General features: G+C 41.4%; 1 protein-coding gene and 1 long non-coding RNA gene across 3 annotated transcripts; one reads left to right on the top strand and one right to left on the bottom strand.

Moving 5' to 3' along the window:
• Positions 1-13,871: 13,871 nt before the first annotated feature.
• On the bottom strand, positions 13,872-45,937 carry BPNT2 (3'(2'), 5'-bisphosphate nucleotidase 2). Of its 2 annotated transcripts, XM_004274996.3 has the most exons (5): positions 45,279-45,934; positions 32,364-32,526; positions 31,187-31,282; positions 21,279-21,440; positions 13,872-19,758 (listed from the first exon to the last, which is right to left on the bottom strand). In XM_004274996.3, exons 1-5 carry the CDS (start codon positions 45,663-45,665, stop codon positions 19,487-19,489), a joined length of 1,080 nt encoding a protein of 359 aa, XP_004275044.1. In that variant the 5' UTR covers positions 45,666-45,934; the 3' UTR covers positions 13,872-19,486. The 2 variants fall into 2 exon arrangements, with proteins under 2 accessions (XP_004275044.1, XP_033293512.1); XM_033437621.2 differs by lacking the exon at positions 21,279-21,440 and having other exon boundaries at positions 45,279-45,937.
• LOC125961779 (uncharacterized) lies at positions 24,254-29,000 on the top strand. Its single transcript, XR_007472780.1, has 3 exons — positions 24,254-24,392; positions 27,313-27,460; positions 28,919-29,000. It is a non-coding gene; the product is annotated as an uncharacterized LOC125961779 (long non-coding RNA).
• Positions 45,938-72,089: the final 26,152 nt, after the last annotated feature.

Consider the following 72,089-nt stretch of genomic DNA (forward strand, 5'->3'; position numbering starts at 1 on the left):
GAGGGATAATGCCTGGTACTCAGAATAGTGCCGGGCACAAAGCAGTACTCAACATAGTGGCTCCTGGGGCCTGAAACTCCTCAAGGGCTTCAGATCAGGGAGCTCCATCCTGTACTTTCATACTCAGATAGCACAGCTGCAGCCCCACCCTGTGTGCCTGTAAAAAAACCCAAGGGATATTCCTGAGGCTCTGAGGAAAGCACACACGTTCTCCAAATGAGCTCTGGTTGTCGACTGTTATTACTTGCTCCAGTCCAACAGAATTGTGCTTGGGTCACCTCTTACCATCATGGAACTGTTTCTCCTTGAACTTATATGCTTTGCCCAAGGTGTCTTCCTTCTCAGGATGTGCCCCTTAGCAATTCATGTCTGATCTGGCCCATTTGTTGGGGCCACGGGGTCCTGAATGACAGATTAACAACGATTGCAGAAGTATCTGATAGGGTCCTTAGCTGTGAATAAATGAACGCAGCTTAGCTAGCTTCAACCTAAAAAGAAATGATCAGAGGAGAACAGAGAGCTCCTGGAATCTCAGGAAGAGCAGAGAATCTCACGTTACATCAAACGTTACCTTTCCAAGCTTTGCCGCTGCTGACCCTGCAAACTGGGTGTTTCATCGTCATTCTCTATTAACTATGCAGCCCGTACTGCCTGCTTCACACCACTGGTCTCCAGGCTGGAGCCACGTGGGAGCTTCACAGAGTCTAAGCCACTTATCAATGTCCTGTTGGCGACAAACAAAAAACGAACAACAAAAAAAAAACACCAAGCAAAACAAAACAAAACTTGGAACAAGAGTTTCTGCTTCTACCATGAAGGTGAAGCCATAAACAGAGGACGTGTTCATGGCAGAGGAACGGAGGAAGTGATCCAGAGCTCTGGGCAGTAAGGGATCAAAACAAATATCTGTATAGATGAATGGGCCCAAGCACAGCCTCCCAGAGTCCCTTGCACACCAGCAAGGTGAGGGGAAAGATGCTGAGAGTCCCGCAAGCCTCCCCAGGGACACAGAAGTACTCAGAAGGCTGGTGAACCCAAAGACATGGTCAGAACAGGGGAGTGCAGATCATGTAGACTCTGACAGCCAGAGTCCACCGGTGGGGGTCGTGGGGGGGGAATCAGGCCACTTAGGCACAGACGCAGCAAGAACAAAGGCCATCACCCAAAGACCATGGCATGAGGTGCCTCAGTAGAGACCAGAGTGTGGCAGAGAATGGTTCTCAGACCAGATGCCCATCTCCAATGCCCAGACAGTAAGGGAAACTTCTGGGAGCCTGGACCACCTCAGCAAACAGCCAAAGTCACAAGAGAAGGGGAGATGTCTTGAGCGTGACGGCGTGTGGACCCTAACCTGCCCCAGTCCTGTATCAGAAGTGACAGTACTGTGTTGTGTTGGCAAGTAGGGAAATAAGAGAAGACAAACCAATTGAAAAAAGCAAAGCAAACGCTGTTTCTTCTGGCCGCCATCACTTGTGTTTGGGCAGCGACTCAAAGTCAGGCAGAGCAGCACGTAAGTTTTAGAGTGAAAAGGGGAAGGCTCCAGGCAGGGGTGCCCTGATTGGAGGCTGTTGGCCTGGGGAAGCTGTAGGCAGGCTGACTAGAAGCTGGGTCTTCCAGTCATGGGTTAGTGGTGTATATTTGACTTTCTCTGGCTCATCCTAAGTTGGAAGAGGGCACAAACATTAGGGAAGCTGTCAGTTATTAAAGTCCTGGACATTTTGGGCTGATCGTTGCAAGTTATTTTCTAGTTTCCTGATTGTCACTAGAGATAAGGGTCTGGCGTCCTGCAAGTCTGACTTATAGACACTGGTGTCCTGGGCTGTTGACTGTAGATGAAGGGTTGACTCCTGGTCCAGTTGCTGCAGGTTGTGGGTCACAGTTTCTATTTTTAAGCGTGATCTGACCACTATTCATTTGTAGATTCAGTTTCTCACAAGTTGAACTATTTTCTCCATCAACCAGAAAAAGATGTCCTAAGTGGAGCTCAGTTATAAATGTTTACATTTTTGTACATTGATTCTTGACTGCAAATTCTAAGCCAACTTTTCCACATTATTATTTTTTTTACAGGGAAATGTGTGGCTTTTTTTTTAAAATTGGAATATAGTTGATTTACAATGTTGTGTTAGTTTCAGGTGTACAGTAAAATGAATCAGTTATACGTACACGTACATCCACTCTTTTAGATTCTATTCCCATATAGGTCATTACAGAGTATTGAGTAGAGTTCCCTGTGCTATACAGTAGGTCCTTATTAGTTATCTATTTTATATATAGTAGTGTGTATATGTCAGTTTCAATCTCCCAATTTATCCCTCCCCCGTTTTCCCTCCTGTAACCATAAGTTTGTTTTCTACATCTGTGGCTCTATTTCTGTTTTATAAATAAGTTCAGTTGTACCCTTTTTTTAGATTCCACATATTAGCAATATCATATGATATATGTTTTACTCTTTCTGACTTACTTCACTCTGTATGACAGTCTCTAGATCCATACATGTCTCTACAAATGACCCAATTTTGTTACTTTTTATGACTGAGTATCATTCCATTGTATATATGTACCACATCTTCTTTATCCATTCATCTTTCAATGGACTTTTAGGTTGCTTCCAATCCTGACTATTGTAAATAGTGCTGCAATGAACATTGGGGTGCATGTATCTTTTTGAATTATGGTTTTATCCAGATATATGCCCAGGAGTGGGATTGCTGGATCATGTGGTAGCTCTGTATTTAGTTTTTTAAGGAACCTCCATACTGTTCTCCATAATGGTTGTACCAATATTATTGATATTCTCTGACCTCTGTGATGACGGCCTTGCACATTATGACAGCGAGCCATAATTCGGCACGTCTAGGTACCAACAGCTCCTTACAGGACGGGAATATACATAGGAAAAATCTCCTTTAGCAGGACTTTCCCAAACAAAAATCAGGGCTTCTGCAGGTGGTCTCTGCTGTATCCTCCCAAAGACACCCTTCTCCCCAGCTTTTCAAATAGCATCGTTATGGTCGTCGCTAACTCTTTCACCCTACACCCACTTCCACAAGAGATAGAAATGGGGCTGCCCTGGTGGCGCAGTGGTTGAGGGTCCGCCTGCCGATGCAGGGGACGCGGGTTCGTGCCCCGGTCCGGGAGGATCCCACATGCCGCGGAGCGGCTGGGCCCGTGAGCCATGGCCGCTGAGCCTGCGCGTCCGGAGCCTGTGCTCCGCAACGGGAGAGGCCACAACAGTGAGAGGCCTGCGTACAGCAAAAAAAAAAAAAAAAAAGAAATAGAAATGCCAAGGAAGTTTTCTTTATGCTTTACACTAGATACTTTTATTCTGACGTGAATTCTTCTCTGCTGCCCTGTCGCAGAGAAAAGAAGGACGTCTTCTCCTTTCTGAAGTCAAGTCTGTCTCATCCTACTACAGACACTCCTGCTTCTTGGTGACCTTCCTTTTTAATTGTTTCCTCTGTTCTCCAGCACCCTCCTTGTCTCTCTTCAGGTTATTTTAGGGCAACACACCTTCACAGAGCCCCACTTCTGCGTCAGGCACCGCGCTGGTCACTCAAACACAAACAAGAGGAGATGCATCCTCGCCCTCAGTGAGCGGGTGTCTTTTCAGGGGAGACAAGGACTGAGAGGTTTTCATGCAGCCCCTGCATGTCCTTGCCCCACAGCTGGTCCTCACCAGATAAAACCCAAATTGCTGGAACGGTAGCCATCCATCCAGGAGAACAATCCCGTCCCCCTTAGAGAACCGCCCTTGATCAACTGTCTCCCAAACTAGTTACACCTCTGCTGAACCCCTCCCGCTGCAGCCTCGGAAAACATTCCACTCTTCTTCCTTAACTGCTGCCTCCAATCCTCCTTTTGCCTCTGATGTTTTTAAATAAAGGTTTATGCTAAGGATGCTCTTGTGAGTTTTCAGATTTTGATGCTGTGACTTGGATAGGACTGGACCCTGTTACTCGGTGTCAGCACAAAGACTTTAGAGAGACTGTTTAACCAACTCTCACAATTACGTAAGGTCAAATCCCTATCACAAGTTCCTTATTTTATTATTTTTTTATTATTTGTTTTTAAATTTTTATTTCTAAGTATATATAAAAACAAATTTCTTATTTTATATATACTGATATATAGACATACATAAGCATATACATATATATAGATACTATATACCTATATACATATTTTTTATACATACGTATAAAAAATAAAATCCTGGGACAAATACTTGACTGAATGACATGCCCAGACAACAGGCATTAACAAGGATTGTTCTGAGCAAACAGGGACACAGGTAACTCTACCTACAAACAATTCCTGACAACCGCTTCAATTAGGTATGTAGATTAGGATTTTGTATAATTATTAATCACTCAGTGCTTTCCTCAAATGTGTGTGGCTTCTATGATGATCTGTGTGAAATGATTAAATAAACCTGGGGCTTCAGAAGACAGGAAGGGTGTTTAATCCCCCCGTACAGAAAGCATAAGAGCATCTATATCTCTTCCAAGTGGGCAGCCAGCTTGTACCCCGTGAGAAGGGATCTTTGCTCTCCAAAAGGCAAGGAAACAAAACCTCCCCTTCTGTGACAATATGATGTTGAACACGGATTCTAAAGGAAGGGAAGGTCACAAAGAGAACCCTCCAAGAGAAACAGAAGATCACAGGTTCAGAAAGTGAAATCTTAATAGCTAATTGATTAGCTATTAGCTAAGCTAATAGCTAATCTGAAGTAGCTAATCTTAATCAGGGACTTCATTTCTTGTGATTAGCCTTATGGGGAAATATTATCATTATTCTCATTTTGCAGGTAAGAAAACGGAGGCACATAGAGGATAAGTCATTTGTCCAAGGGCACTCAACTAGATGTGAATGAGGTCAGCTGATTCCTGGGCCTGGGCTCACCACTGCACCACACTGCCTCCCCAAAGAAGAAGAATCTCTCTGGGCTGCTGTACCTGCCACAAAGTGTTGTTGTTGTTTTAACAGTTCTTTGAGAGATGGGATAATAACTTACAATTAGAGCCCCTCCAAACAGCACTTATGGCTGTTGTCCATGATGAACATACATTACCTAAAGCTTGTGAAATTCTCGTTTCATAGGGTAGGAAGCAGTCTTCCGAGAGTTGTTATTTTCAAGCAGTCCCAAACTGAATCACTCCTAGTTATCGCTGCATATCTACATCTAGATCATGCACCTCGTGTGAGCATTTGAGAACAGACCCAGTGCTCCCAAGGGGAGGGACAGGAAGCAGTTTCCCTCCCAGAAGGGAAAGGCCCTGGCACACTGTGCTGTGTAGCAAGTGGTTGGCGTCGGCTACTTTTTGTCTTGCTGCCTGGAAGTCACAATGTCTTAAATTTTTTTGTTGACTTTTATGTTTTTTTTTTTTTTGTTTTTTTTTTTTGCGGTACGCGGGCCTGTCACTGTTGTGGCCTCTCCCATTGCAGAGCACAGGCTCCAGATGTGCAGGCTCAGCGGCCATGGCTCACGGGCCCAGCCGCTCTGCGGCATGTGGGATCTTCCCGCACCGGGGCACAAACCTGTGTCCCCTGCATCGGCAGGCGGACTCTCAACCACTGTGCCACCAGGGAAGCCCTTATGTTAGTTATTTGCTGTCTTAAACATCTTCTCTTGCATCCAGTGCATTCCAGCCTTTACTAATCTCTTTCTCCATTTAAGCCCGAGACTTTTCTCTCAAGAAGTAGACCTTCAACCTTCTTGACTTGCTTGGAGATTTTTTTTCAGGATTTCGATACTCAACAAACTGCTGGAGTTATTAAACATTGTCTCTGAGTGAACTGAAGATGAAAACTGGTGCTCTTTCTGGGCAAAAATAAATTTATTCTTTTCTGGCTGAAAACACTTTTTATTGCCTTCACAAGTGATGGAGCTCAGGCACAAACCTGACTGTTATTCTGGTTATTACCATATAAATAGCTTTTAAATTCAATATACCACTCAAATTCATGCAAATTATAAAGAGAGGGGAGGTTCACCTTCAGGAAACAAAAGACTAGGATATAAAATTTCTTACGCTCCAGTGACTACATAGTTTAAATCATGTGCCTCATAGTAATCCTGAAATTTTGATTAGACTACATATGCATAATCTCAAAAGTACATAGTAATTCTCAAAACAATAATCATCAATTTTAATTCATTATAACTCTCTTGATCATTCATAGTGTTAAAAGAAAAAAGACAATGAAGAGACTACTATATCTGTAGACCATGCTTTATTGTCTCAAAATTTTCTGATTTTTTCAACAACCAAATGATAAAATATTGATATTCAACAAGATAACTAAAAATAGAGTAAATAGTATGTCTTCCAGGAAATGCATACGCTCTTACACTAATGTAAAACTGTGTTGAAAAAATTCTTTCATTGCTCAAGATATTTATTTTCTTGAAATCAAAAGGTACTGAAACATGCAAAGAATGACGAAAATAATACTTATAATTAGAAGAAAATATAAACCAATGGAAAAGACCCAGAAATGACAGTGTTGTTGGAATTATCAGATAAGACTTTAAAACAGACATTATAAATATGTTCAAAAATAAAACATGAATAAAATGAGGAGACAGATGGAAAGTATAAAAAATAACCAATGGGAAACTTTAGAGCTAAAAATCACTCAGAATAAAAAATTCCCTGGATAGACTTAATAATAGATTAGCTACTTCAAGAGTAATAGCTCTTGCAAGTGTATAATTGCAAAGGCAATAGAAGTGGGAGATGTGACAATAAAAACTGCGGAAATTGAAGCACAATGGGAAGAAGACTGAAGAAGTAATGAACAGAGACTTTCCAGTAGTTAAGTCCAGTAGTTAAGACTCCATGCTTCCACTGCAGGGGGCACATGTTCAATCACTGGCTGGGGAACTAAAATCCCACATGCTGCATGGTGTGGCCAAAAAAAGAAAAAATATGAACAGAATCTCCATGGTCCCTGGGCAATATTAAACAATCTAACATAAAAGTAACTGCAATCTCAGGAGGAGAGATGGGAGGGCTGAATATTATTTGAAGACATAATGAGCATACGTTTTTCAAAAGTATCCAATCACATATTTAAAAGGTCATTATACCTCAAACAGGATAAACAGAAAGACCACACCAAGGTACATCACCATCAAAGGAATGCAATTCCATGATAGAGAGGACATCTTAAAACAGTCAGAGGAAAAAACGTACTACATATAGGTTTGAACATGATGAGTTTCAGTTAAAGATAGGCATTTTGAAATACGGGTCCAGAGTCTTGAAGAAATTCAAACTGCGAGATACGAATTAGGGGTCATTGCCACATAGGTAATAGTGGAAAATGGCCCTGGGAGAATACGCTGAGTATGATGAATAAAAGCTCAAGAATGGAACCTCTGGAAGTAAATGTTGAAGCGACGGCTAGCAGCAGAGGACCCAGGAAAGAAATGAAAAGTACGCAAGGAGGCAGAAGGGAAACCGGAAGAAAATGCGGTCGCTGAAACCAAAAGGGGAAAAAGACATTTTCTAGCAAGAGCAGATCAGCCACGTAGAATTCAATCCTGACAGGCAGTTTGGGAGGTAGATGTTGGCCACCTAAGGAAGACCACCTGTAAACGGGAATATCTGCCTTCCCCTTCTGGGCTTCCAGTGAGGTTGAAACAAGAAATGTAAAGATGCCATACAATCTAAGCTATCTAACCCTCTTCCCAGACACAACCTGATTCCCTGCCTTTGTACGTGATGCATCCAACTTACCTTCCTCAAACGACGGCTGAGTATCTGCTGTGCTCTTTGATCTCTTTTCATCACCTTACCTTCCTTGATCTTGACTTTCTCAGGTACCACTTGTTTTCATAGAATCCATGACAAAGCCCCTTCCAATGCAACATGCGTGACTCTAAGACCTCTCTCCTTACTTTGGGAGGAGAAGAGGGTGATAGGAGATGGTGCTACTGCTTTATGCTGGTTTTCCAGGAACAGAACATCTCTTTTTCACGTCAGGATATATGATAGGCACGAAAGCAGCTCTTCTGTCCCTTTCTTGTTTTCCCATTTCTGCCCCCTCTAACCTTAAAAACCTACTTATAGGAATGAGATCACTAAGAATTGAAACTAATTCCGATTTACGCTTTCCTGAACGCTACACCATACCTTGCCTAACCTGTTGATTATTTTCCTAGCTAAAAAGAAGTAAGAATGAAGAATGAAGCAGGTGAAAAATGACTAGCTCTCTACCCCCAGCGGCCCCCTTAGCAATCCTGCAGGCAGATCACACGGACAAGATAACATCTGAAGAGGGTCAGCCAGTCTGCAGGCCGTGGAGAATGATGCAGAATCCAACCTCCTGCCTCAGTGATTCACTGAGATTCTTCCCCCCATTTTTCCCTTTAAAAATTCTCATGGCTGAGTAGAACCTTCGGAGTTGGTCTCAGAACACAAGTCCGCCTTCTCCCGAGATTGCCAGCTTTTCTGATTAAAGTGACTTTCCTTTTTACTGACATTTGCCTCTTGAAATACTGGCTTTTGAGTGGCAAGCAGTTGAACCTCAGTTTGGCAACAGGTACAGCAACAAAAATACCAGAGGCGATCCGTAACATTCCATGAAATGAAAATGTACTATGAAGGTTACTAGCCACTGTGAAAATTCCTGATATTTTTTGGCTAGATGTCTTGGATTTGAAGTAGTTGCCAGGGATTTAAATTTCATCTCTCCAGTGATTTAACACGCCCCCCCGCAAAAAGAGGGGTGGTGCTAGATAAACAATGTACACCCTTTTTCACTGCCCTTGCCTGAGCCAACTACTTATAATAAGAAATGCAATTATTAAGGTATATTTATGGAATATCTAATATGAACCAATACAGCAAAGGTCTCAGACAATGTAAAATCATGGATCTCCGAATTCTAAGTGTCCAGAAGCCATCTGCTTCTGTTAGTATTCAAACAGGTATTTTCTGCCTCGTATATATAATTGTAGCCTAGAGAGCCCATGTGGGTGTGGAAGGAGTGGTAGAGAATTCCAGAACATCTACCACCTAGAAATTCATAGCTGGGACAGGGCTCACCAGATCGAGAGCAAGTCCAGACATCCCCCTGACTCTGCCATTTGTACACTCAGCTTTGTCAAACGGGAAACGCTAATCTGCAAATCTGACAAACACTTTTTCAAGAAATCCTCAGGAAATTTAACAAGCAAAATTTCAGAAAAATCATGCTTTTCAGAGAAAAATCATGCTTTTCAGAAAAAAAAGCATTTTTCAAGTGTAGAATTATATTTTAAAAGTGTAGCTAAAGAAATTAAAATAAGGGAACAAAAAGCAGCTGTCAGTAAGGACAGTCAAGCAGTTTGCCAGGGACAGAATGAAAGGGCCTGTGCTCCTGAAGCCTGCTTTATTCATACTCAGAAGAAACCAGATTAAAAATGAAAACATCTCAAAGGGGGTGGATAACATCTTTTTATCATCTACAAGGCTTGAGAAAAACAAACACCCTGAGTATCTTTCTCATCATACTTTTCCTATTACTACTTTTCTACAATTTTGTTCTCTTCTTCTTTCTCTCTTTTTCTAGCCTCCCTCCATCTTACTTAAAACAATCGAATATTCAATTGATAGTTTTGCTAGAGGTATGTTTGTTACGTACACCTATTCTCAAACAGATGATTTTTGTGTAAATGGTGAGAGAGAAGACAGAGTCCCATAAAATTAAAGAGTTCTAGAACAGAAGCATTCAGGGGGGCTTCTTGAACCATTTCCGGTTGGTTGTGGTCCAGCTGAAGCTGGCATCTGTTAGGCTGGCGTGTAGGAGAGGGAAGCAAGTGGAAGGAGGAACTAGAATGAGTTTGTTCTGGGCCGTCCTGGGGCCTGCTTAGACAGGCCTGCACTCTCATTTCTGCTGTGGCCTCGGGGCCTCCCGGAACGCAAGGTCCAGAGGCCACTCCGGCAAAATGTCGTAAGGGCGCTTCTGTGGGGTTGTTTAGGTTTCATCCTGTGCTCCCCTCTTCAAAAGCCTCCAAAGCAACCTTCGTGATTTTCCTTCAAGAGCCGTGTGGCTGACAGGGTCTCGGTGCTCTGGCCAGATGTCAGGCCTGCACCTCTGAGGTGGGAGAGCTGAGTTTAGGACATTGGTCCACCAGAGACCTCCCGGCTCCATGTAATATCAAATGGCGAAAGCTCTCCCAGAGATCTCCATCTCAATGCTAAGACCCAGCTCCACTCAATGACCAGCAAGCTACAGTGCTGGACACCCTATACCGAACAACTAGCAAGACAGGAACACAACACCACCCATTAGCAGAGAGGCTCTCTAAAATCATAATACGCTCACAGACACCCCAAAACACACCACCGGACGTGGTCCTGCCCACCAGAAAGACAAGATCCAGCCTCATCCACCAGAACACAGGCACCAGTCCTCTCCACGAGGAAGCCTACACAACCCACTGAACCAACCTTACCCACTGGGGGCACACATCAAAAACAACGGGAACTACAAACCTGCAGCCTGTGAAAAGGAGACCCCAAACACAGAAAGTTAAGCAAAAGGAGAAGACAGAGAAACACACAGCAGATGAAGGAGCAAGATAAAAACCCACCAGACCAAACAAATGAAGAGGAAATAGGCAGTCTACCTGAAAAAGAATTCAGAGTAATGATAGTAAAGATGATCTTAATCTTGGAAATAGAATGGAGAAGATACAAGAAACGTTTAACAAGGACCAAGAAGAACTAAAGAGCAAAGAAACAATGATGAACAACACAATAAATGAAATTAAAAATTCTCTGTAAGGAATCAGTAGCAGAATAACTGAGGCAGAAGAATGGATAAGTGACCTGGAAGATAAAATAGTGGAAATAACTACCACAGAGCAGAATAAAGAAAAAAGAATGAAAAGAATTGAGGACAGCCTCAGAGACATCTGGGACAATATTAAATGCACCAACATTCGAATTATAGGGGTCCCAGAAGAAGAAGAGAAAAAGAAAGAGACTGAGAAAGTATTTAAAGAGATTATAGTTGAAAACTTCCCTAATATGGGAAAGGAAACAGTCAATCAAGTCCAGGATGCATAGAGAGTCCCATACAGGATAAATCCAAGGAGAAACATGCCAAGACACATTAATCAAACTATCAAAAATTAAATACAAAGAAAAAATATTAAAAGCAGCAAGGGAAAAACAACAAATGACATACAAGGGAATCCCAATAAGGTTAACAGCTGATCTTTCAGCAGAAACTCTGCAAGCCAGAAAGGAGGGGCAGGACATATTTAAAGTGATGAAAGGGAAAAACCTACAACCAAGATTACTCTACCCAGCAAGGATCTCATTCAGATTCGATGGAGAAATTAAAACCTTTACAGACAAGCAAAAGCTAAGAGAATTCAGCACCACCAAGCCAGCTTTATAAGAAATCCTAAAGGAACTTCTCTAGGCAGGAAACACAAGAGAAGGAAAAGACCTACAATAACAAACCCAAAACAATTAAGAAAATGGTAATAGGAACATACATATTGATAACTACATTAAATGTAAATGAATTAAATGCTCCAACAAAAGAAATACACTGGGAGAAAAACTATACCAGAGCTAATCAATGAATTTGGTAAAGTAGCAGCATAAAAAATTAATGCAGAGGTCTCTTGCATTCCTATACAATAATGATGAAAAATCTGAAAGAGAAATTAAGGAAACACTCCCATTTACCATTGCAGCAAAAAGAATAAAATACCAAGGAATAAACCTACGTAAGGAGACAACAGACCTGTATGTAGAAAACTATGACACTGATGAAAGAAATTAAAGATGATACAAACAGATGGAGAGATATACCATGTTCTTGGATTGGAAGAATCAAAATTATGAAAATGGCTATAGTACCCAAAGCAATCTACAGATTCAGTGCAATCCTTATTAAACCACCAATGGCATTTTTCACAGAACTAGAACAAAAAATTTCACAATTTGTGTGGAAACACAAAAGACCCCAAATAGCCAAAGTAATCCTAAGAAAGAAACACGGAGCTGGAGGAATCAGGCTCCTGGACTTCAGACTATACTACAAAGCTACAGTAATCAACACAGTATGGTACTGGCACAAAAACAGAAATATAGATCAATGAAACAGGATAGAAAGCCCAGAGATAAACCCATGCACATATGGTCACTTTATTTTTGATAAAGGAGGCAAGAATATACAATGGAGAAAAGACAGTCTCTTCAATAAGTGCTGCTGGGAAAACTGGACAGCTACATGTAAAAGAATGAAATTAGAACACTCCATAACACCATACACAAAAATTAACTCAAAATGGATTAAAGACCTAAATGTAAGGCCAGATGCTATAAAACTCTTAGAGGAAAACATAGGCAGACCACTCTATGACATAAATCACAGCAAGATCCTTTTTGACCCACCTCCTGGAGAAATGGAAATAAAAACCAAAATAAACAAATGGGACCTAATGAAACTTCAAAGCTTTTGCACAGCAAAGGAAACCATAAACAAGACAAAAAGACAACCCTCAGAATGGGAGAAAATATTTGCAAATGAAGCAACTGACAAAGGATTAATCTCCAAAATTTACAAGCAGCTCATGCAGCTCAATATCAAAATAACAAACAACCCAATCCAAAAATGGGCAGAAGACCTAAATAGACATTTCTCCAGAGAAGATATACAGACTGCCAACAAACACATGAAAGAATGCTCAACATCATTAATCATTAGAGAAATGCAAATCAAAACTGCAGTGAGTTATCACCTCACACCAGTCAGAATGGCCATCATCAAAAAATCTACAAACAATAAATGCTGGAGAGGGTGTGGAGAAAAGGGAACCCTGTTGCACTGTTGGTGGGAATGTAGATTGATACAACCACTATCAGAGAACAGTATGGAGGTTCCTTAAAAAACTAAAATACAACCCAGCAATCCCACTACTGGGCATATACCCTGAGAAAACCATAATTCAAAAAGTCATGTAACACAATGTTCATTGCAGCACTATTTACAATTGCCAGGACATGGAAGCAACCTAAGTGTCGTCCATCGATAGAGGAATGGATAAAGAAGATGTGGCACATATATACAATGGAATGTCACTCAGCCATAAAAAGAAACGAAATTGAGTTATTTGTAGTGAGGTGGATGGACATAGAGTCTGTCACACAAAGTGAAGTAAGTCAGAATGAGAAAAGCAAATACATATATATGGAATCTAAACACATATATATGGAATCTAAAAAAAAAAAAAAAGGTTCTGAAGAACCTAGGGTCAGGACAGAAATAAAGATGCAGACATAGAGAATGGACTTGAGGATATAGGGAGGGGGAAGGGTAAGCTGGGACGAACTGAGAGAGTGGCATGGACATATATACACTACCAAATGCAACATAGATAGCTAGTGGGAAGCAGCCGCATAGCACAGGGAGATCAGCTCAGTGTTCTGTGACCACCTAGAGGGGTAGGATAGGGAGGGTAGGAGGGAGACACAAGAGGGAGGGGATATGGGGATATATGTATATCTGATTCACTTTGTTATAAAGCAGTAACTAACACATCATTGTAAAGCAATTACACTCCAATAAAGCTGTTAAAAAAAAAAAAAAAAAAGCAGAAGCATTCAGAGACAGACAGCAGTATAGTTGGTACCAGGAGTGGGGAATGGGGAGTGACTGTCCAAAGGGCACAGGGTTTCTGTTTGGGCTGAACAGGTTCTTCAAATGGATAGTGGTGATATTTGCACAACACTGTGAATGTAAATGCCACTCAATTTTACACTTAAAAATGGTTGAAACGGTAAATTTGTTGTGTATATTTCATCACAGCAAAAATTTTTTTAGAAAAGGAAAAAAAGTAGATGCAGCACACCGTCTTTCAGACACGACCAATTTATTCAGGAAACTCAAAGTTCAGTTTGGCAAAGTATATCCAGGGGCAGGGTTTGGGATGATCATGTCATCGGAGGCAACCACATTTTCTAGAGCTATTTGGCCATGGGGTAGTATCTGAAGGAAAGAAAACAAAACTTTAAAAAATAATTTAGGGTGTGTGGGTGATAAAACATAAATATTTGCAGAGGAAAACAAACAACCAGCTTACACAACTGAGGCACGAGAAACGCTGACGCTAGTAGAAACCCTTTATTCCATTTAGTTCGACAGACATTAAGCACCTAATATGTTCCAGACACTGGGGTAGCTGCCGAGGCTGAGGTGGAAGTACAGAAATCACCAAGACGTCATCCCTGTCCTTAAGAAGTTTACAACAGCACGTGTAGAAGTGAGGGCTACGGGTGAGAAGCCAAAAAGCCTGCTCAGAAACCTGGAAGGAGGCTTAAGTCGGGACCCTCTTAAATTAGGTGGTGTGGGTGAGGCAGGGGATAGCATGCCAAGCAAAGACAACTCTGGTGTCTAAGCATGTCTTGGCAACCGGAAATGGTCTAGTTCCTCCACAGCTTTCAGTGTGTGAGAGGGGAAGGGGTATTCAAAGGTATTTAGTTTTATTTTAATCCCTGTCATCATTAGCCCATTATAAGAGATTGACTAGGAAGTGAAAATGATTAAAAAAAAAAACCCACCACACCCAAGTTTGAAGAGGCAGGGACATAGACGGGAAATACCGTTTCATAGTGTTAGTGTAAACTCAACTGCTTGTGTATATCCATTTAGTAGCTTAAGTAAAACCATCAAAAGAGGAAAAAAAAACACTGGCAGCACCACAGTTCATCATGGCAGAACACAGTCTCTCCCGTTAGACTATAAAGATAGTTTTGGCTACTGCCAAGGGTGGATGCAAGGGCACAATGGAAATTGAAGTCCATATTTTACACACAAATTAAGGTCTATAAACATTTCAAACTTAACTGAACATAGATGACGAAGAGGGCTTAGAAGAGATAATTTGGGGAGACAGATGAACTCTTTGTAGACTGATCTAAAGATGACTTGGGGTGCTGTATCTCCTATTTTAAAAAAATACAGGATGAACAAGTCTGAATAATAGTTTACTATATGTATAACACACATCTCAAAAAGAATTCTAATGCAACATACTACTAATCAAACATCACAGTTTCTGCTTTTGCAATTTACACAAATTACCTGAATTTTAATACTTTAGGGAACCCTTACAAACACAATACACAACAAGTTGTAATATTATTCATCATCCTTAACTTCTGAAAGTTTGGGTTATATTATTTTATCTTAAAGGAAAACTAATATTTATAAATCTCATTTTCCCACAGAATTAATTCATCACTCATTTTAAAAAATAATTTTTAAAAAAGAAGCTTCCCTGTAAGCCTTTATCAATGGTAAATTGGAATGCAAACACCTGCCAGGCTTTGACGAAATAAAAATAAACAACTTATTATGACCAGCACCTCATAAAACCAAAACCTCCTTTTGAAGTACAAAGTTCAGTTCTTCTTGCCCTCTTACTAAATGCTAATCCGAACCCTCCCCGATCTACGAACCATTCTGGTTTATGTCACAGACATACAGTACTTTTTAACATTAAGAAATTCTTGACATGATACCATAAATAGTTGTTAGAACCAAAGTGACTCAGAGTACTAGAACAGATATAATAGCACACTGAAATAGTTTAAGGGTAAAATTAAAAAAAAAAATCTATCATGGTCTTATTAATTCAAATTAAAAATCAAAGGATGAAGTATCATTTCAGACCTATATACATCAAGATGCCAGTTCTTATAAAAATGCACTTTAGTTGTATATGCAAAAATAATTTTATATTAATTTTATTTAACTTTAATGAATTTTCCCCAACTCTAACATTAAAAACATAAAAAGAACTTAAATTTTAATGGCAAAAGTTCCTGTTTTCCCCATCTATTAAAAAGAATTTTGTTTTCCCTTATTAACATACAATGCCCTGTTGTTAAGGCACAACTTGTTTTTAGGATAAAAATGAAACCATAGGTTTATTTTACACAACAGTTACAAGGCAGACTTTTGTAGGCATATGCTGAAAATAATTAAATAAGCCTTAAATTCAACCAAGATCTAAACTGAAAAATCACTGCTTCTGTCCACAAGCAGCCACCACACAGCCAGGAGAAGTAGTTGCAACTAGATTCCAAACAGTTCCTGTTTTAAACCTGCCAGAGCTTGTCTCCAGAAGGCCATTTTCAAGCTGTTATCAAGGAGAGGCAAGCTGGATATTTCCTTTTCTGAGGAACAGGGGGTGGCACTCCAGCTTTCTTTACTTATGTTTAAGCTAGGAGAGACAGCTGTCACCTTCCAAGCCCAACTTCTGAATTAAACATCTGAGACAGGGCAGATGCCTGCTTGGCATCCTCCCTTGGCTACCCTTCCCCTGGGCTTCCTTCTTCCCTAGTCTTTTCTTAGTCACTGCCCCTCCCACTGCCTCTGACTCAATTTGCACAATATTCAAAGGAAGCACCCAGAAAACAGGAAGAATTTGCACAATTACTACTTAAAACACACAGACCAAGACGCTTGTTACTTCATTATACAGCCATAAACAATTCAATATTTAGGATCAAAGAAAAACTCTAAAATTGGGGAAAGGGGACAATTGAATAACAAAGACAAACATGACCCATCTTGTAGGCTCTGACACTCTCAACTGAAATAGGGATACAGTATGAAAACTCATAGAGAAAGCAAGTTCTCTCCAGCAGGCAGAGCACAGCCAACTCTTGTATTTTCTGCATTTTCATTCTTTGAAGGATGGGTCAGAAGAAACGCTCTGTAAAGACAGAGGACTTGGGTTATACTTGACAGTTACTTTGTGGTTTTGAAGGTGATTTTCCTTTACTTTTCGAGGAGTCTTTGAAAAGTAATTTTCAGCTAGGACTCTGCCAGGACGACTCTCTCCATCGGAACTTTACTAGAGTCTCCGTTCTGCCCTAGGATTTCAGCAACCAATCGTGGAGATGTAGGTCTATGAGACAATTCGGGGATTAAGTGCTGGGGAAGAGTATACTGGTGAAGAAAGAGAAACAGAAATAAAAGGAGAACATTAATCAACAGGCTAGGGTGATAGGGAACAAGGTAGAGACAAAGAGGGGCTGAGGAAGGGGACAGTTGATGGATCCTGAGGTTATCAATGTCAAGATGAGGGAAAGGGAGACAAGGAACTAGGGAGGTGAGGATCACTAAAAGTAAACATTTTAGAAATAACTGTATTTATGTCATTCTTGGGAGATACTATCTGTCTCACTTATTCATGAAGGTGTTTTACTGGTATGTCCTGGCCCAATAATGTCTTACATAAATAAATATAAATACTGTTCTTTGTACTTACATTAGTTCTATAATGTATACTGACTTTTGGAAACAAAATGTTTTAAAATGAAATTTTTATAAAAGCACTTAAAGATCATTAGTACTATACTATGCCCAACAAATCACAAACACGACGCATTTAACTGTCGGCCAATATCTTAATTTTTCCACACAACAAAGCCCTTCACAAAGTCATTATCTACTTGTGGTTTAACAAAATTAAAAATAAAACCAAAGCACCATGCTTGCTAATATGAACTAGTCCCATTTCCTAATATGCTAGTCCCTTTTCCCTAAGTTTGACACATTACAAAGAAAACAAATGTTTGTACTACAGGACTCTGGAAACAGCATATGCCTTTGCCATCCCTCCTGAGAAAAAGGATTTCCTCATCTCGTTGCAAAAAAAGATGCAGTCTCTAATATTCTGCTCAGAATTCCTAAGTCCTGTTTAAATATCAAGTGTTCCAACTACCAAAACTTTGAATGAATTTTCATGAACAAAACCCTACCTATCAAGGCCCATTACCCTACCAGATTGGTGACCAGTTGCTAGAGACTGGGTGGTAATGTGTGTATCACACTAGGTCCGGTTCCCCAGTGAGGAATAAGGACCTTGGACAGTGTAATTTGCAAACCTAATGTTGTGAGCACATTCCACCAGGTGAGGATGCCCATCTTTTGGTCAACTTTACCTCCAAGATTGGAAAATAAATGGAAAGTTGATTTAGGGTTAAAAAATCTAAAGAGAAAAAGAAAGAGAGAGAAAGAGAGAGAGAGGAAGGAAGAAAGATATAAAGAAAAGAAACCATGAAACCACAAGAAATGCCTCTCCTTATCAGTGTTATGGAATAAAACCATAGCAAAGTCATGTGAAATAATGCTACTGTTTACCTGAAATTTCCAGCTATCACATTCAGAGAAATCAGACATCCCAATGGAAGATATCCTACAAAGCAAGGTTCAAATTACAGTGACACAGTGAATATGTCACAACCTTTCTTCCAACCAGATTCTGCACACTTGAATAGGAAAAAAATTCAACAAAAAGTAACTCCAATCTTCATTTTTTTAATCTGAAGGGAAGATACAAATTATCTCAAAAGTTAATACTTAGTTTGGTTAGGTTAGATCCATTTATTAATGGTAAAACTAACCACGGCAAAAGCAACCTTAACTTATTCTTGATAATGAGAGAATCTCTATACACAAACCTGGCAAATTTTTTAAAAAGTACTATAACAAGGCTTTTGAAAATAATAAAAGCTAGCTCAATTCACATAATGTCAAATAACTTTCAGTTAATAAGAGGATCATTTATATTTTTATAATGCCTTATACAGCATATTTTATCCCTAATGAGAAAATATACCAAATTCTAATGCTAACCCTGAAACCTTAATCCAAACCTTACAAGTTAAAGACTAAATGCTGGTCAAGAGGGAAAGGATGGAACCATGCACCGTCCACAGGGCAAATGAAAACTACCAGCAAGATGGCAGAAATGTTGAACCCATAGGTACAAACACACTTTTCTTTATAAAAACAAAACAAAACACACACACACAGAAATTACAGTTACAACGCAACCATCATATATCTATACTCGCTACTAGCTGGTGAACCTGTTATTAAAATTTCAAAGAAAAAAACAATTTAAGCTTTTTCTATTTTAATCCGTAAGAAATATATTCAGTAAGTGATAGAGAATTTGTTGCATATTAATGAATTTGTAGCTTCTTGTGCTTTCCATCTGAACTAGGGGTAAAAACCCCCAATTATTTTATTTTCAATGAGATATAATTGTAAAGTAATATTAAACATCTACACAAAATCAATCCTTTCTTCAGCCCAATTCTATATGAAAGTACTAACAGTGAAGATTCATGATATTGTGTGAAAATGGTGACTCATAACAATGTAGACTCGACTATAGATTTTAATTCACAAATATATATATATGCGCCTTGTGTATGACAACTGTACGAAAATAGTCTCAAAAATAAAGACAATACTTGAGACAGGAAGCAACCCATTCTCCCTGATCTTGCATCCTATTACAGGGAAAATAAGTCTCTGATGCTTCATAAATACTTTAAAAAGTTCGGGATGGCCTTAACCATGCAGTCTCCACCAATGCCTTGAAGCCTCCAGCGTTCCAGGCTGACTGTTCAGCTCTGGAGGAGCGGTGACCTGTAACCAGCGTGGTTTATTTATGTCCTGTCTTCTCTAGACTGGGGAGTTTTCTGACCAGAGCTTGGTGGTTCATTCTGATGCTGGCGAGGAGCCCTCCTTCAATGCCGTCGGAACCCGTGTAACTGATTTCTTCCCCACTCAGGGTAGTCATATGCCCCCCAAGGGCTTTTAGGATGGCGTTGCCAGCACATATATCCCACTTTTTGATATATGTCACATGGATATATAGATCAGCTTTTTCTTGACTCTTATCAGGCACATCCAAGAGTGCTAAAACTTTATAACCTACAAGATAAACACAGAATTTAGGTTATTGTCTGGAAGATTTGAAGAAAGGAGCTTACTGTTTTGAGTACATTGTTAAAATAACAGCACAGGGTGTGCAGGAGATCTCTGTACTATCTTTGCCACTGCTAAGTCTAAACTTATTTTTAAAAAGTTTTTTTTTTAAGTAATAGCGCAGACATTAAACCCAAATGAGCCAAAAAGAATACTGCAAAGTAATTTATTAAGCTGTTCTCAAATACAAACAAATATATGCCTATAATATTTTAAATTTAAATCCACTTTGTGCTTGTCTTCTACGGGGTGATACCTTCAACATGAATCGTCTCCTATGGACTATTAAACTAAAGCTAAACACCCACAGGTTTCCCTTGAGTCTCCAGGAAGGCTGGATTTGAAAGAAGAAAGCACAAAATAATGCTACTATCTTAAGTCTTTTTTGTAATGAGGCAGAATTTTAAAAATAAAATAAAACAAACCCAGAAGAAACTGGGTCTAAAATCTAGTTTATCCCATTCCTACTGGGCATTTTGGATATCACCTTTCCTAACCAAACTGAGAGTCTGTAAGAAAACAATAAAGCCATGTTAAGAAAGACACGTATAGGTCAGCAGTAAACGAAAACTATTAGGCTTAAAGGTTAAAAGCACTACTTTTCCCTTTATTACTCTGCTGAAAAGGTTTTCAAACACAAATGTTTCCGACTATAATTTGCTATTTGTTTGAATTACAACACTTCTGCCATATTAAACAACACTCAAAACAAGGTGGGCAAATGGCCCAGGAACTAAGTCTGCGCCACGGCCTGCTTTTGTGCAGCCCTCAAGCTATAGATGGTTTTTTTTGTGGTTTTTTTTTTGGTATTTTTAAAGCACGGTTAAAAAAAAATCAAATAATAGTATGCAAAAGAGATCATGTGACTCACAAAGCCTAAAATATTTACTATTGGGCCTTTCAGAAAAAGTCAGCTGACCCTGAGCTAGAACATAGGGAATGCAACAATACAGGATCTGCATTAAGCTGGATGGGCACTAGACTCTGTGGCTCCTCCCAGACACAAAAGCTGAGGAGTTCAGGGGCGTTAACACTGACCAAGGGGTTGGCCGTTCTAGTAACACTTCTGATGATTCCTGGCACCCTGCTGCTAACTAAAGCATCGTGATGTGCTGGATCTTTCTTCTTCTCCTTGCTATTCTTACAGTTAAACTAATAGCACAATTATTTCACCATCAGATCATATATATAACAACCATCAATGTCAGAAATATGCTTTTGTAGTATTCGAGGAACAGAAATCACCATTGTGAGACTGTTTCTATTGTGAGACTGTCTCTACCAAGGAGGCACGTATGACTGAATCCCACTCTCGAGATCACCAAGTAGGAGACCATGCCTGTCTTGAAAGCCCACTGTCCATTCTCACTTTCTTCCCAAGGATGGGCCAACCAAGTGTGCCTCCTGACATGGCCTTGGCCCCACAGGGAACACTGCACAGGCACCGCAGGGGAGCAGGAACATACCAGCACCACCCGCCGGGATGATTGTGGTCTGGTTTCCGAAAGTCTGAAGAGCAACCTGCTTGACCATTCCTGAATGTGAGCGAGACACGACGATCCTCGGGGTCTTCTCGTTGTAAGAAGCGCGGGCTTTCACATTTGACCCATGGTCTACCATCGCCCAAGCTGGAAAGAAAATGTAACAGCCAGTAATGGCACTGAAGCTTTTAAAACCAGAACTCAAAGTACCAAGAGTGACTGAAAAAAAACTTCTTCCAAAGAATTACTCATACTTTTTTCCAAAACAGGAAGCTTTCATTTTCTGAGTACAAGAGTAACATGTTTATTTTTTTTACAATAGTCACATATTAAAACAAAACTAAAAGAGGCTATGCAATCCTGCCCAACCAGAAACAGTGACTATTAACTCCTCGGCTTAAGAAAGCCCGGGCTCCAGAGCTCCCTGTAGGGCACTGCTGAGTCTTCACTGGGACCATGCTGCAACTCAACTTCTCCTCCCTCCCTCCCTCCCTTCCACAAATCTGATCCCGAGAGCACTCTCTAGTAAACATCCTGCACTCTAATCTCCACCCCAAAGTCTGATTCCTGGGCAACACAACCTGCGGCAACCTACGACATAATTCAAAATTTAAAAACGACTTTTCTTCTATACTACCTTTTCGTCTGATATATTCATGGTTTCAATTATTTGTATATTGGCTCAATTTCCTAATGAGCTTTATAAATATAAAACAGCCAAAGAGGTAAGTGAGTTAGGTTTACATACCTGCTACATCAGAGAGTATAAAAAGAAAAAGCACTAGATTTCAAAGTAGACCAGAAATTTTTAAGATGAGGAGATTGCAGAGATGGCTTGAAATGTTTTTCTTGGTTTCGAAGTTTTCTTTACTGACTACCAAACTCTACAAGAAAACAAACTTCCTCATAAATATCTCAATGAGATTACTATTCTAGTAGTCACTCACTGTGAGATAAAATATAGTCCACCACAGCTAGCAATGTAGGCAGCTACGTTACCACTTACTCCTGGCTGCAGAAAAAAATTTTTTAAATGAACAGAGTCTAGGTTTCTGAGTTCCCCAAGCTGACGGCAGTCTCTCAGATTCTTCTCCCACGTCTTTCCAAAACCACACACAGCAACAAAGAGAACAAAAACAGAGTTAACTAATACCTAAAGAATAAGTAGGAGACAGAGGATAGCTATAAACACAGATTTATCAGAAAGAAGGGGAGTAAATACCAAAGATCAGCAGAGTAAGTACCGCAGCTGACCCTGTATAGGGAATATGGCAGGAGCTTCATGGAGGTGGTGGCAAACTCAGACAGCAATAGCCAGAATCCCTCCCCAGAAGGAAAGGTCCCATCTAAAATGAGAACTACTGAAAGGAGGCCTGAGACTTGGCAACAAAGCAGTGGGTAAAGGAGGCTTGGAGAAGACATGGAAACAAGGGTGAAGTCTCAAGAGCATACTGGATGAAGAACAACATCTGTTAGGACGTTTCTCTAAGAGAGCCAATTTGGAAGACGGCAAAGAGGACTAAAAAGAAGGACGCGGTTGAAGGTAAGGGCCCTATTGAAACAAGAAAGGGTCAAACAAGAAAGAAAAAATGTGAAAACAACAAAAAAAGAGGCCTACTAATAAAGACAACGCCTTCCTCACACTAACATTAAAGAAAGCTCGTCAACCAAGAATTACCCAAACCTCTGTCCTGCTACCACCCCTCCCCCAATTCCACAGAAACTGGATCCAATAGAAATAAGAAACATAGAACTGCAATGTCTATTGAAAAAGAAAAAAACATAAGGAATGACGACTAAGACATTTCAGGCTACTTGAAAATTTCTACAAAGCAGAGTTAAGACTATAATGCAACACTGCAACACAGTTAAAAATAAAGAAGCAACAAAAAAATAAAAAGAATGCTATGGAACAAATAAAAAAGAACAAATCAGAAGAGGTAAATAAACAATAGGAAGATATGAAATGGGAACTCATATAACACAGGAAATAAACTGAAGAAAAAAAAAGGACAGGGCTTCCCTGGTGGCACAGTGGTTGAGAGTCCGCCTGCCGATGCAGGGGACGCGGGTTCGTACCCCGATCCGGGAGGATCCCACATGCCGCGGAGCGGCTGGGCCCGTGAGCCATGGCCGCTGAGCCTGCGCGTCCGGAGCCTGTGCTCCGCAACGGGAGAGGCCACGACAGTGAGAGGCCCGCGTACCGCAAAAACAAACGAACAAACAAAAGGACAAAATCATTAAAGGCTTAGTACTAAATCACAGGATACACAAGGGACAATAGAAATGCCCAAAAGCATAGAAAGCAATAAGAAAAACAAAAAATAAATGAGACAAGTAAACACATAAAAGGGACCAGAGTAAAAGTGATCCATATGGAAGCCAATGAAAGAAGAGTCAGCATACATACATTAGGAGTCCATGAAACAGAAAAACAAAGTGAAACAGAACTAATCTTTAAAATTATGATTCAAGAAAATGTCCTTGAAATGAAGAGAACCTAAATGTCCACATTGAGACATAATATGGAATGTCTCATGAATGCCAGAATGCCAGCTCTGAATCTGAGATAAGTCACGGTTCTTTCATGAGACTCTAAAGGTAATGTTCTCTGGCATTCCAGGCAAAAAGACCAAGCTACTCACAAAGAACAGAAAGTCAGGCTATAAGCCTTTTTCTCAAGATTCAACACATGCCTACACAGATGTCACACCAGTTCAAGAGTTTATACCATTTAACCAAGAAAAAACGGTGCATAGTGGGTTGAATAACGTCCTACCAAAGTTCAGGTCTACCCTGAGCCGTCAGAATGTGACCTCATTTGGAAATAGGGTCTTTGCGGATGTAAAGCTGAGGTCATAATGGATTAGAGTGGGCCCTAAATTTAATGATTGGTATCCTTGTAAGAAGAGGAAATGCAGAAACACAGAGACAAAGAGAATGTGAAGAAGGGGACATGAATTGGAGGGAAGTGTCTACAAACCAAGGCAGACCAAGGAATGCCTGGAGCCACCAGAAGCTGGAAGAGGCAAGGAAGGAGTCTTCTCTTGAGTGTGACACTGTCAACCACTTGAGATCAGACTTCTGGCCTCCAGAAATGTGGGAATATAGTTCTATTGTTTTAAGCCACCCAGTCTGTGGTAATTTGTTATAACTTCCCTAGGAAACAAATACAGTTTTAAAATACATGTATTTTATAACTAGCCAAGTGGTCTTTCCAAGTGTCAACGCTATAGAAAAAGCTTTTCCCATGTAAGAACTCAGGTAATTTGGCATTCATGAGCTAGCTCTTCTAAAGTAATCTATTAGAGGACAGGCTTTATCCAACCAAAGGATGACTGAGGAACTCTCAGCGGAAGTACTGCTGGTAAGCACTGAATAAGTGTAACTGTGGATTTAAGAGAAAGACAAAGATAGGAAAAAGGTGTAGAAATGTTACCTCATAGTTGATTACTGAGAGTTGAAGGACACCATTTAAATCTGAAGATTTGAATAGTGGAGTAGAAAGATAAACATCAAAAAAATATGATTGACTAACATGGGGATAGTTGGTCAAGAAGGCTAAACTAAGCTAATTTAATTGCTGCTGCTAGGAGAGAACCAATAGGTAATACCTGAAGAAGATGACTATATAGTGGTTATTTAAAGAGAAAAGTATATATTAAAGTGTTACTAAAAAATGCAACAACAGAAGAACAAATTAAACTTAAAAAATAATAACTGTAGTTTGAGTCACATTGAATATATAAAAATCCAGGAGATACGGATATTAAAGAGAGAGAGAGAATGCCTACTCTTGCCCCAGAATAACATCTGTTTGCACGGGAGGTGGTTTTTACCCTAACCCTAACTTGAAAAATTGGTAAAGGAAAAGAGTACAGTGTCTTTGAGTAGAAACCATGTTTTACAGTAAATAAATAACCCCAAGTTGATGGAGAACTTTCTCTACAGAACTTCAGCTGACATACGTAGAAAAAAACAACAGAATTGAAAATCCCATTTTACATCTTAAATAGATCTTAAAACTATTATATGGAAGGTTTAATGGAATCCTGATTTCAAATGATGCCAAAATCTCTCTCTAGATTACCTGCTGATACCAAGAGAATCACCATAATTTTATAACTGAGAAGTCTGGTCATGACACCTTAACCATCTTATTAACATCATTAATAGTGAGATGACACATATGTAACATAATGTGATGCAGTAGGAAGTACATGAAGAGTACCTAAAATGTGTTCTTGAGAAAAATATTTAACCTTAATCCAATCAAGCCTCCAGATCTGTTACACTTTATAAGAAAAAGAAGATGAAAAATAAACAAGTTAAACAACAGCCTGGGAAAATAATGAGAAGAATCCAAGAGGCAGGACATTTTATGACAAGGGGCCTGATCTCAACAAGTCAATGTCTGGAGATAAGGGGGACTGGGGGCTGTTCTAGGATCTACATTAGAAGAATTTAACATAGCAACCTAACAACCAAAAGAAATGCTTGTCCTTGACTGGATTTTGGTCTGATGTAACAGGTTGTAAAATCCAATTTAGGAACAGTTGGGGGAAATGTGACTACTGGGTCAATTATGGAATATTTCTTAATTTTATTATTATATTAATAGTACTGTTCTTGTTTAGAAACATGTTCTTTTTAGACATGCATATTGAAATATATAGGGGTAAAATGTCATGATCCTTGTAATTTTCTCTAAAGTACATAGGCAAATAAATAAATAAATGAATAAATGAATAAAAGCAAATATATAAAAATGTTATCAACTGTTAAATCTGGATGGAGTACATGAAAATTCATTATAATTGGGTTTTTGAATTATTCGTAATAAAAGTAAAATAAGAAATGAGAAGCAAAAAAATCCTCTAAATTCTTTTTAGAGATGATCAAAAAGTTTTATTAAGAAGTGAATTTACAATGCTGTATCTCTAGAGGTCAGTATTGTGTAAGAGAATAAAGACTATATCTCAGTAGCTAGTACAAGAGTAATTTTAGATAAGAATTACTAATTTAATATTAAAAATATATATTTCAGATCACATAAACTCAAGACATTCAGTCATAACATTTATATGGACAAAATTATTTCAAGCCCCTTAAAAAAATACAGTAGGTGCTTAAATAAATATAAGCGATTGAGGTTGATGATAAGGCAGCAGTGATAAGCTAAAACAGCAGCCAACAGAATATGTTTAGTCTATAAGACATGCTAACAAAAAGTCCAGTAGGAAATAGAAAGTGGTTGGTACTTTTCTACACATACTTCAGACATTATCACTTATTTTTATAGCTACAAATTTCCACTGAGTGGATATACTACACCTACTTGATATTACTTCATTAAAATATGTACTATTCTAGTATCTCTTGCTTTAAGTATTTCACTCAGTGAATTAATTCTAATTAAGTCTGAGAAGAATTTTGATCAGCTTTGTTCTAACTGTTGCCAGCAACAATAATATCTAGCTCCCATTATGGTCAAGTGTAGCTAAATTCTGGTAAATACACAATACTTGACAGTTTGTACTCTGCCAACATCAATATACAGTCTGGATGTGAAAACAATAGTCCCAAAGAGGGCACAAGCCAAACAAACCTTCGATCCAGGAATGGAAGGTCAACCCACACCTAATTAAGGGCGTATTGATTCTTTTGGAATGTTTGCTGACTAGAAGCACCTTATGTTCCTAAGCCTATGAGGGGGTATATCGTATATTCTGATGGAATAAAGGTTTTTAAAAATGGAGGTTTTATTATCGCCATTCTCCCTCCTAACATGAACAGATGTGGAGACCAGGACCTATCGGCCTCTCTGATATCAACTTTCTCTGCATTTTCTCTATCCCACTTCTAATTCTCTTTGGGCAGCAGGCTCTGTTGGCAGCTAAGCACGCCACGTGACATTTGGCCAATGAGATGAAGCGGAGGGCTTCAAAGTCAGTCTTTCCAAATAGAATATCTAAGATAGATCTTTTGTCCCTCTTCTTTGCCCTTTCTTCCTGCCTAGAATAGAGCCATGGTAACCGGAATCGCCCATTTTTGTGAGCAAGCAAACAAAATGCCACCTTCTAAGAAGAAAGAGCAGAAAGAGGAGTCAGGCATTTAAGAGGATCAGAAGCCACCGAATCACTCCTACCCTGGGCCGTCTTTATTAGGTGAGAAAAATAAAGCCCTTACTTGTCTAACCACTGCAAAGACGATTTATTTTATACGCAGCTAAAGGCAGTCCTAACTGACAGAAACAGGCATGAGGGACGCTGTCAGAAGAATGAGAGGATCTCAAAGACTTAAGCCCTGTACACAACCTTTATGTGCCTGTTTTCTCTTTTTTATTAAAAGAAAGTCACCTATTTCCTATTTTATATTCTTTCCAGAGTTACTTTGAGACTGAAATGAATTTATGTCAATACACTTCACTAACTGTGAAAATACTAAACAAATGTAAGATACTAATAAGGAGTGGATGGCTCTCACAGTAACATTTTACTGTATGGTTTTCTCGATGAGAGCTGCCTAAGGTCCTTTTCTCATCTACAAGAAAGACAACATTTTTCTTTGTCCCCCAGAGTTATCGAAAGGTTCAAATGCGAGAACATAAACTTGTAAACACCACACACGTGAGGACTCATGGAGTTATTATTCCGAAAGCGGTGTGATACACCATTTGCATGGAATTCCTGGGGTGGACTCCTCTGCTTTAGCTGGATGATCTTGAGGAACATATCAAATTTCTGAGTCTCATTTTCTCACCTGTAAGTGCGATGCTAGTAGTAACCGTGTCCCTCCCTCAGGAGCTGGACAAAGTGTAGCAGTACTGCTACATTACACGCCAATATCCACTCTCCCTGTGTTCCCTGAGGGACAGAGCCCCTGAATTTCAGCTTGGATAGCCACTGAAAATAAAGACTACATTTCTTCACCTCCCTTGTGGCTGGATTCCAGCTATGTTTTGGTCAATGGATGTGAGCTGAAGTGATGTGTACAACTTACAGGTCCAACCCTTAGTGGGAAACATCTTCCGCGTCTGCCTTCTAGCCCTCTCCACTGCTGCAAAGTGGATGAAGCAGTAAGCCATCCTCAGTCATGCAGATGAGGGCAACTAACTTTAGTACAGCAAAACAGCAAGAGAATTTGTGTGAGAATTTGGTACCAGGGAGCTGCCATGGTCTGCTGACATACAGGCTGCTGGAGAAGAGAGAAATAAACTGTTTTGTTCAATCTCCTGTATTTTGGTGCAGATTATTACACAGCTTCAGCTAGAAGTCTAACCTGTATAATAACTAACTTGGTAAGGATTAAATGAAATATGTGAAGGCAATCCATAAACCATTAAGTAATTATGTAATTAATCTTAAGGCACACTACCACAGTAATGGCATGAAGCTGCTGTAGCTCATCAAACTGTCAACTGAAAAAAACGACCTGAATTATGAAAAGGAGTTAAAAGGTCAGATACACAAAGCAGATTTCGTTTTGAAATGCAGAGCCAATCCTCACATATATGTTTAGCCTATCTCAGAGCAGCTAGAATTCGAGTACAAGGTTATTGTGCAAAGCAAATAATCTAGAGTAATAAAAAATTAACTTTGTCTCTATTTCTCTCCACTTGACAGACAGCATTTTTATGCAGTGTCAGCCACACCAACGAGACACGATGGATGAGGCTGGAGTAAACGATAAAACTATACGGATGCCCACTGTGTTAGTTTCCTAGGGCTGCCATAACACATTACCACAAACTTGGTGGCTTACAATGAGAGAAATTTATTTTCTCACAGTCTGGAGGCCAGCAAGTCCAAAATCCCGAAGGTGGCAGGGTTTGTTCCTTCTGGAAGCTCGAAGGGAGAGTCTGTTCTGCGCCTCTCTCCTAGCTTCTTGTGGCTGCCAGCAGTCTTTGGTGTCCCCCGGCTTGCACGCATCACTCCAGGCCCTGCCTCCTAACACATCGTCTTACCCCTGGTATGTCTGCGTGCTCTCTGTTTCTTCTAAGGATGCTCGCATTGGCTTAAGGGCCCACCCTAATGCAGGATGAGCTCATGCTGATATTTACCTTAATTACATCTGCCAGGACCTTATTTCCAAGAAAGGTCACATTCTGAAGTTCTGGGTTGTTATGAGTTGAACTGTTTTCCCCCGAAAGATATGCTGAAGTCCTGACCCCCAGCACATCAGAACCTGCCTCTATTTGAAAACAGGATCATAAGTTACTAGCAGATGTAATTAGTTAAGATGAAGTCATGCTGGAGTAGGGTAGGCTCTTAATCTACCATGACTGTGTCTTTGTAAGAAAAGACACACAGACACAGACACGCAGGGAGACACAACACACACCGATGACAGAGGCAGAGACTGGATTTATACCAAGAAACCCCGGGGATTGCTAGCAAACTACCAGAAGCTAAGAGAAAGATATGGAAGGATTTTTCCCTGTAGGTTTCAGAGAGCATGGCTCTGCCCACACCTTGATTTTGGACTTCTAGCCTCCAAACCTGTGACAGACTATATATCTGCTGTTTAAAGACACACTGTTTATGGGATTTTTAATGGCAGCTCTAGAAAACTAATACAGGGATAGATGTGAATTTGAAGGAGACATTATTCAGCCTACTATAACTGGTCATCAGGGCTGCTTTCAATACTGGCAAAGTAGATACTGTCCCCATCAAGAACTTCATCATCGGGCTTCCCTGGTGGCGCAGTGGTTGAGAGTCCGCCTGCCGATGCAGGGGACATGGGTTCGTGCCCTGGTCCGGGAAGATCCCACATGCTGTGGAGCAGCTGGGCCCGTGAGCCATGGCCACTGAGCCTGCGTGTCCGGAGCCTGTGCTCCGCAACGGGAGAGGCCACAACAGTGAGAGGCCCGTGTACCGCAAAAAAAAAAAAAAAAAAAAAAAAGAACTTCATCATCTTAGAGAACACTGGAGTCAAAAGGGTCATAATCCTAGCCTCAAGTTTTTGACGGGAGTTACCAATTAAAAGTATGAGGATTCCCTTCAGACTGTCAGCAATACTGCTTATACCACTAATTGTTTCCCTCCACTTCACCACCCTGAAAATTCATGGTGTCATCGTGGACTTGTAACCCAGAGTGCACACCATCACTGATATCTGGAAGACCATGACTAGCCTCTCTGGCAAAGTGCAGATCCCAAAATGTCATCCCAGGATTCATTAGCTCTGACAAGGCTTTGGGCAAGGTCATTCCTGAGCTGAATGGCAAGCTCTTTGGCATGGCCTTCCATATTCCCCCTCCCAACACGACTGTCATGGATCTGACCTGTCACCTGCAGGAAGCTAACAAACATTACTACATCAAGAAAGTGGGGAAGCAAGGGTCTAAAGGAGCTCGGAAGGGCGTCCAGACCTACAGAGGGATTGGCCTGATTATTAAGACTTTCACAGTGATAGGACCCAACTGTAATGCTGAGACTGGCACTGCCCTTAACCACCGCAATATGAAGCTCATTTCCTGATATGACAACAGGTTGGGCTAAGTCCACTTCACGTGGATCTCAGAATGTACACAGAATCCAATGTGTAAGAGCCCTGGACCTTATCCCCAGCAACAGCATGATAGAAGCAGAGAGGAGCTCAGCTGCTGGGGAGTCCATGCCCAGTTGTATTCCCCGACACACTAAGAATCGTTCATCTTCATTTAACACAGTTTCTGTTCTCTGAACAAGGTTTAGAAAGCTCTGCTTTGCCATATATTATTAGTACCAACAATAAAATCCTCACTGTATCCAGGGAGGGGGTGAGGTAGGGTAGGGGACTGACTTGAACAATTACTGAGCCACAGCTGAGATTCCAACAGGACAGTAAATACTACAGACAAATGGTTTAATAACGTTAACTCTTGGAAGCTCTAGCATATTTCTTACCTGTATATTCAGAAAATGGCTTATGTATTACTCCTAGCACAGGTTTACCATTTACAGCCACACACACCATAGTAGTAACATACTTTCGAAGATCCTCTACAAGAAAAAAAAAAATCCAATAATAAAAATTATTATTAAAATAATTTTAGGATTGAATTTAAAAATTCAATTTTTAAAGCATTTAGAATTTTAAAAAGCATTTAGAATAGTCCCTGTGCAAGGGATGTGCTCACTAAATATCATCATTATTATATCATCAAATCAACTGCACTCTAGGAAAAACTCTTTACAAACAAACCCCTCAATATTCCATATTTCTACTATTTCTGCAAAATATTGTTTTATAGTTTCAGTTACTATCAGATATACACACCTAGTGTCTTCTCCCTGTTCTCCAAATAGTTCTCTACTGAGTGTCTGTTTTGGGCCAAGTTCCGTACTTAAGCGCTAGACTGCGAAGGTGAAAAAGCAGAAGCCTCCAGATTCAGAGAACGCACCGTTTAGAAGAACAGACACACAAGCAATCAACTTTCACGCACCAAGAGAACAAGGCAAACTCAGAACATTATAAATCTCTGTGTAAGAAACAGGGACCGAGAGAGATCCACAGAAGTGAAACAGGAGCTAGGACTAGGTGAAAAGAACAGCAATAGGAGGTGGGAGAAGTAATTCTGTTTTGCTGTTTACTTGCTTCCTGGGTGCCTAGGATTTACTATCTTGAATTCCAAGAACAGATGCATATGGAATAAAACCTAAATTCCAAAAATCACAAGTGAATATTGTATTCTGGCTATATAAATAAATACCTCAATAACGAGCACCTCAATAAGTAAATCAATATGTAAATCAACACTTCAATAAACTGGGGTCCGATAGGAACTATTTTGTTGCTGTGACTGCTAGAAACTTCCCTTCACTAAAGAATCAGTGACACAGTGAGAGGAGGATGCCATAATACAGTGATCTGAGGGAAAAAAAAGGTTGAGAATAATTGATCCACTCCAGAAGATGCACACCACAGTGCTTTAATCCAGCTCTCCATCTTAAAATCTAATTGGAAAAGTTGTGTCAGGCTGGTAAAGTACTTACCACCAGGAATACACCACCTGCCCTTGTTCTGGTTCTCCGATACATAATGGCAACATGAAGTCTGAGATCAACTTTAATTTAAAATTACCAGTATATTCCTGTGTAGCATCAAGTGGGTCAATCCAGACAGTAACACTCTCCGCTGGCACTTCCTGAGGAGTGGCTATTTCCGTTAGGATGTCCTCAGGAATCTTACGATCCCATAAGATAACCTCCTGATCAGCTGCGTCCACGTGTTCCTCAGTATTTATCTGCATTAAAAAGAATTGACAGTTAGAAAAGTTTTAAAGTTAGAAAAAAATCACTACCTGGAAAAAACAGAATAGAGAAAAACAATTCAGACAAAATCCCATAAATTGAAAGTAGATAAATATTTTTATTTCAAGGAATGCCAATGAAAAATGAAAATATGTAAGAAATTCCAGCGACATTGTCTTCCAGTGCTTTCCAATCTAATATTCGAAATTAGCTTGTTGTGTAAGCAGGACAGAGAATCTAAACATAGAGAAATATAAAAAGAAACTAAACATCAAGGAAACAAGCTATTTAAAACTTGATAATCTTTAGGAAAAATAACAGATCTAAAAGTGTGAAAATGGACTGACAATATTATGGAACACTGAACACAAGTAACTATAAGAGTCAGAAAGAGAAAAGTGACAATAGACTTAAAATTATGCCTTAAAAACAATATGACTTAAAAACAATGATAAAGATGTCAATTCCCCCATCTGTAAACTGCAGATTTAAAGCAACTTCAATCAAAATCCCTACACTTTTTTTAACCCCTTCTTGGAAACAGAACAATCCATTTTGGGGAAAAGGAAAAAAATATATATATGATATATCATGATACATATATGAGATATATATATATGTATGTGTGTGTATATATATATATATATATATATATATATATATATACACACATATGTAAATATCATGGTGGGGTGACTTTCCTTGACATATTTTGGCTTTTTCCCCCAGCTTCACTGAGGTATAATTGACAAAGCTGAATGTATTTAAAGTGTACAACATGATGAGATGATATACACATACATTGTGGAGTAAGTACCACAATTAAGTAAATTGACATATCTACCACATCATGTATTCACTTTTTTCTTTTGTGGTGAAAACACTTAAGATCTACTCTTGAAGCAAATTTCATGTATATAATTCAGTAATATAAACCACAGTCACCTTGCTGCACATTAGATCCTCAGAACTTATTCATCTTAGTTATAATTGAAAGTTGCTTTTTTTTTTTTTTTTTTTTGCGGTACGCGGGCCTCTGACTGCCGTGGCCTCTCCCGTTGCGGAGCACAGGCTCTGGATGCGCAGGCTCAGCGGCCATGGCTCACGGGCCTAGCTGCTCCGCGGCATGTGGAAACTTCCCGGACCGGGGCATGAACCCGTGTCCCCTGCATCGGCAGGCAGGACTCTCAACCACTGCACCACCAGGGAAGCCCGAAAGTTGCTTTATTAAAAAATAAATTTATTTATTTATTTAAATTTGGCTGCGTTGGGTCTTCATTGCTGTGCACGGGCTTTCTCTAGTTGTGGTGAGCAGGGGCTACTCTTCACTGCGGTGCGTGCGCTTCTCATTGCGGTTACATATAAATGTGATACAATATTTTACTTTCTCTGTCTGGTTTATTTCACTTAGCAGAGTTCCCTTCAGGTTCATCTATGTTGTCCCAAATGGCAGGACGTCCTTCTTTTTGAAAGTTGAATAGTATTCCACTTTAGGTGTGTGTGTGCATCACATTTTCTTTATTCATTCATGCATAGATGGACACGTATCTATCCGTTGTTTCCATATCTTAACTATGACGAATATTGTTACAATGCACTTGCGAGTACAGGTATTTCCTCCAGATACTGATTTCATTTCATTCAGATATATATCCAGAAATGAGACTGCTGGATCATACAGCAGTTCTATTTTAAATTTTTTTTGAAGAACCTCCACACTGTTTTCCATAATGGCTGTACCAATTTACATTCCCACCAACAGTATGAAAGGTAAGAGCTCCCTTTTCTCCACATCCTTGCCAACACTTATCTCTTGTCTATTTGATAAAAGCAATCCTAACAGGTGTGAATTCATGTCTCATTGTGGTTTTGATTTGTATTTTCCTAATGATTAGTGACGTTGAGCACCTTTTCATATATCAGATGGCTAATTACATGTCTTCTTCGGAAAAATGTCTATTTGGGTCCTTTGCCCATTTTTTAATTGAATTATTTATTTTTTGCTACTGAGCTGAGTGACTTCCTTACATGTTTTAGACATTAACCCCTTATCATATATATGGTTTGCAAATACTTTCTGCCATTCCATAGGTTGCCTTTTCATTTACTTGACTGTCTCCTTTCCTGTGCAAAAAGCTTTTTAGTCTGATGTTGTCCCACTTGTTTATCTTTGCTTTTGTTTTCCATGCTTTTTGGTGCCTTTTCCAAAAAAAATCATTGCTAAGACCATGCTAAGGAATTTTAGGTTTTAGGTGTCACACTTAAATCCTCAGTGTATTTTGAGTTAATTTTTGTTGCGTGGTGTAAGATAAAGGTTCAGTTTCATTCTTTTGCATATGGATAACCAGCATTCCCAGCACCATTTATTGAAGAGTCTATCTTTTCCCCATGGTGTGTTCTTGGCACCTTGTCAAAGATTAGCTGGACGTATATGCACTGGATTATTTCTGAACTCTATATTAAATTCCATTGGTCTATGTGTATGTTTTATGCCACTATCATATTGTTTTGATTACTATAGCTTTGTAATATAATTTGAAATCAGAAAGTGTGATGCCTCCAGCTTTGTTCTTGCTTGGCTACTCAGGTCTTTTGTGGTTCCGTATGAATTTTAGGATTGTTTGTTCTAGTTCTCTGAAAAATGCCATTGGAATTTTGATAAGGATTGCCCTGAACCTGAAGACTGCTTTGGGGAGTACAGATATTTTAACAATATTAATTTTCCCAATCCAAGAACAAGCAATCTCTTTCCATTTATTTGTATCTTCTTCAATTTCTTTCATCAATGTCTTTCAGTTTTCAGTATACAGGTCTTTCACTGCCTTGGTTAAATTTATTCATATTTTATTGTTTTTGATGTTATTGTAAATGGGATTGTTTTCTTAATTTCTCTTTCAGATAGTTCACTGTTGTTAGCGTACAGAAATATAACTGATTTTTGCATGTTGATTTTGTATCCTGCAACTTTACTGAATTTGTTTATTACTTCAAAAGTATTTTGGTGGAGTCTTAAGGGTGTTCTATATGTTAGATTGGCTCATCTGCAGAGACAATTTTACTTCTTCCTTTCTGATTTGGATGCATTTTATTTGTTTTACTTACCTAATTGCTCTGGCCAGGACTTGCAGTACTATGTTGAATGGATGTCGTAAAAGTGAGCATCTTTGTCTTGTTTCTGATCTTAGAGGGAAAACTAAAAGCTTTTCACCACTGAGTACATTAGCTGTGGTCCTGTCATATATGGCCTTTATTATGTTGAGGTATAGTCCTCCTATACTTAATTTGTTGAGAGTTTTTATCATGGAAGTATGTTGAATCATACGATTTTTATCTTTCATTCTGTTCAAGTGGTATATCACCTTGATTGATTTGCATATGTTAAACTGTCCTTACATCCCAGGGGTAAATTCTACTTGATCATGCTGTTTAATCCTTCAAATGTGCTGTTGAATTCAGTTTGCTAGTATTTTGTTGAGAATTTTTACATGTATATTCATCAGGGATGTTGGCCTGTAATGCTCTTTTCTTGTAGTGTCTTTGTATGACTTTGGTATCAGGGTAATGCTGGGAGTGTTGCTACTTCTTCAATTTTTTGGAAGAATTTGGGAAGGACTGGAATTAATTCTTCATTAAATGTTTGGTTGAATTCACTGAAGAAGTCATCTGGTCCTTGGATTTTCTTTGTTGGGAGACTTTTGACTAATGATTTAATCTTACTAATTACAGATCTGTTCAGATATTCTATTTTTTCCTAGTTCAGTCTTGGTAGGTTTTTGTTTTAAGGTATTTATCCATTTCTTCTAGGTTATCCAATTTGTTGGCATATAACTGTTCATAGTAGTCTGTTATGATCCTTTGTATTTTGCAGTATCAGGTGTAATGTCTATGCTTTCATTACTGATTTTATGTATTTGAGTATTCTCTTATCTTAGTCTTGCTAAAGGTTTGTCAATTTTACCTTTTCAAAAAACCAGATCTCAGTTCATATTTTCTATTGCTTTTCTAGTCTCTTATTTCTGCTCTGATCTTTATTATTTCCTTCCTGCTGCTAATTTTGGGCTTAGTTTGTTCTTCTTTTCCTAGTTCCTTGAGGTGTGAGTTAGGTTATTTGAGATTTTTCTTTTTTCTTAATGTAGGCTTTTTTCTTTTTTTGTATAAATTTCCCCCTTGGAACTGCTTTTGCTGCAACCCATAAGCTTTGGTATGTTGTGCTTCCATTTTTGTTTACTTCAAGATATCTTTTTTCATTCCCCTTTTGACTTTTTCTGAGTGTTGTTTAGTTTTCACATATTCGTAAATTTTCCAGCTTTCCTTCTGTTACTGACTTCTAGTTTTACATCATTGTGGTCACAAAAGATGCTTGATATGATTTCAATATTCTTCAATTTGTTAAGACTTGTTTTCTGGCCTAATATGTGATCTATCCTGGAGAATATCCTATGTGAGTTTGAGAAGAATGTGTATTATTCTGCTGCTGCTGAAATGTTCTGTATATGTATGATAGGTCCATTCAATCTATGGCGCAAGTCTATTATTTCTTTCTTGATGATCTGTCTGGATGATCTGTAACTGAAAGTGGGGTACTGAAGTCCCTACTATTGTGCATTGCTCTCTTTCTAGCTTCAGATCTATATTTTCTTAATATATTCAGATGCTCCGATGTTGTGTGCACAGGTATTTACAACTGTTATATCCTCCTAATGAAACGACCCTTTTATCATTACAGATTGACCTTCTTCATCCCTTGTTATAGTTTGCTTTATCTCAATCCCCTAAAGCCAGGCCAAGTGCCGAGAGCTTCTCATTTGTTTTCTCTAGGGTGGTGTCCTGAAATGCTCAAGTCTGTGAGCCTTTTCCCCATCCCAGAGTCATGGTGACTTTCTGCATTTGTTCACTAGCCATCTGCAAAGGCTTAATCTCATGGTCTGTGGAAGCATGTGCCAAAATCAGGCCAAAGCGGGTGGGTGGTGTAGGTGAGGCATGTATTGTTGGGGGTGTTCACAGGCCATTTGGGGGGGTTTGCAGGTAAGGAGTCCCCAGTGGCTCATGGGCAGGCTTCCTGACGGCATTTGCAAAGAGGTTAGTAGCATCCGTTTGATGAGCTGAGTCCTGACTTAGGTGCTCCCACAGTTTCTCCCAACCCCTCAGACTTGCAGATCACCTCAGTAATCTAGGTGAGGTGAAAAAAAAGTAGGCCTTTTGGCCAGTGTCTTGCATGGCTAGAAAAGCCAGGCACTCACTCACACACTCCTGTGGGTGAAATCACAGGCTGAAGGGGTCTCTCTCTCTCCTGGCACTGAGCTGTGTTACCTTGACAGAGGGGCAACGTAAGAAAAGTGAAAATGTTCCTTTTACCCTCTTCAATGCATCTATTTTTGGATTTTTTTGTCTCAGTAATGTGCTGAAACTTCTCTGCTGGACTCCCAGACTCCCACAAAGAAACTCTTGTCTGTGGGTGACTGCCAAAATCAATGTTCCATAAGGGAATGACAATAGAGAATTCCTATACTACCATCTTGCAAATATCACTCTAAAGTATTTTGGGTAGAGAGCCCATGCTCTTAATGACAATGCTAGGCCACCTCAGTGAATGAATGCAGCAGTAAGAACATGCAAAAACCAGAATAAACTTAAAACAAATAATGGATGTGACGCCAAGAAAAGAGAAGCAGTTCCTGGGTCTTGATCACTCCAGTTTTACAAAAACGGTAGTGCCAAGTCTGAGTAGCAACGACTGTGCCTTTTTTTTTTTTAATTAATTTATTTTTGGCTGTGTCGGGTCTTAGTTGTGGCACACAGGATCTTTCATTGCGGCACATGGGCTCTTTGTTGCTATGCATGGGTTTCTCTCTAGTTGTGGCGTGCGGGCTCCAGAGCACACAGGCTCTGTAGTTGCAGCACACGGGCTTCTCTAGCTGTGGCGTGCAGGCTCGGTAGCTGCAGCACGTGGGCTTAGTTTCCCTGTGGCATGTGGGATCTTAGTCCCTGACCAGGGATCGAACCCGCGTCCCATGCCTTGGAAGGTGGATTCTTAACCACTGGACCACCAGGAAAGCCCTATCACTGTGCCTTAATGATTAAGATTTTTGTTTGGAGTTCATCAGCTTCTTCATATTCTTTCAACTGAGTATGTGCTAACAAGTTACAGAACTTTATTTGAAGAGATTTTCACTGAGAGTCAGGTAAGGGAGAAACAGAGTAAGAGAATAAGAACATCAGCACAATTACCTGATCTGTTTTTGCACAACAGCTATTTGTTACCTGCTACTACCACGTCACACCTACAAATTTAATAAACACTCCCACCATTGTAGACAGCCTTACCAACAGTTGTTAAAGTCAAAACCAGTAAGTCTTCCTCAATTATTTTCCACATTCCACCAGCCAGTAAGCCCTGGAAATTCTAGCTCTCGATTCTAAATATCTGTCACTATGTATACCAAGAAATATATCCTAGTTTGAACCACCCTCTGTCTCTCACTCGGATTCCAAAAATAGCCTTTGATTGCTCTGCCTCCAATCGTGCATTCACTGATTCATTCATTCATTCAACAACAATTTAATGACTACATATTCTAAACTGCTTTGGGCAAGGGAATATAATAGTGAATAAAAGAGATCAATTACTGCCTTTCTGAAGCTTCACTTCTCAACCCAGCAACCTGACATCTTCCTAAATCACATCATGTCACTCCCTGCTTAAAACCTTCCAATGGTTTCTCACTACATTGAGATAAAATCCAGACTCCTTACCATCACCTACAAGGTTAAGTCCAGGATGATCTGGCTCCAGTAACCTTTCTCTATTTGCGCCCTTATTTACTACACTCCAGACTCACTTGCCCTTGTCTGACCCTCTGGCCTCAGGGCCTTTGCACCTGTACTCTTCGGTTCATCTACACTCTCCCCAAACCTCTGCATGATGGTCTGCCTGCTTCTCGTCATTCAGTTCTCAGCCCCAAAACAGGGCCCCAGAGTGGCCTTCCCTGACCACCATGGCCAGAGCAGGGCCCCACCCCACCCCACCCCTCTCCCCACAAAATCTTATTCTCTTCAAAGCCCTCATTAGTATCTGACGTATGTGTTTATATGTTTACTATCTATCTTGACTCACTCGAACATAAGTTCTGTGAGTTCAAGGACCCAGTTTCCTTCATTACTATAGCTCTATCCCCAGTGCCCAAACCAGGGCCTGGCACAGTAGGTGCTACATAAATACTTCTTGATTGACAACATTATTCTTCATCAACGCAGTTTCATTTCTTCCCTGTAAGACCTTCCACTCAATCTACTCTCATCACTACTGCCTATCTGTCTCAGTCCTCACCAAGGAATTGAAGAATAAGAAATCAAGATCCTAAAATACAATTAGTGCCATTCATATGACAGTTCAGTTACTCTGGGGTCAAGGAAACTTTTGGTTAGTGCCTTAAGAAGGTAGCATTTACTGCATTTCTCCCTAAATCATTATATCCTAATAAGTTTTTAGATATAATGCTTCACACTGTGCTTTCAGTAGGCATTCAATAACTATTTTCTAAATGGATATATATAGCTCTCTAGCTGTCCTCTTCTCCTTTTACGTATAGAAGCCTTTTACTGCCAGCTATTACCTCTCAAATATACCCCTATAAATAAACATGCTCTGGTGTCTCACACTTTAAAAACAAACATATGAAACAAAAAATCCACAGAACCTTCTCTTAGTCCCACATAATACCCTAGCCAAGTTCCTGAGAGCCCAATTTCTCGAAAGACTTGTCTTTACTTAATGTCTCCATTTCCTTACTTCCCATCTTTTTAAATTTTGCTTCCTTCTCATCAAGACACCAAGAGAACTCTCATCTAATTTACCAATGACCTGCACACAGAGCCATTATAAAGAGTATGTGTTCTACATCAGATTGCCTGAGTTACATTCCAGCTCCTCATTTTACTGGGTATGTGACTTACCTAGGCTAGTCACTTAATCTTTCTGAGCTGCAGTTACCTTATTGCTAAAAGTGGGTGATACATACACCTTCCTATAGGGTTCTTTGGGTGAATCAATGAAATACAATAGGCAAAACAAACAAACAGTGCAGTGCTTAACACAGAGTAAGCACTCCATAAAAGCTGGCTGCTAGTATTCTTACTAAATGATGATTTTCAGTTTTCGTTATTCTTGGTCCTAGGCCCTGATCTTCCCTTTCACACTGTATTCTCTCCCGAAGCACCCCTGTCCAAAACTGGTTTCAATTAATATTATAACATTGATGACTCACAAATTTATATTTCTAATGCAAATGTCTCTTCAGAGCTTAAGACCCATATATTCAACTACCACTTTAACAAGGCCCCTTGCACCTTTCAAAGGCACCTCTAACTTAACAAGTCTAAGACGGCATATTCATAATGTGCCCTCTTGCACTTGTCATCCTCCACTGCCCTTCACCACCAGCAAAACGCCAACTGTGAAAGCCAGAAACAGAAGTCATTTTTGACACACATCCCTAGAAATTCTCTCATATCCTTCCACATATATCCTCCTCTCTACAACCATGACCCCCAATTCAAAATGCATCATCTCTCACTTGAGAAAGCCTCCTAACTGGTCTACCCCCTCCAAACCATTCTCTAAGCATCTACACCATGAGCTCTTCCAACCTTTAAAAAACTGTAGTTAAGAGTACACTTTATTTGCTACTCCTATGCTGCCTTATATACAAAATTATACAGACCTGAGATAATTCCCAGACCATTAAGTGAATCTCTGTGAGCCTAAGATGATTTTCTACCTGTGTAACCTTTGGCAAATTATTTAGCCTCTCCAAGCCTCAATTTATTTACCTGCAAAATGGAGGTAATAGCACTTAACCTCCTACGTTGTTGTCAAGAGTAAATTAATAATGGTAAGAAAAAGCTTAATTCGGGGCTTGCCACTTACCGAGGACTAAATAAATGTTGGCTAGTAAAACAAGCTGAGTATAGCTTTCCCATTGCCTGAGTTTGGGTCCTCATCTCTCCAAAGTCTAGTTAAACAGTCTCCTAACTGGTCTCACTCACCTCTCAATGCCCAAAGCCCAAACAAAGTATGGCATCGTGTAGGCTTCAAGAAAAGTCAGGTAAGTCTGGCCTTCTTTTAGTACTCTAGGATTAAACTAAAGATCAGGTTCAAACTTCTTTGAGATTAGCATAGGATCTAGCCTCTGCCTACCTTCCTAGTTTCTTCCACAGTAAGTCTTCCATGTGCATCTGTTTCAAGTTCATCAGGCTACTTGAATTTACTATACTACCACCTCTATACCGCCTGCTCCTTTGAACTTGGTTTTTCTCTGTCTGTGATGCTTATGTCTGTACTAATTATCAAATTACTAGTTACCTCAATTTTATAGAAGAGGAAACTGTCGCCCAAAGAAGTTAAATGACTGGTCAGGATCACCTAGCCTGGTGACAGGACAAGATGTTAAGGCAAGTGTTCTTTGCACTATATTAGCACTTCTCAAACTTTTCCAGTGAGTACTCCTGTTGAGAGAGAAGAGTCTCTCATCCCTGAGGTCAAGAAAGGCACAGACCCAAGACTCCTACCAGCTTGAAGTATCATGCTTTATCTTCAAATAAATCACTGTCAAAAACTTTTAACAAATTGAGGACAGGAGCCCCTTAAAAAGAGAGTTCCCTGTACATTAAACCAAAACTATAAATCTAAATGTGTTCTGTAGCGCAAATCCACTCCAGAAAACTATCTTCAGCCTTCATTTTCACCATTATCCACAAGCATACAATGAGAGACAGTGTCATACAAATGGCTGCAGTTACTATTATTTTCACACCATGAAATCAAGCATTGCCAATGTGTTTAGGAAGAGGAGAAAGGCTGCCCTGAGAACTCTCCCAAGATCCCAAACATGAGAAAGACTGAAGGCAAAAGGGAATCCAGAGATCCTAGGCCAAACTTGAGTTTTCTTAGGACAGCATACGCACCTTTTTTTAATTTTTGGCCACGCCGGGCAGCATGTGGGATATTAGTTCCCCACCTGGGGTCAAAGCTGGGTTCCCTGCGGTAGAAGCGCCGGAAGAGGGGAGTCTTAACCACTGGAACACCAGAGAAGTCCAACATGCACTGCTTTAGAGCAGGGCTTCTCAACCTCGGCACCAATTGAGAAATTAGGCCAGATAATTCTTCATTAAGGGGGACTGTTCTGTGCATTATGGGATGTTTATCCTCTACCTACTAGATGCCAATAGCATTCTGCCCCCAGTTGTGACAACCAAAAATCTCCAGACATTGCCAAATGTCCCCTGGGGGCAAAATTGTCCAGTTGAGAGTGAGTGACACCTGCAATATCCTCTTACTAAGGAGTGAACAATTAAGAGAGGCGAGCTCGAGCCTCTGACTCCAGACAGGGAAGTCATGGGAGAAAGGGACCTCTCTCCATTTGCATAGGGCACCAGGATAAAAGAAGAGAGGATCTGTGGTTTCTCAATGCTAATTTTCCATGGGGACATAAACTGAGTGGGATTCGACTTAAGATCCTCACCAAAAAATTTCAGGTGCAGCTTCAAAAACAACTAGACATTTAAGACTGTACTTCTAGGTGTTGGAGGAAGGGAAGGAGACAGGAAAGAATGTAGGGCTGAGTCACTACCTAGATGGCAGTAACATCTGGCCTCTAGTCTAACAACTTACTGACAAAAGGAGACAGCTCATCATGACACCATCCTACTGTGACATTGTGTAAGTGAACATAACCTCCTCTATTCCACTAATCACCATCCAACACGAACACAAAAAGACACGCAAAAGACGTACATGCAAACATTCAGTCACAAGAAAACAAAAAGTTATTCTACATAAAGCAGACTTCACCATCTGTAAAAAGCTTAGTTTCTGTGTTTTAACGAGATGCAGCGCATCACCCGTGGCAGCTACTCCCCCAGCGTTTGTTAAGAAGGGAGAAAACAAATGCAGAATCCTGCGGAAGTTACCCAAGGCAGAAGTTTTGATAGATGTGCAGTGGGGTGGAGTTCACATTTGAACACACGTGTACATATGGATATACACATCCAATATTTGAGAATATTTTTGTACTAGCGTTTTTTAAAAAGTCAACTCTCTGCTATATTTCACTATTATTGCCTTTAAGCTTCTACAATTTTAAATTTTCCCCAGAAAATCATACTACAAGTTTTAAGTCGCCTCCTAAAGGTAGTTCATATAAACTGTGGAGAGGAGTTTCATGAGTCTCAGGTCTCCCACGTGGAAAGTGGGAAAATCATATTTACTTCTTAAAGTTGCTGTGAGGATCAAGCCAAGTCCTATGTAGCCAGGATCTGGACACCTAAAATACACTCAATAAGTGGTTACTATCACTATTGTTTATAACTAGCATATATCAACTTCTCTGAAATTCCCGTTTTTTTCCACAAACTCTTAGGGAACACCATGTGCTTCGGAGAAGTGAAAAAGAAATTTTACAAGCACATCTTACACCCAGAAGCCAACACAAGATAAGTATTATTTGTGATGATAAAGCACAGTAGGGCAAAAGAAAAACCTGAAGTGTTCTATGTTTTGTTTGAGAACTATCATGTCAATTACATCAGGTATCCAGCAGCTCGAGATACGAGAGCCAAAGTTCCTTCCCACTGCAAAAAATTTTTAAAAAGACAAAAAAAAAAAAAAAGTAAGAAAAAAAGACCAAAAAAAGAAAAAGCAGTAATATAACAGACTGGAGAGAGGGTTAAACAAGATATGTAATTCTACAATGACAATACTCCTAAGTCTTACAAGAACAACAGTAAAAGGTCAGATACCTTCCAAAGAAGCTGGGGTTTACGTTTCACTGTTTATCTAATCAATAAAATTCCACTGGAAACAATTTTTCTTCCCCGTCGCCAAAATCTACTGTTAGGTGAGCTAAAACATAGAAAGTACCGCCACACTATGGTAGCTCTTCCTGTGGATTGTAATACATTTTAAAAAGCTTTATTCATTCAACAGCGCTGAAATGATGAAGTTTAAAGTATTAATAACGAATCCAAAATGTCTGGATTTCCCTAAGAAAATGTCAATTCCTTCCCCAGAAACGTTCTTCAATCCTTACTCTTTGGAGTAAATAAGGGAAAGAAGGCTGAAGTTGCTGGGAAATATACTTCGAAACACTTCCTTGAAGGGCCCCCCAAATATATGCCAGTAAGAGGGTCCTGATGAGACCACAGCTAAAGTAAATCGTGGGCGCACCAGCCACACATGTCCTGCACACCCAGAGCTCTGCCGCAAGACGTCTACCGTGGCCTTCAGCTGGTTCCTAGCAGGTCCGCCAGAAAACATGTATTTTACAGTCACGACCCTTCCAGCAATTAGATGAAAGGAGGCTAGAGGGCCTTGGGGGTGCTAGTCCAACCCTTTCATTCGACAGAAGAGCCTGCGGCAGGGAGCGAAGTTAACTTTCTCTGCCTTCGGAGAGCAGGGCCCACCCAGAAGCCAAAGCTGCAGATCCCAGGTGCCAAGCGGGCGCGCACACCTCGGGAGGGGCCAGAAGGTCACGCGCCCCGAGTCGGACGCCCCGCGACCTCACCCAGCTCTTCCAAGAACTCTCTGTTATGACCTTGAGCACCTAAAGCTTTGCGTCTCCAGCTCCGGATCTGCGAAATCGGAGCCAGAGCCGGAACGCCTGGGGCTGCTGCAGGAGTCGACGCGCCGGGACCCGCGCCCTGGCCCCCGCTCCGCCCCCCCGCCCCAGCGCCGGCTCGCGACGCCCACCTGCACGTTGGGGAAGGCGGTCTTGAGCAGGTAGAACATCTTGCGGTTGGACAGCACGTCCCCGCTGGTCATCTTGTCGTCGGCCCCCTCGCGCGTCTTCCCCTTGGACTTCTCGTGGAGGACGTTGCTCTCGCGGACGCGCCGCACTTCGTCGCCGCCGCGCACGGCCGCCAGCACCGACACGGCCAGCATCTCGCGCAGATCCACCGTGCCCCCGTCGGCCGAGGCCGCGGGCCCCGCCGCCCCGCCGCTCGGCTCGCCGCCCAGGCCGAAGAGGCTGAGGCGGCCGGCCAGGAAGCCCGAGTAGAGGTGGTAGAGCACGCCGAGCCCCAGCAGGCAGAACACGGCCACCCCCAGCGGGGACAGGCGGATGCCCATGGGGGCCATGGCGGGAGGCCGGGCCCTCGGGGCGGCAGCCCTCACAGGCCTGCCCGCGCTCCCGGGTCGGGCAGCGCGCGGACTACACGGGCGCCCGCTCCCCGGCGCCCGCGCGCCCCATCGCTCGCTCCTGGGAAAGGCCAAGCCGCTCCAAGAATCCCCTCGCCGCCTTTCCGCACGCCCGATTCCCGGGGCGGCGCGCTCCCAGTTACTCAGCCGGCCCGCGCGCCTGGCTTACACGTTAGCCAACTGCCGTGAGGTGAAAGGGGAGCGTGGGTGTGTATCCGGGTTACGCAAGGGGGCGGGGCGCTGGTGAGGGGCGGGGTGAGCCAGCCCCAACCCCCTGGGCGGGGCGACCGGAGGCGGGGCGGCCAGCCGGTAGCTCCGGGTCGTGTTGGTCCGCGGCGCCTCAGTTATTCCGGTCGGACGGCTGTGTTTGGGTTTTCAGATCGCTCCGGGATATGGCGGAGCTACTTCCCAGGCACGGAAGGATGCTGAGTGCCGTGTGGAAATTTAAATTAAATCTCTCTTTGAACGACAGCGTATATCTGAAATAGAGCCATAGGGACAGTCTAGACGTCCCGTCATTCTGATTATTGAGACGGGGGACGTTGCAATCCATTTTAAGAGAAACCTATGCTTTTTTTCCGTCGGCGCTTGTGTAGGCAGAGCCTGCAGCTTTAAATCGCCTCTCGGCGCTCTTCCAGGCGGAGCGGGAGTTGGGCGGGGATGGGAGGAATTTTACTTGGCTTTTTATTCTTTCGGCACCCCAGTCTAAACGTTTATGCATTTATATCTGTCTGTCTGCATAGATTTTTCCCTTTCCCTTCACCCCCCCAAAATAAACCATCCTGTAGGCAGGTGAAGAACTTACCTTGATTCTGGGCTTTCACGATGTGAGAAAACAGTCCGGGCTTGCCTCACTGCCACATCCACCTTACCCATACAGTACCTTCCAGAGGCTGAGGGGGCAGAGGAATGGCCTGCACTATAAAGGTTGTCTCACGATGGCCCGTCAATCTAGAGTATGTAATCTCTGGGTCAATGTAGGCCCTTCAAATGTACTTGCAGAAGCATTTAACAGAAGTAACTGCCTTCTACTATGCCACTGATTTTAGCAATAATATGAGTGCTTACTAAATTTTAATAAGTATTATAATCGTTAGTAAGTTTATCCTCCATCTTGAAAGTGAATATTAAGGTGAGCAGTATCATTTTAAGTGTTAGAATATTTACACAAAATCAACTTAAAATGCAGCCGGTTTTACTGTTCACAGCCATAAGTCATTGGTTTTAAATGAGCTTTAATATGAACGACCTTAAAAACTTTAGGTATACAGAATGGATTATGAACATCCATTGCTGAGGAAGTTGGTAGAGACAGCTGACTCTTACCACTTCCTCTGAGTTCAGAGCACCTGTAGAATTTGCTTGTGGTTATACAGATACAATAAACAAAGACTATTGATTGCTTGGTTTCCTCGCTTATAATCACAGCACAAAGTCACGTACAAATACAAATCAATGTAGGAACAGTTCCTGGAGTGTTGACGGCACCAAATCTTAAGGAACTGGCACTGTCTTTGTCAGCTTTGGGGAGCAACTTCACAATTAAGCAATGCTGCTTTCCAAAGACAGCTGAAAGTGAAGGTCACACAGGGTAATTATGGTTACCAAATCCAGGGATAAATATAAAAACCGGGGTTGAAGTGAAGGCTTCATTCAGCTCAACCGAATCACCTCAAACTGCACCATGAGATCAGCAAAAGATGTGAGTTGCATAGTAGTTATGAAAATATTAAAAGCATTATTGGAAAGTCTGGCTGAGGTTTGTAAAAATAATCAATAGTATATTCCAAGGATAGTGGAAAGGAATACTGGGCTCTGCTCACTGTGGCACTCTACAAAGCCTTCGTGAGACACAGAGATGTTTAAAGCTCTGAGGCACTTATACTGCAGGAAAGGGATTAAGACTTGAGGGAGAAGATGACAAGGCACATGCAAAGAATGAAAGTGAGTTTAAAGATCGTAGTTCCAAGTGCTTTAGTATTCAGGTAACAGCTGATAATAGCTAATAGATATTGATAAAAGGCAGCATGTAATCCTTAAGAGAAACTTTATGACAAGAAGAACAATTTACACGTGGGACAGCGATATTGTCTTAGAACCTTCATAGGAATTTTTAAAAACATTTTTATTGGAGTATAGTTGATCTACAATGTTGTGTTAGTTTCTGCTGTACAGCAAAGTGAATCAGTTATACATATATCCACTCTTTTTTAGATTTTTTTCCCATATAGGTCATTACAGAGTATTGAGTAGAGTTCCCTGTGCTATACAGTAGGTCCTTATTATCTATTATATATATAGTAGTGTGTATATGTCAATCCCAATCTTCTAATTTATCCCTCTGCCCCCCTTGCCCCCTGGTAACCATAAGTTTATTTTCTACATCTGTAATTCTATTTCGGTTTTGTAGATAAGTTCATTTGTACCCTTTTTTTCTACATGCCGCATGTAAGCGATATATGATATTTGTCTTTCTCTGTCTGGCTTACTTAGTATGACAATCTCTAGGTCCATCCATGTTGCTGCAAATGGCATTATTTCATTCTTTTTTATGGCTGAGTAATATTCCATTATATATATGTACCACATCTTCTTTATCCATTCCTCTGTTGAAACTTCATAGGAATTTGATTGAAAGAAACTTGCAGTTTCAGTAACAAGTTGCTAGAAGCTTGAAAAACTGCATACATACTAATGAAAATTATATGAAAGTAAATGTAAGATAATAGGTTTGTGAACTGAGGCAAACTGATCTTTCAAAAATAATCTTTTCTCTAGGAGTCGAAAAATATGAGGACTAACTAATATTTCTTCTGTATAAGTGCTGATGGCAACAAACATTGACTTAGAGCAAACTTCTTTAACCACCTTCCACTTAACTGGCTTCACACATACTCCTCTCTATGTGCTCACACCTAGTAAGGGTATGTGCTCTTGGGGCACCTTTCACTCCCACTAGTAAAACTTTATATATACCATAAGAGTTAGTTTTGTTTATTTCAACCCCATTTTGCCATTGTGGTTATTATTATAATTACACATAAATTAAATATCATATAAGAGAATCAAACATGAGTATAAATATAAAGCTGAAAGCGTTAAGTATCTTGATTAAGGCGAGTCACCAAAAACAAAAAGTTCCATCAAATTAGGTGTTGGAGCAAAAACTGATTGTGAAGAAAAAGAATTGTGGAAGTTCATACTGATGCTGAAATCAGATTGGTGGACTTAAAGAAACCAATCTGGTCATCCCGTGGACGATGCATCACCCATATAGTTGACACTGCAACAAGTGCTAGAAAAGAAAGCCCTGCCTTATACTAAAAGATAGACAAATGATGATATATTTACATCTTCTAAGCGCCTAAGATGTCTAATCTGTTCTGTAATTCCCCACTTTGAGTTTTCTCAGTTAACCGACTTGCTACAGTCCTGAGGACGTCGGACAAGGAGCTCTCCCGAACGCCTGGGTGTTGTTACTGCCTTCCTCCTACAAGTGCCACCTCACCTTCTGCTCTGCATCGTGTGTGAAATGTCAGACCCGTTTATGAAACGTTATTAACGGCTTAAATGATGGGCATATTTTGGTTTGTCTGAATGCCTCCTGACCCCCACACTTACCTTGGAGAAACTTAGCGTGTTTGTGGTAAGTCTCTGCCAGTTAGTTTCCTTGTATTTTCCTTTTTTTGCATAAAAGTGCATTTTATGGGGACAATTAAATTAGTTAAAAGTTCAGGCCAGGTGAACCCTAGGTAACAGTGGCTTTACTACTTTTCTGAGAAAGCAAAACAAAACAACAAACTGATGGCATTTCTTCACGTTTAAGTATTAAACTTCCCAAAAGAGTATTATTTGTATATTCTTCCCTTAAATGATTCAATCCTATAAAATCAATAATTCTGATTTTTAGTAGATCCAGTGATACGGTGTTTGCTTCTGCCACTGACGTTCTCTCTTTGGTAAATCATACTATTCTTGGGACAGTGTCTTGCATATGTTAAGATTGTGGATGGTCAGTTTCTGAAACATGATTTATGTCCATTCTTAAAACTGATTTCCCCCAAGATTTAGAAATACTCAACTAAATGAGTAAGTTTTTCATTTCGTATAAAGTAATATGTTAGCATTATAACCCTTACTGCAGCCCTGATCTTAGCAACAATAATAGTTAAAACTTATTTAAAATAGAGGCCATGTTGTAGGTATGTACAATAGAAAACTGGATATAATTTCTACCCCTTGAAATTATAATCCATATGATCAACATGAAGCCAGGTAGGTATCTTACATATCTTTATATCTGTTGACCTAACTCAGATCTTTTGCATGTATGAACTCAGTAAATATTTATGAAACTGGATTTTTAACAAAATTTTGTCTATTGTGTAAAGTGTTTTTTTTCAAATATTGAATTTAGCAGATACATTAAAGACCCAACATTCATTTTGTCTTTTCAAAACATCCGTTTCACAAGGATACAAGTAAGCTGAGATAAATATTAGCTTTGGAGCTGTTGAGAAGTCAAATATTTGTTAATTTTTGTGTGTGTTCTTTATTAAATCCAGTGCTGGCAAAGCATCGGTTCAGTTCATAACGTAAAATGTCCAACATTATATTTTCTTCTGTAGGTAGTCTGAGCTCATATTACACATTTTGCCCATTATCAACCCAAAACCTAAATAAGGTAAAGTTATCTTCTTAAAACTCCATTTAGTTGGGACTCCCCTGGCAGTCCAGTGCTTAAGACTTCACCTTCCAATGCAGGGGGTGTGGATTCGATCTCTAGTCAGGAAGCTAAGATCCCACATGCCTCGTGGCCAAAAACCCAAAACATAAATGGAAGCAATATTGTAACAAATTCAATAAAGACTTTAAAAATGGTCCACATCAAAAAACTCTAAAACAAAAAACCAACCCATCTAGTTAAAAAAATATTTAGTATCTGGAATGTTCTGATGTGCAAAAAATAGTATTTGAATGTGTTTATCAAATATGATTAGAATATATAGTCTATGGAACTGTGTTCAAAATTTATATTACAGAAGAACCCCAACGTAATACACATTACTATTGCACAGATTAGTATAATTCAAGCCAAGTCATGTCACCCGGAATGTAAGAACTCTATAATTTAATATCTTAGCCTATGTGTCTCAAACTTTTTGCCAATGAAAAAAAAGTAAAAAAAAATTTTTTTCACTTTATAGCTATAACAAAAGAGAGCTTCACTAAACAGTGCTTACCCTATGACCTGAAATATCCTTCTGTGGTTTTAAACCCTCTGAATCAATTTCATGATTCTATTCATGGGTCACTGTTGGGAGACAGTTCTCTGTGAGTCTCTGTGTTTTCTGTTTGTCTTTCCATCAGAGGCACTGACTCCCTTTTCAAGGATTTATCTTTGCAAGGATGATTGTACAGCAAAGAGCTTGGAAAGACAGAGATGGAATCTCCCTCCAGGGAGAAGGACACATTTGTTTCCTGTACATTATTATTTGTTTCCTCTACAAAAATAATGGCAGGCACGCTTACTACCAATTATAAAAGATTCAGGTCCCTAAGTTCAAACTTCCTCTCCTGTTAGGCAAGCCGCTATGCATGCGTGCAGGAGTCTTGACCCTCTAAGTGTCACCCCGTGGGAATTAGGGCTTGAGAAACAAGTGGGAATGCTGACACTCTGAATGCCGCAATTGTTTTGTCTCTGAGCCAGGAGTCTCGTGTTCTCCGCCAGCTTCCATGAAACTGGCAGGCTAACTTACTAGCTGCCGGTAGGGTGAAATCTCAGACCCTTCACCTCTTTTGACAGTCAATATCCCCACATCGTCAATTAAGTCATAAAGCCAATTTTCACAACTTGATTTCTTCATCTAAATCCCAAAGCAAATAGAAAATACATTTTTCTGCAGCGCGAACTTACTAATGATACTATATTCTGCTACAAAGTGTCTTCCAGAATCACCTATCGTATTAGCAGAACTAAGTCTCTTGCTCATCTGTCTTTACCCTAGAGCCCCATTCACCCTGCCTGTCCTCAAGGCTTTTGTAGTTAGAAAAGGTGAGACACACCCAGATTGCTCTCGGTGATAAGGGTTTATGTAAGAATATCTGCAGTCGTGAGGAACCCCAGGACCCTCGCAGCAACTTAGAGTCATTCTGTGTCTCAGTACTTCTAAAACTGGAATATTCAGCGGATCACAGAGTACTTCAAGGATGACTCACAGTCCTGTGGAATACAAAGGCAGCTCCAGTGATCCACCTTTTCTTGCCTGCCTCGTGTTCACACCAGCCTGAAGGGGCCACTCATACTAGCAGTGTTTCATGCCAAGTTATTTCTCATGGTGTAGTTCTGTAATGCCTCTACGTGGGTGTACTTGGCACTAGTTGAGTCATTTTAGCCAAGGTAGCAAGATTACTTTCATTTGACATCCCCACACTTGATAAAAGCCATAGTTACTTGAAGAAAAATGGCCCGATGCCTCCCTTTGCGGAGGGCCGTGGACAGCTATAGCCATCATGACCCACCTACTACAGTCCCTCAAGGAACATTTTAACATCCTCATACATCAGTATGAAGTTACAAGTTCTTCCCTCCTTGGGAAGGCAGCAAGAGCATCGGCCCCTCAAATGCAGAGCCTGGCTTCTCAGCCCCTGCCACAGTGCCTGTGCCATTACAGGGCACGATCTCCTTCTGCCCCACCCGCCATGTCTTTTAGAATTTAAATTAAATCACTTTAGATTTGCATATAATCTGATTCAGATCGCACTTAAAATTTTTTCTCACTTCTTGAGCGCTTCTGAATGATACGACTTAATTTTAAATATTTTCCAATTTCTACACTATGAGTCGCTTACTACCATGAACAGCCCTGAAAAACAAATTCTTGGGTTTTATACTCTGCATGTTCTTCAAGCCTGGTCTTAGCTATCACGGTGCCCAGGAGGCGTCCCTGGACTTCATGCTCTGTGCGCTTGCTCCTATAGCAAACGGGGTGCCTCTGTCATTTCGTGCATTTCATCGTATCATCACTGCCTGGTGACCTGGCTGCCTCCCCTCCTGGACTGTAAGCTCCTTGTGGGCAAGACCCACAGCCTATTCTGGGTTGGCGTCCCAGAACCCAGCACTGCGCTTAACGCATACTCAACAAAGAATTTATTATGTGTTTTGTTCACCTCCCCATGCCAACATTTACACGGCCATTGCCTGTCCCCCGATTCTTCCCTGGGCCTTGTTCTCAGGGAAGAGTTGTTGAGTTGAGTTGAGTTGAGTTGTTCTCAACTCTGTATCTGTTCCTTTTCCCGTAGGTTAGTAGAATAGGGGTAACCATCTCTCAGATATAAAACCTTATCCAAATCAGGTCAAAGGGTAATAGGAAGCAAGGGAGGAGGTAGAGTTTACTTGATTTAATTTTAGATGTGCATCTCTTTCTCTTTAAGCTCAGACTGCTCTCTTTCAGCCTCTGAAGAGATGTCAGTTAGAGCGACATACCTTTGGAAACATGGAGCAAACTTATCTCTGATATACATGGGGCTAGTCAATGAAAGTGGTGGGTTCAGCGGGTGCCTCTGAAGAAGTGGGCGAAAGGTAGACAGATTTTCAGGATTCCTGATTCTCCAGGATACCAATTAGGAAATGACCGGCAGAATGCAATTACTGTAGATAAAGAACAGGAAGCCCTAGGGGACCTTACGGCGCCACGCTCTTTTTATACTGCCCACATCCAGGGGCGGGCTAGCAGGAGGAAGTTGACTGCAAGAGACCCCTAGGTGACAGAGGTGTTCTCTAATTGTGGGAGTGGTTACCTGATTCTATACATTTGTTAAAATTCAGTAAATCAAACTCTTAAAATTAATGAATTTTATGGTATATAAATTACACATTATAAAACTGATTTTTTGCAAGAAAGGAAGGAGGGAGGGGAGAAGGAAGGAAGGACCAACAGGCCAAGTCAAGAAATAGATGGTGCATATCATGCCAATGTAACCCTTTCGAGACAAAGTAGGGCAGGGGTAGAGCTGACATCGGCATTTCTGCCATGGTCATGGGCATGCCATACTGCATGTCTCAACAAGATTGCTCTGGTGGAATGTTTTAAGAGGGCAAGAAATATCTTCAATTCCTGTCTTGCACAATCTGCAAGCTCATTCTCCCCACTGACTTATGAAGGTCAAAATAAACACAGAAGAATCAAGAGAGAAAAGACAACCCTTCCTTTAGTCAACTTAGAATGCAGATGACTGGGGAATGGGTCACCCCGTATTCCTTTCGAAGGAGCACATGGCAAATGAGTATCAATCAGGCGGGTGATAAAGTCCCCCTATCTGGTGGATTTGTGACTTGGCATCCTACAAAGATGAACCTGGATAAGAAAAACTAGGGCATCATTTAAAAGTGAAGCCAATTGTCTACATTAATCACAGCAAGGCTATGGCCACATAGAAGGAGGGGACAAATGCTCACTCCAGAATTGGGAAAGGGGCTCCTCTGGCATCCTAACTGAGTGCTTAAGGTGACTTCAGCCAGAGCTGCGATGTCCGGGAAAGAGCTCCTGGGCTGAGACTAGAGGGAACAAAGATGCAAAAGAAAAGCACAGTTTTGTTTCCGTGGAATAAGAGGGTGAGATTGTTACAGGGGGTGTTTCTTTCAGTTGCTGAAGCTATTTTCCCTTCCGCTGCGCCCCAAGTCCCAGCAGCCCCCCGGCTCCATACAGGTGACCCTCATTCCCCTCCAGCCTCCTCCATCAGCCAGTTCTCTATGGTGTGCTTCACCTTTACCCCTCACTCTAGAACTGCGTTGTCTTCCAAATTATGCATAATATTCATAACTCTCCACCAACATGATCCAGTCTCACACAATCAAAGAAACACACTCTGGCCACCAAGAATTCTCATTCATTACCTGCATTTCTCAACACTGTGAAGACCACGTTTGACTCTTCTTCCTTCCACTTGCTACAGGCTCTTGGCAGACATCAACTTCATGGGCTGTTTCTGGCTAAGGAAGTTCCTCCCCTGTGGACTGGGAACCCTGGGTGGGGCAGCTGGGCCCCCCTGGCCCCTGAACTGGCTGACACAGGGAGGCCCCTGTGTTTGCACTCTCCAGGATCCCCTGTGGGACAGGGCCAGCTGCCCATGCCCTCTCCCTTTCCAAGACCCTTCCCTCCCCATACCCTCTCCCTTTCCAAGACCCTTCCCTCCCCATGCCCTCTCCCTTTCCAAGACTCTGGCCTTAGGCCACTGTCCTGTGGCTGCTGAGGAAGACTCGAGGAGGGGTTGACATCAGCTCCCACCAAATCCCCTCCAGGGGCTCTGGCCTCAGAGGCAGCTCCTCAGCCCTGCTTTCCTGTGCCTGGTCTGACCAGCCTAATCGGGCTGCGCCAGCTGGCATAGGGCTGCTGTTGACTAAATGTGTTTTAAATTAAAGCCATTTGTTTTATTTTGGGGGATGATTACGTGAATGAAAAATGTTGCCTACCATATCCGTAAACAAAGGATGTTGCAGCCGTCAAGCCATCACATTACAGCCGCCCCAAAGGTGAGCCCTGAGGGAATGCAGGAAGGAAAGAATACCTGCCATCTAGCAGCCGTCAGACTGCAGCCACTCCCTAGGTGAGCCCTGCGGAAACTCAGGATGTGAAAACACAGGACACTGGCCCCAGAGAGCTGAGGTGCATGTCAAAGGAACGATTTCAGTGAGCCCAGACTTTGCATCCTCTCACACACAGAAAAGCGCTAAATTCCTTAACTTGAGATGTCTGGTTTTCCTTAATTAACAGTAATCTTTAGATGTTCCAACTACCTGGTCTTTGTTGCAAGAACTCCTATATCTCTTGGCTTCACCCTCCCCCCACCACCTTGCCTCTTCTGAGGAGTCTTTCAGAGTTATCTGAGATGATGTGTCAGGGACTTGAAATCCTCAGAATGTCCTGTGAGTAAAACGTAGCTCTCAACTTTTAGGTTGTGCATTTTTTTTTTTCCAGTTGACAGTTAGTTCTCAAAGGCTTGTAACCTCATCTTCCTTTGTAACATCCTCAAGACCTGGCCCAGACCTGGCCAGATCAACAGTGATTGTCAGTTGATGACATGTTGCCTGGTGCCTGGAAAAAAAGAGGGGGCATTGACCACATGCAACAGGAGGTGAGACATAAGTTTTCTCACTGTCTTGGAGTTTTTTTTTTTTGCGGTACGCGGGCCTCTCACTGCCGTGGCCTCTCCCGCTGCAGAGCACAGGCTCCGGACGCGCAGGCTCAGCGGCCATGGCTCACGGGCCCAGCCGCTCCACGGCATGTGGGATCCTCCTGGACCGGGGCACGAACCCGTGTCCCCTGCATCGGCAGGTGGACTCTCAACCACTGCGCCACCAGGGAAGCCCCATTTTATTTTTTAAAAATTTTTATTGGAGTATAGTTGATTTACAATGTTGTGTTAGTTTCTGCTGTACAGCAAAGTGAATCAGCTATACATATACACATATTCCCTCTTTTTTAGATTCTTTTCCCATATAGGTCATTACAGAGTATTGAGTACAGTGTATTTTTACTATGAATAAGAAACCATTTATATGTATAGGTTTGTAAGGCCTGAGAAAACTCAGCTCATAGCTAAATTACTACAGGTAGAAAATAATGTGGGAGAGAGTAGCTTTATTATATTTTGTAATGATCAAACTACACCTGGAGTTCTGTACTAAAATCTGGGCATCATATTAGAAGAGTGTGTTAACAAGTTGAAGAATACATTTTAAGTAAATCTTTTCCCCCAACTCCATTAATTATGGGGATTCACTCAGCAGTCATTCCTGGACAGAAGAAAGGGCATTTCTCCTCAGGGATAAATCTTGGAGGGAGGGAACCACACGGGGAAAAAACCCTCCTCACCTCTCAGGCAACCCTGAGTCCTCTCTCCACCCCAACCGGTGTGTGTACCCATCACCAGCTGCGGGTCACTAATGCAGAGGACAGTCTGTTTAGGAGGGAGTGGCCAGACCATCTCATGTTAATGTTTGCGGCATTTAATTATATTAGGACTTCAGACTAGATGAAGATTAAAGGCAGACATCATAGCTGTCAGGGGGAGAGATATTATATTACTATAGAATATTATATGTGTAATATAATATTACTACTATATTATAGTACAATTAAGATCAGTTGGGAAGAAGTTATATAAAGATAAGTTTTTGTTCAAAAGAAGGTGAACTTCTGTCCAACAATTATCTCTAACAGTGCGTAGCTTAGAGGCATCATGGACCCCTGTTGGTTAAAGGCGGTCCAGCAGAAGCCAGGTGACTACCTGGTGGCAACGTAGAAGGAATGACACAGTGAGTACAAGGGTCAACTACATGACCTTGAAAGACCCTGCGATTTACCACTGGGTTAAATATATTAAGTCTATTGCTTTTCTTACAGATACCAAAATGTGACTTTCCAGTTTGAGGGGCATTATATATACATGCATAGGTAAGCCTTTGAGGGGCATTATATATACATGCATAGGTGAGCCTTCCTTCATCCTTCTTTGCTCTTCTATATATATAAACAATAATGGAGTACTTCACAAGCGTTCCCAGATAGGTTGTTAGACATGCTCTTATTCTTGAAGAGTTGAAATCTTCTGTTTAAATTTGAGCAAACTAAAAGCTCTTCAAGTACAGTTGAGAAAAGTTTCTCAGAGAAAAGAAGGCAAGTAATAGTTAATTGCATCATTTACTTGACATAATATTAATTTATTATCATGCCAGTTGGGTGTTGTTTAAGGGTCATTGCCTTATACTCACAATTTGTCTTGAAAGTAGCCCAAATAATTTTCACTGAAAGCTCATCACCCACTTTAAGAACCACATGCACACTTCTAAAATTATAGCGATATGATTAAATGTGAATTGATGAATGAGCTCCATGAATCTTCTCCCTGAATTCTTAAGCTGCTCATAAAAAGCACAGTGTTATGACAGGAGCATGAGGCTCTCTGGAGACTTGGTTCTTGCATTTCTCATGGAGCGTAGAGCTTTTGATGTATTATATTACTCAGGCTATGGTTGTGGTTCAAATGGGTTTTTAATTAAAACTAACAGGGAAAACAAGAATGTTGGATGGAAGAAATAATCACTTAATAATGAGATTTGCGGTAGAAATATCATAAACCCCACTTCATGCTTGAATTGGATTGAAAACATTAACAAGTACATTTATAATCAGCCTTAATGACTGTTAAAGCTCTCTACATAAAATAAAGGAGATTAGGAAAACCAATAAAATGTATCATTTATAATAGGAGATATAAATGGATGTAACTGAGCTTAGAGAGCAGCTATCAAAAGGTCATAATTCTAGCTACTGATATGTAAACAGCTCTATCTTCTTTTCTTCTGTATCCCGGATTAATGTTGCACAGAATATGGGTGTTAGGTACCCAAGTCTAACATTACCAAATTTGACTTTCTTATGGCAGAGTATCTCTTCTCGCTCCTCCTAACCTATAAAAATGTTACAGCAGAGATATTTAATGCTTATTACACACTCAGGACCGGCCTCCATTTCCTAGTCTCCTTTGCAGTTGGGATGGTACCACGAGCTGATACTGGTAAGGGGGAACTGGGAGGAAGTGAACTATGTCATCCTGGCCATTAAATGTCAGAGAGCCCTGTGCCTCCTCTGTCTCCCACTTTCCCTTCCATGTTGATTGGCTTGGCCACAGTTGAGAAGCTACAGCCTCAGGTAAACTCAGCCTGGATCCCTGTGTCACTGCTTAAAAAGCAGCTTCCCTAAAGAGCTAATGGGCTCCCAGTGAACTGCAAATGATCAAAATTTGCATGCTAAACCCATTAGATTTCTGTAGGTTTGTTATCCTAAATACTTGGAGAAGTATCCTCGGATTGATAATGTGAACACGATTCCCCAGAGCCCCTAATTATTTTATTAGTCAGTTTAGAAAATTCTTTCAGCAACTGAGGGTCCTGCATTCATCACCTCCTATTTTCTAATATGGGGTCTCCATCAACTGCATTGATCTAAGTACTTCATCATTAAAACGAACTATCTTCAATTCCTCCAGGTATTGGGTATAATACACTCAGAGGAGGGCAGTTCTCTTTCTATGTGTTGTCTCACTCTACTCATACTTGTTTTCCCACAGAAGGTCCTTGGGTTACACTGCCTAACGTAAGGCTTCAGGTCTAAGTGGTTAGACTGCTCTGGCCACTACAAAGTTTGCCTGGGAATGATATGGAAATTCTTTTTTTCTCTTCCTTTTTATCCTTAGGGCTCAGAAGGATTTACCAACTCTGAATCGAGTCAAGGGATAGAATTGCAGGGGACTTTGTATCCCTTACCAGGGTTTCCACAGTCTATGGACTTCAGGCCACGTACATCTCATGGCTATCAACAAGCCAGCGCCATACAGATAACTTGTCACCATCCTCAGTGGGGATGTCTCCCACCTCCTCCACCTTGGGAGGGTCCACAACCAAGACAAGTTGTGTTTGCCTCACGCTGGGCACCAGGTAGGGAGTGTTCATAGAAGAAGGCAGCACAGTATCTGTTACAAGGGAGCTCTTTAGGGGAAGCTTACAAGTATATGCTCAGCCCCATGAGCATTCATCAAGCTGTGGAGGGGATGCAGGGACCCGGGCAGATTAAACAAAATAAGATATGAATTTTCTCTCTCCATCCGAAAGTACTTTTTAGACAATACCAAATGCTAGAGAAGGTTTGATGAAACATGGGTTCCTAGCCTCCCATTTACCAGTGGGAGAAAAATATTCAAAAACAATATAGCATATGTAGGAAGAGACTTTGTAGACAGTACTTTGATTAACTGGATTGGAAAAAGGCTTCTGCACACGAAGATGCATACAGGTGATATTTAAAATAGTGAAACCTTGGAAGCAATCTAAGTCTTCAGCAGTAAGTGTCTATAAAATATCTTCACAGTGAAACAGTATGTGTTCTTAGAAAACGTGTTTGTGAAGACTTTTTAAAACCATGGTCAAACGCTATGCCCATATAATTGACCAAAGCATGCGAAAGTTAGAGAAATAGATAAAATGCAAGAATATCTTAAGAGATTATGCATGGAAAATAGTCCAGAAGGATTGATATAAAAAGTAATGTTAATAGTGCTCGTCTTGGGGTGGTGGGAATATGGATGAAGTTTCTTTTCTCTCTTTGGTAGTTTTGTAGTCAGAAAAAGCTGATTTTTGAAAATATGCATTTAAAGGCAATGATAGCCTCTTCCTTCATCCTTCTTTGCTCTTCTACCTGAATAACTCCAGTTCTTTTATCTCTTCTCCTATGGCTTTGTTCTGTGATCCACCTTATCCTTTTGCAAATGTGATGCAAACAACTGAATGAAATATTTTATGTTTGAGATAATTGGTGAAGAAAAAGTGTCACATCTCTCTCATTCTGGATGTCATGTTGATATCAATGATTTTTTTTTGCTTGTTTGCAGTCATATCCACTATAGATTTGTACTGAATAAAGCTCTTTGAGTTAATGGACCTGAACAATTTCTAATCTGCAACAGTTTTCTCTGCAAATGAGTAATGCAGCCTCCTGCACGCTAATGCCAGTGACTCACTCAAAGTGAAAGATTGGGGCTTCCCTGGTGGCGCAGTGGTTGAGGGTCCGCCTGCCGATGCAGGGGACGCGGGTTCGTGCCCTGGTCTGGGAGGTTCCCGCGTGCCGCGGAGCGGCTGGGCCCGTGAGCCATGGCTGCTGGGCCTGCGCATCCGGAGCCTGTGCTCCGCAACAGGAGAGGCCGCAGCGGTGAGGGGCCCGCGTGCCGCAAAAATAAAAAATAAATAAAGTGAAAGATTGGAGCAGGGAAAGCAGTGGGTCCTCAGAAGATGAGGATGGGAAGGAGTGCTGGGCAAGTGTGCACACCTATGAGATGCTGCGGTGGGAAAGGCTGACTACTTGACAAGTTCCACGTTTCTTTCTTCCTAACACATAGTCAGACTAGAGTTCCCAGCCTCCGTTAAAGTTGGATAGCCAGGTAACTGAGTACAAGCTGTTGTCTGAGCTATTTCAAAGCTACATGAGTATCTCCTACACGAGATCCTTCACGCTCCTTCCCCCTCTAGCCCAGTGAAATAGACAAGGGATGTAGGACTGAATTGGATGTTAGGGGAAGGGATAATGATGCCACATGCTGGAGATGACAGAGTTCCGTCAGCCTGGATTCCCTACGGATTGCGTGGAAGAGGGCCACTCTGTCAGTCTGCTCACCTTCCCAGCCTTGCCCAGTTAGGCAGCTTTCACTGATACAGTATCCAATGGTGCCCTCAAGGTGACCTTGGCATGTCCTTGTGTTTTTCCCTTATCTCCTCTGCACTGAGGGGAAAAATTGGCCTAAATGTTTATCCTCAAATGCTTCAGTCAAGACACAAGAAGACATGTTATATCTGTGCTGTAAATATAGCCAAAGATATAGGACATCATATTTTATATTAATGAATTTCAACTTGGATGTATCTTATCACGTTGGCTTTTCAGAAATGTATCTCATCTGAATTCCCAATTTTCTACCCTCTTCACATTTAACATGCATATATATTCTATATTCTCAGGAAAGTTTATTACTAAAATTTATCAACGAGTTACATTAGTGAGAAGTTAAGCAGTTTATGGAGAATATAATTTAGCATATGGCAGTATATTTACCTTCAAGCATTTTACCTGAAGAAAATGCTGCTGCTTTTATCAATTAGCTTCTGCTGTATAACAAAGCACACCTAAACTGCAGTTCTGCATTGCAGTTCTGCAGTTCTGTAGTAGCCGGGTTAATACTGTGTTAGTTACGGTTACTCACATTTCATAGCAGTGAAATAACTCGTTTCTCCGTAGAGGCAACAAGTGAATCTGTGCAGTTACTCTTTCTCTAGGATGGAGACCAAAACGCTCACATTTCTGTTCTGTTGTAGTCTTTGCGGTAGCTCTCTTCCTGGCTCTTGTCAAGTTACAACAATTAGAGCAAAACTGGGTTACCCAAACAAAGAGAAGGACAGGGAAAAAAATTCTGAAGCGTTCCTGGTATAAGATAGCAGAGTAGCAGCTAAGCCAACATTATCTGAGATGGGCTCCTGTCCTTTTTGCCATCAGTCAGCATCTGCTAAGCTTGGGTAATTACACGTCCTCTTGGCAGTTCGTAGAACAGTGAGTAGAGTTGTGACGGAAGAGGACATTTGAGGTGTTCTTTTCTCATTGCCAAGTGCAGGAAGATAGTGTGAGAGATTTACGTGCTCAGTAAAGCCCACAAGAATGCTTGACCACCACCAGACACGGCTCATGCTCAGACCTTCACAGAAAGAGCTGTGATGACAGCTAAGGTGGTCTTGGTCATAAAGAGATCCTCTTACAATCATAGCCTTCTGGAATGTGCTCTCAGACCTTGTAAGGAATTGTATCTGGCAAGGAGTTAACACTTCCTTAAAGATAACCAATGATCTCCTACTACTACCAAAATGTTTTGGTACTTCAGTTTGGGGTAGGAGTTGAGACTTGGCCCGAAGTTGAGACTGACCCTGTCCTTATTTTCAGAGAATTTACAACAAATAAGAGTGCAGGATTTTAGCTGCCTTGTTCACCCATTCATTCCTTGTACATAATTATGACACTGTCTTATCATCATTGCTGTTTATTGAAATATGTTCACCCTGGGTGAGTAGCTAATATTACTGCTATTAGTATGTGTCCAGAAACTAACTTTTAAATATAAAGCACGACCTATGACAACTGTCTTAATAGTTGATACTGTTATTTTTATTTTACTGCAGATCATTTGCCCACTGTAGAGCAAATCATTCTTATTCCTGGTTTAGGCCAAGTGGTAAGCAATCTCTCTGTCTGTGGAGACTAGAAGGGTCCCAGGAGAACTTGGAGAGCTTCCTATATTTAGAAGTGCAACCACTAATCAGACACTACCCCCAAGTTGTGTATACACACACATGCAAACACACATACACACATGCACACATGCACACCCGCCTACGAGTACACACATGCACACGCACCATATACACCTTTTAATGAGTATCTTTTAAAACTCAAATGATCTACCAGTAGTTGGTAAAATAAATACTGCTTCTCTCTTTTGGTCATTTTAAGTGTCTCATTCAGTAAAACTAGTAGATTTAATCAAGAATAAACACTAGAAAAATGACCACCCTGCCCTTATCATTTGTTTCTTTAACAGTATATTCTTTAATGAAGTGATTGCTTTAATTGGTCAGGGCAAAATGCCAAGTGAGTAACTGACAATGAAATTTTGTCATAAAATATGACAAAACTAACACCAAGCAGGATACGTTTTCTCTTGTGATTACATATAATATCCAATTTATAATTTTAAGTAGTCAAATTAGGAGAGAGATCTATTTGTTGTTTTATTAAAAGTGCATCATGGGGCTTCCCTGGTGGCGCAGTGGTTGAGAATCTGCCTGCCAATGCAGGGGACACGGGGTTCGAGCCCTGGTCTGGGAAGATCCCATATGCCACGGAGCAACTAGGCCTGTGAGCCACAACTACTGAGCCTGCGCATCTGGAGCCTGTGCTCCGCAACAAGAGAGGCCGCGACAGTGAGAGGCCCGCGCACCGCGATGAAGAGTGGCCCCCGCTCGCTGCAACTAGAGAAAGCCCTCACACAGAAACGAAGACCCAACACAGCAAAAATAAATAAATTAATTAATTAAAAAAAAAATAAAATAAAAAGTGCATCATTATTCCTCATTTTTGTATTTTGTATGCTCTCCTTCAGGAAAAATATGAGGACTGGCATTCTAAGAATTGAGCAGTTATTACTGTACTTCATTGTAAGGAAGCATAATCTACTGTTTAATTTTTTAATTGATGTATAGTTGATTTACAATGTCGTGTTAATTACTGCTGTACAGGAAAGTGATTCAATTATACATGTATACACATTCTTTAAGCATAATCTCCTCTTAAGTTGTCTTCACAATCATTCAAGAGCTATTTGGAGCAGTTTTTGAGGAGAAGATTAGGTGAGTTGCCTGTCTCCCTCTCTAGCTCTTGGGCATGCAGGTCTGTAAAAATGTAACCACTTTCTCTTCCGAGGGCTTTAAATGAAATGACCTCCAGTAGGTCGTGGAACTGAAGGTCAAGAGAAGAAAAATGTTCTGTTGGAAATGCCCCTTGTTTCATATTTGAGAAGACATACTGTCCTTTTTAAAGCTTGACATTTAGTTCTCATTTACATTCCAAGAACGTTGCTTCTCCTCCAGGAAAAATCCTATATATTTCGAAAACACTGGTCAGGAGTTTGTGGGGTAGGGAGTGAAGGGGAGAGAGGAATTGAATTTAAAAACTTGCACTGATGAACTGAAGGATAACCTCGGGTTAGGCACCATTACACTCCTCCTGAGAGACACATTGAAATAACCTGGAAAATCACTTTAAAGGCCAAGTCTGAGGCAGACATTGGTTTTGTTGAGACATCACGGATGTGTAGCTAAATACTGAAAGCGACCAGAAAGCCCAAAGCGACAACTTTTACGCAGACTGGCACAAAACAGCACAATGGCTCCTGCAGTATTTTTCCTTATGGCCTTCACTTGCTTTGTCAATATGAATAATAAAGCAATTAAAATTTATTAATATTGCCTCAGTCTTAAATTTTCCCTCACTACTGGGTTTGCATTCTTATCTTCACTTCAAAAAGCCAACAGGGATTCATTCAGCCTTGAAAAAAATATTTGCAGCAAAATGGATGGACCTAGAGAGTATCATACTAAGTGAAGTAAGCCAGACAGAGAAAGACAAATATCATATGATATCACTTATATGTGGAATCTAAAAAAATGGTACTAATAAACTTATTTACAAAACGGAAATAGACTCACAGACATAGAAAACCAACTTATGGTTACCAAAGGGGAAAGAGTGGGGTGGAGGTATAAATTAGGAGTTTGGGATTAACAGATACAGGGACTCCCCTGGTGGTCCAGTGGTTGAGACTCCATCTTGCAATGCAGGGGACACTGGTTCAATCCTTGATCGGGGAACTAAGATCCCACATGCCTCGAGGCAAATAAGCCTACGCACCGCATCTACTGAGCCTGTGCACCACAACTAGAGAGCCTGTGTGCTGTAATGAAAGATCCTGCATGCCGCAACTAAGACCTGGGGCAACCAAAAAATAAAATAAATAAATAAATATTAAAAAGAAAACCAGATACGCACTACTATATATAAAATAGATAAACAACAAGGACCTACTGTATAGCACAGGGAACTATACTCAGTATCTTGTAATAACTTATAATGGAAGAGAATCTGAAAATATATGTGTATATAACGGAACCACTTTGATGTACACCTGAAACTAACACAACATTGTAAATTAACTATATTTCAATTTTTTAAAAAAGTATTAACACACTTGGCCTCTGACTTGGTGAACGATATAACAAATTACCCTCAGTGAGTTCACTGTTCTGATGAATGATGACCCTTTAGAATCTTCAGGGAAAATATGGTTGGAGATGGATGTATGACCCTGGGAGTCGAGGGTCCTCAGTTTTGTTTTGTCACTGACATCGCCTGTGACCTGGAAGAGGGATTTTTAGGTATTTGAAGATGTCAATATCCCTGCTTGGATAAAAGTATGACCTTAATGTGAACTTGAATGTCCTTTAACTCAGCTCTCCAAGGACAGACGAGCAGGAAGGAAGTTGGAGGGAGAGAGCCTGTGTCAGCCGGAGGCTGGAAGTCTCAGTATTGCCACCTGCCAGCTTCCTTCTCACCCTCCTTCCTCCTGGTGCCCCTGCTGGGTGCCCTGGGCTCTGACCCATCCTCTCCCTGCCCATTCTCAGGCATTCACTGTGATTTACAGACATGCCCTCCCCATGACACTGTGTCACTAATTCCTGCCCTGTACCAGGTGCTTTGATGGGGAAAACATGGGCTTTGAGAGCACGATGTGGCCTGGATGAGGGCTCTCATTTACTGTAACCCCACTCTGCCTTTGGGGCGACAGTGTAAGGATGGTCACAGCTCCTCAGTGTATGTCTGCTTCCCTGTAGTGATGTCCAGCACACTGACAGTCACCAGGATGCCTGGCTGGGGACCAGGATGGTGCTGGGACCCAGAATGTAATCCAAGGCTCCCAGACAAGAGCCTCATAGCATGACCAGAAGCTGGCGCTCCCATTTGCAGCCATGTTTGCATCCTGTACTACTCCGAAAGAGCTCAGCATTAGAAACACATGTATATTTTATAGGGGAGATACGTGAGGGAGATGAATAATATATACTGGGACACGCTCTTAAAACCCGCACTGCCATCACTCTCCTCCCTGCTTCCCGTCTTGGGACACACTCTGTGTGACATCCCTCCATCCCTGACAATCAGCTAGCTTCTACATTCAAACCTGCATGCCTCCACCCTCTGGGCACTGAGGAAACGAGGACCCTCCAGTTACCAGGACTCAGAATTATAGATAATGACAGCATCATGCTAGCTCTGGCCACACGGGCTCCTCCCATCACCTTCGGGCTGTCCACGGGTCAGCGGCAGTGCCCACTCACAGCCCTGACCCCCAAGCCTCCCCTCACCTTGCTTGATTTCTCCTTCCTTTGAACACCTCCTCCCCTTTTCTGCTTGTCCCTAGACTGTGTTTCTGTTGTCCAGTTGGGCTCTGTATTCTTCTCAGGCTCCACACTTACCTTGGGCCAAATCACCCACATCTCTGGTGGCAACTACCGTCATGTTCTGGGTCTGCTTGCCATCTCGTCTGGACACGCAACAGTTGTTACCTTCAACTTGGCATGTCCGACATGGAATCAATGTCCCTTCCCCCAGCCGTTCTCCTCCTCCAGCTTTCACTGACCTCGGCCAGCAGCCCCCAATCCAGACACTTCTCCCACCTTCACCTCTGACCTCCAGTTGGTCCTTATCTCACTAATTATAGTTCCGTCATATCGTATCTCTTCTGCTTCTCCTCTCGATTTCCTCTGCCCCTGCTAGGTCAGGCTGTCATCACTTCTCACCTGCATTATTGCGATTGCTTCCGAGCTGGTCTCCTTGTCAAAAATGCCCCATGCCTTTATCAAAGTGTGTCCCACGTAGAAGACTGTAAGCCTTATGGGGACAGGGATTGTCCCTGCCCTGACTCTGGAGCTCCAGCTTTTATCAGTGTCTGTGCCAGAGTTGGCCATGTGGTGTTGGGAGGAAGACTTCAGTCCCTGGAGCCACTGTCTCAGCACAGTGACGAGCTCCCAGCTGTGTGACTGTGGATGAACACCTTTACATGCTTCGTCTCTATTTTCACATCTGTAAAATGGGGCTAATACTAGGATTTACTTCATATGCTTGTTTTAATATATGTAAAGGGCTTAGATTAGTACCTGTTAATATAATCACCGCTAAGTAAAGTTAGTGTTTATACTAAACATTTCATATTTATTTGTGTGGATGAATGAATCATTCCTAATTTAACTATAGCTTATATTGTATTGTTCCCTGTGGTTTTGGGCCAGGTATTCCCTGATCAACTCTAAGTTCCTTGAATCTAGAGACCACGGACGTTACATCATCCACCATACCTAGGGAAGTGCTGCACACACAGTGGTCATCCATAAATACTTATTGATTGGTTTCCCGTTCTGGAGAAATTGAGTATTCCCCTAATAGAGTCGTACAGTGTCCTGGGAGTCTCTCATCATGGGTGTGCTGTGCTTTGCGTGTCTTACGAGCAGAGGCACTAATAGCTTTTATTCTAGATTCCCTTTTCAAGGATGTCTGTATAGTAAACCTCCTTGGAAAATGGAGTTAGTGACTCCACTGGAGCAGAGGGCAGGTTTGTCTGCTGTCCCATGTAGTAAAGATAATGTCTCTCTCAGGGTACAAATTTGATATGGCCCATTAGGAAAGAATGAGGGACTTTTGAGCTCCGAATTTCTCAGCTGTGATGCAGACATGCTGAGTTCTCAGCAGCTTCTCATTCTACCTCTCCCGTGGGATGTGGAAACAACAGGAACCTGAAGCCTGCTTGCTGAGCCTTGGACAGCAAGCTCCTTCATCTCTGACCCAGGAGGCTCATGTCTTCCGGCAGCATCCACGCGACACTGTGGCCAGCGCACGTGTTGGCTCTTGCAGGTAGAGTCAACCCTCAGGCCCTTCACCATTCGTGGTTTAACTTTGGAAAGAAGCGCACAGTCATTTAATTGCTGGGTTCTCTGTTGATCCTACTCCCTTCAGAGGCATGGAGACCTGAATGAACCAGACGCCCCGTCTTCAATTCTCTAGACGCTGCCTCCTGAGGTTCTGGTTTCTCATGCCGCCTTTCAGTGTTACTGCTAACTCTGACCTGTAGAACACGACCCAGGGAAGACCTCAGATAATTTTGCTGTGAAATTTGCTCTTAAACATGAGGAGTGGGCCTGAGCACATATTCAGAACACTTTCATCTAGCTCCATGGCCTGGTGAATTTATACAACTGTACATTTGCCAGAGGGCGGAGTCCAGGAGAGATGAGCTGTTTTCAGAAGAAAGCACTTGTGTTGTATGTAAAGTACAACAGGACGTGCTGCCGGGATGGTGAAGACCCCACAAATCCTGTCGTGTGGTGCAGAGTTGAAGGAACCAGAGAAATGAGCTCAGAAGTGTAGACGTTCTCATCAAGGGTGAGTGAGAGCAGATTTGTCCCCAGGGCATGGAACCTGGTCCAAAGGCTGTAAGCCCCAAGGACATCATTTTCATCTCAATCTAAGGAAGAGTCTCACACCGGTATAGGTTGTCTCAAGGGAGGATGTCTTCCTCACCATGGGAAGGATTTAAATAGGGGCAGAAAGACTTAATCAGACAGGTGGTTGAACTGCATAAATATTAAGATTTCCTAGGAGTTGAAGAGAGCTAAATGCAAAATAAATACATTGACTCAAGTTAATACCTGTGATATTTCTGTTCACATAATTAATGTACTTTCTTCTGTGCCTTGATAAACAGGAGAGACTCTTTCTGTTTGAATCTGCTTAATCCACTGACAGATGAGTTTGTTGACAATGACACTATTTGTCTCTGACACTATTTCTACATGTTCTAACCATGCAGCCACGGTGTTTGCTATGACATCAAAATGAAAGACTCTCATTGGTCCAGTGAGATATTCCAGTGACAATAACAATCCTTAACCATAGACAATGAAAGACATAGAAAATATGGACCGTTTTGTGGGTGCCAGGTACTGGGCTAAGCACTTTCCATGCGATGTTCCATTTATTCACACAATAATCTCTGAAGTCATTTTACAGATAAGGAAACTGAGACCGAGTTTTAGGTACTTTACTTAAAGTCACACAATTTAAGTACCAAAGGGGAATTTGGATCCTGGGCAGTCTGAGTTTTAAGCCAGTGCTCTTATCAAAGACACATTTAAAAAAGCAGAATCAGATGTAGAGAAAAAAAAAAATCTAGCAAGTTGTTAAGAAGGCATGAAATGTGATAATTTTCCCAAGGTGTTAGGAGAAAAGATACACTTGCTTTTCCTTGGAGATCAAAATAATCCAAGTGCCCTTTGTTCATTTCTGTAAATTGTGATGCTAATGTTTCGTCTTTGCAGGTTACTTTAAAAGAGGAAGTGTTTCACAACATGGACAATATGGGAACTTTTTAAAAGAAAACTTTGTGTTTTGCTGACACTCTTCTGAACTTGGCTGCTCGCGGGGGAACCAATAAAAAGCTGAAGATGTCAGCTTACAGATGACCGTTAAAAACGTGTACACTTTATGCCTGAGGAAAATGTTTTTCATGCTTAAGGTTTTCAGTCATCTGATAGGACTGTGCTACAGTTATGTAAGATTTTAGGGTTCTCCAGAGCTGGACCTGTTGCCTCTCTTTTTCCAGACCGAAGGCTCGAGGGTCAGTGCTGATGGATTTCACGGATGACACCTTAGCCCTTCAGGCTCAGCGATAGGATGGTTAATTCTTGGATGGTTGCTCTTGTCACAAGCAGGGAGTGCAGGTCTGTTAAAAGTGGATTTTTAAAAAATGACAATGCTACTTTTCCAACGTGAAAAAGTCGTTAAAGAAAGTTGGCTTGAAGAGGGGCACAGTTTTCCACGAACTTAATATTTTCAAAACCATTGAAAAACGATTAGGTCCAGCTGGTTTCTCCTTGGGGTTGGCAAACTGGGGCCAGAGAGTAAATATTTTAGGCTTTGCAGGGCTTGGCCCATCTTCGCTGTAACTCTTTAGCTCTTTCACTGTAGTGTGAGGCCAGCCAGGCGAGACATAAACAAATGAGGAAGTTGTGTTGTGAGAAAACTTTATTTACAAACAATGCAATTGAATGTTATATAATTTCCAGTGTCACAAAATAGTATACTATCCTTTGAATTTTCCCCCCAATCATTTAAACATACAAGACTCATCCTTAGCATACAAGCCATTCAAAGGCAGGTGGAGGCCGGGGCGGGATCCGTGAGCCGCGCCCTGCTGATCCTGGCTCCTCCTGACCTCAGCTCGGCCGTGGCATGTTTAACGGGCACAGCCCTTGAGAGCCAGCAGGCGAGGTTGGTGAGACTGCCCTTGGCATACCTGCTTCTCTTCTTTCTGCATCCCCTCCCCACTCCTGTACTTCCCAAAGATCACTTGCTTCCAGGCAGGAGAGTTTAATATATGCAGTGTGTACCTGTTACCGGCCAGTGTTCTTGGCCTCCTTAATCAGTAGAAATTGATCAGAGGCCCGACAAGAAATTCAAGCAAGGCTTCCTTGGGGCGCCTGGGGGAGGGCAAACAAGGAACAGGTTCCCTTGGGTGCTCACTTGCTGAGGAGCGGCAAGCTGGCTCCTTACAGGGGGTGAGGGCAGGGGTGTGTCCAGGGGTCGGGCTGGAGGGGTGCCTTGCCCACCCCTTAGGTAGCGCTGTGTGCAGGGGGCATGCTTTTTCCTCCAGACCCCCTGCTTTTGATCCACGATCTTCAGAAGTGGCGGTTAGGCTTTTTGGTCTCTTTGTATCTTGTTCAGAGTTTGCTCCTGCCCGTGCATGCAGTTATTTTTAGTCTCTTATAGTTTCTTTGTATTTTGTTGCTGCAGGAGAGATGTGTCCAGGTGCAGGCACTGCAGCCAAGGGTCCCAGGTCCCAGCTTGTCTCACAGCAACTGCTTGGATGTTTACAGCTACCAGTTCAGGGTTCACTGGTGCAAGTGTCAAGCCTTTTCTTTAACTCTGTCTGTTGCCTTCATAGGAAGTGATTCAGCGATTGCCGCTGAGCTTTCGTCAAGCCGGACTTAGCTCAACATGCAATGCTTTCAGAGCAGAAAGGAAGTGTTCTATCTTTTCACAGACACCTCTCACTATTCATAGATGCTCCATCACCTCTTCTTTTTTTAAAAAAAATTTATTTATTTATTTATTTATGGCTGCGTTGGGTCTTCATTGCTGTGTGTGGACTTTCTCTAGTTGCGGCGAGCTGGGGCCACTCTTCGTTGCGGTGCACGGGCTTCTCGTTGCGGTGGCTTCTCTTGTTGCAGAACACGGGCTCTAGGGGCACGGGCTTCAGTAGTTGTGGCACGCAGGCTCAGTAGTTGTGGCATGTGGGCTTCAGTAGTTGTGGCTTACGGGCTCTAGAGCGCAGGCTTGGTAGTTGTGGCGCACGGACTCTAGGCGCATGGGCTTCAGTAGTTGTGGCATGTGGGCTCAGTAGTTGTGGTGTGTGGGCTCAGTAGTTGTGGCTCGTGGGCTCTAGAGCACAGGCTCAGTAGCTGTGGCGTATGGGCTTAGTTGCTCCACAGCATGTGGGATCTTCCTGGACCAGGGCTCGAACCTGTGTCCCCTGCATTGTTAGGTGGATTCTTAACCACTGCACCACCAGGGAAGTCCCATCACCTCTTCTTGGAAGACTGCATTTACTAAGCTCCGTTGCAGGTAGGTAGAGACTATGTTACCAGTTTTGGTCAATGCAGTACAAAAGAAATGGAGTCTCATGCAGGCCCGACGCCTACAATATCCGGTTATCTTTCATATCCTCTCCTTCCCTCTCCCATCTACCCAGCTAAAAGCAAAGATGGCAGAGATGCTGTAGCCCTACAATAGGCATCACAGAATAGAAAGCACGCCACCTAGAAGAACAGCCTGGCACACATGGGATATTGGTCAAGCAAGAAATAAACTGGTATTGTTTTGAGCTACTGAGATTGCAGGTTGGTTGTTAAAGAGACTGCCATTAATTATCCTAATATAACTTGGCAGTCCTACCCAAGGATTTTATTCAGCTTCTTCTCCTTGTCTTCCATGGGGTTTACTGATAATCTCTTGCATTGCAACAATTGCAAATTTGTGACTCATAATCATAACAGAATGGAGAAATTGTTATAAAAGTTCACAAAACCCAGCAATCACATCCCTG

Source organism: Orcinus orca, chromosome 17, assembly GCF_937001465.1.
Source record: "Orcinus orca chromosome 17, mOrcOrc1.1, whole genome shotgun sequence".
Lineage (NCBI taxonomy): Eukaryota > Metazoa > Chordata > Mammalia > Artiodactyla > Delphinidae > Orcinus > Orcinus orca.

Excerpts from the sequence above, each read along its gene's own strand:
- BPNT2 (XM_004274996.3), bottom strand. The coding sequence starts at position 45,665 with ATGGCCCCCATGGGCATCCGCCTGTCCCCGCTGGGGGTGGCCGTGTTC. Across the intron at positions 32,527-45,278 it reads CCGCCTTCCCCAACGTGCAG|ATAAATACTGAGGAACACGT; the intron begins GTGGGCGTCGCG and ends TTTTTAATGCAG. Across the intron at positions 19,759-21,278 it reads CATCCCGGCGGGTGGTGCTG|GTTATAAAGTTTTAGCACTC; the intron begins GTATGTTCCTGC and ends TTTATCTTGTAG.